Below are 56,998 nucleotides of genomic sequence, written 5' to 3'. Positions count from 1 at the left end.
TATTTTTTGTCCCTGATTTTAAAAGAAAGTTAAATATTTTTGGGGCCCTAAAATATCATGGGCAGTGGGCACTGCACATATTGTCCATTTGGAGAAATCACCCGGAATTCAGATCTGCCTTAATAGTCCGTTTTGCTTTCTTCTGTGCAATGCTGCCTCCCAGAGCCTGTACTGGGCACAGATAGAGAAGCAGAGTGGGAGCTCTGGGCCTAGGAGACAAGAGGGCATGGAGGGTAAGAGAAAAGAGGGCACAAAGGAGGTCTCTCTTCAGCTGGGCTTTGCTGCCATGGAAGCCACTTCTTGCCAAGGTGTTCCCAACAAGGGACTGTCTCCTGCCTCTCTGATAGTGTTCTTGGGACAGCCTGCCAGCCTCACTGGAGCCCTGATCCCTTCTCCTCACTCCCTGCCTTATCTTCAGCAGAAAACACTCCCCCACTCCTTTTTTAAAGATTTTATGTATTTATTTGAGAGAGGGAGAGAGAGAGAGAGAGAGAGAGAGAGAGGAAGAGAGCATAGAGGGAGAGGGAGAAGCAGACTCCCCGCTGAGCAGAGAGCCTGACTTGGGGCTCCATCCCAGGACTCTGGGATCTGGTCTCAGTTGAAGGTAGATGCTTAACTGACTGAGCCCCCCAGGCCTCCCCAGAAAACACTTTTCTGTTATCAGAGGCCCACCCCATAATGAGGACTGTATATGCATTATGTTGTTAGGTATACTTATGAAGGAAGATACTAACTCAGGAAAGCCAAGAGCTCTTACCACTGGTAGCACATAGCTGTGTATCCCTATACTGGTTTGAGAAATCCAACATAACTCCTGCCTTCATCAAACCCTAGCGCTTTCCTTCTGGAAAGAACAACTCAGCCAGCCTAAGAACTAGGTGTAGATGGGATGGCTGTAGAACTCCTTGTCCACACTGCCCATCCCTAGTTGGATACACCTTTGTTGGTCTTTGAATATCCTGGCTGGGGACAGAAGGCTGATGGAGGACTCATGGCTCCATTAAGCAATTAGAAGACATAGGATCAGATTAGGTTCAGATAGTTGGAAAGCAGCCCAGCTTCTCATCCAGACTGGGGCAAGACCAGCTGGATCTTTGGGTTTCCTTTCTTTGAAGACTCAGTGCTGCCCTGGACCTGTGAGAACTCTTTGTTACTGTGGCATGTGGGAAAAGTCAGCTAGAGGGCTAGGAGACATCAGGCCTAGGCACACCTAAGGTCTGTGTGAGAATTAGAAAAGGATGCCTGCCCCCTCAGGATGGACTGTTTACCAAAGGGCAACTTTAGGGGTCATTACCTGTAAATTAAATAAACAAAAAAGTGCTTTCTTCTTGGCTGCCATGCCCAGTGCCAGAACTGAGCCTTGGAGTGGGAATAGGAGTTGGATCACATTTCCACTCCCTGCTCAGTGGTTCTGCAGGACCTTAGACCTGTCTGACCGGCCTGACATCGATGAGGGTCCTCTCACCCATTTCCCAAGATCCATATTCCAGAATATCCAAGCTTTCTAGATGGCATCCATTATCTTCCTTCTAATAGAAGAATCTAGACCAACCTCAGAAAAAACATCCTGTGTTTAATCTTTTCAGTATAAACCAAATTGTGCACCTCGTAGCTTCAGGCCTCGCCTTAGTTTCCACAGGCCTCAGTTTCTCCGTCTTGACAGCAGGGACAATAAAAATGACCTTGCGGGACTGACTCAGTGAATGGCCACAATGCTGGCACATAGTGGGTCCTCAGCACCACGTGGTCCGTGGCCCTCGGAGGCGCGAGACCTGCAGGATGCCGCCTGTCCCCACAACCCCTCAGATGCAGGCGGGCAGGCCGGGTGGGGAGGGCCGAGCAGCTCTGCACCGCAGCCACCTGCGCCACGGCCCGGGCGGAGGGCGCGCGCTCCCGGGCGCGGGGGGCGCGGCCGGCTGCCGGCGGCGGGAGGCGGCGGGGTCGGCGGGGCACGCACCCAGCGGGCGAGCGGGCGAGCAAGGAGTTAAGCCGGGCCGGAGGCAGCGCGCCTGTCAGACGCGAGCATGTGCAGTTTGCACCGCATCCGTACTATGGGTGAGTGCCGCCGCCGCCGCCGCCGCCGGGGGCTCGGTTCGGCCCGGGCTGCGGCGGCTGCAGCCCCCGGGCCCGCGCCGCGGCGGGGGCGCCCACACCGGCTGCGGGACTAGGCGCGGCGCGGGGGCGCGGGCGGCGGGGGAGGCACGGCCGGCAACTCGACGCGGGGGGAGCCGGAGCCCCGGGCGTGGGGGCGGGGAGCAGGCGGCGCAGGAGGGCGCCCCGAGTCCTGGCGCGGGAGGAGGAGCGGCAGCGAGCCCGGGAGACGGCGCTCCCGGCCGCACCTGCACCCGGCGGCCGGCCGGCCCTGCCCGGCCCTGCCCTGCCCTTGCCCGCAGCCTCGGCCCCGCACCGGTAGGTGCCCCCGAGGCCGGCGGAGAGGCCTTTTCGCCGCCCGTGGAGGTGGCCGCGCGGGGCGGGCAGCGCCGAGTGCGGCGGGGCCCGAGGATGGTGCGGTGATGGGGACCGCCGGGCTGCCGGGCTGGGGGTGCTGCTGGGTCCCTCTTCCTCTTTGCTTTCGGTTTCGAAGCGGCTGCCCCGGCTGGAGAGCGAGCCGCAGATTAGAAGGTGCGCCCGGGCTTGGATTCCCTGCGGGGGATGGGCGCACAAGGGGGCGTGTTGGGGAAGGGGTGCACATTGGCAACTTTCCCCGCCTGAAACAAAGGGGAGTCGGGGAGATGCGGGGTCGGGGGGAAGGGGCCAGCGGGGATCTCCCATCCGGAAGGTTGATGTCCCCCTTCCTCCGGGTGGAGAGCACCTCTGAGGCCGCCTTGGGAGCGCCGAGGGGGGCGCCAGTTTAAGTGGGAGCTAGGGAGCCAGGACCTGGGAGTGAGAAACACAGACCGACCCTCCTGAGTTTGAGGCCCAGGACTTTTCCTGAAGGGGATGGAACCATGCCAAGATGACCCTGCCACCTTGCATGGAAAAACTGGGTGATGGTAGACTGCACATCTGGGGTGTGTACTCTCTTCTCCAGCTCAGTGCCGTGGGGCCCGGCGGAGCCCCCCCCCCCTCCCGCCGCCACCAGCTCTCCATTTGCCCTCTCCCGTTCACCATCCTCGGTGGGAGATGCAGGGTTGAGATGGGCACCATTATAGCCCTGTTCATGGCAAGGGCAGGGAGACATTGGCCTCTTTCCCGGTGTCTTCTTTTCCCTCTTTCAATGCCTGGTCAGAAGCTGACCCCCTTTCCTTTCTTCCTGGGACTTTCTCCAAGGTTTCCTCGTGGATATGTTTGGTTGCCTCAGGTACAGAGCTTCCGGTAGTAGGTTGTACTGATGCCACTTCAGATTGTCTCTGGAGAAAGAGATCAGGACCCCAGGGAGCTTTGCCAGTGTAACCTTGGGGGCTCTGCTCGCAGATTCTCATGTGTTCTCAGCACCTGGTAACAAATGACCTGTTACTCTGACCTTTAGACTGGTTTAGACCACCTGGGTTTCTATCTCTGCTGTAACAGGAAGAAGGGTAAAGGTTAGGGCTGAAGGGCTTGCCCTGAGGGTAGTATACTGTTTTTCTTTATAGAGAACAAATGGGCCAGGATGCAGGTCGCTGGTGTCTCCAACCCGAGCTGGCTTGCATGTGACCTCTGGCTTCCATTCTGTGGCAGGACTTCCCATTGCCGTCCTTCCTCTTAAAAAGGACAGCCCTTTGAGAGTTAGGTTTTCCCCTGGTTGCAAGGCAGAACTTCATCTGCTTGCCTGTGGAGACAGAAGGCGCTGAAGGTAGGGGGGAGCTGGACTGTTGGGTGACTCGCCTGCCTGCTCCTATGAATGGGCTGCTGATACAGCGGTCGGGCCATGTTGCTCTGGAGACATGAAGGGGTGGGCTGGGAGGCCGTTTGGCCTTCTACCCCAAGGCTTTTACTTGGGGGTCAGAGATGGGTAACTGGGAGACAACAGGTCCTTGGAGGCCAGATAACAAGCTGATGTAATATTCACTTTGGCTACTCAAAGGCATCGGAGTTAAGGGAGGTTCCAGGACCAGTAAGGGGTAACAGGAGAAAATGAAGTCCCCTGAGCCCTAGATCTGTGACCCTGGAACTTGTGGCTGAAGTCAGGTGCAGGTGCTAGACCAGAGAACACCACCAGCTCACTCGTAGAGTACCTTTCCCCCTCTAAATGGGTAGAGTTGATGATTGCTCAGCAGCCACACTGGGTTTATCCCAAGCTATTTACCCAGAGCTGAGAGTAAGGGTCTGGAGGCCTGAGCTCTCCACCCCCAGTGGTGAGAGAAGGGCTTTTCTGTGGACTGTTCCTCAGATGTACTGAGAGTAAGATGGGAAAAGGATACTCTCCCAACTCCCTCTCTTAAAGCAATGAGGCATGAAGTTTTACATTTGTAAAGTGATTTAAGAGCCTTGGGTCCTTGAAGGATGTTAAATGAGTTAGGGAAACTTATACTATGTGTATTTCACTTGTATCAGATTTATATATTGTTTCTAAAGGGAAAGGTGTCATTTTGCAGGAAAGGGCTAGATTACAGCTTTTGTGATAGGGAAAGCTCAGTGTTGGTTTTTAAAAGTGTAGTGTTTAATCAGAAGGCACTTGCTGCGGCACACAGGCTGCAAGTGTTTTTCTGTCTGCCTCAGCTCTACAGATATCTTAGAGCTCCTTCCAAGTAGGGTTTTTTCCCGGTAGACAGTTTGCAGCCTGGACATCAGTGACAGTCACTTTCCAAGCTCTGAGAAGGGTCTCTGATGATGCTGGGGACTCTGATGTTACGAGACCTGGGTACAGGCAGTAAAGCGAAGCCGTTTGGTCTTATCAGAGGCCCTATCAGATCTGGCTGTCCTTGAGGGAAGGGAAATCTAACCCCACCCCTCCCCTCACAGCCTGGTCATTTTCAAATTTGTATCCCTTTACTTTCCTCCTACCTCTTCCCCTCACCCCCAATTTATAGACAAGAAGACTTAGGTTTTCTTTTTCTTTTCTCTCTCTCCTCTCTCTCTCCCTTTTTTTCTTTTATTGCAGGAACATTCCTTTTAAGGTGTGGATGATGTCTGACTTGGCAAACTCTCAGCTCCCTTTGTGGCAACACCTGGCTAAGGAGGGAATGTCAGAAGGGATGTCAGGAAGAAATACAGCCTTTCTGGCCAGGTCTTCCGCTTGCTATACCACCACCTCGCAGAAATCAGAGGCTTTTTATTTGAAAAGTAAAATGTAAAAAAAAAAAAGAAAAAGAAAAGTAAAATGTAAGCGGATTGCTGGGGAAAGGCTAGGAGGCAGCATTTTTGGTTATGGTTTCCCTTGAGGTAAACCGAGCCACAGTGAGAGTTATAACAGTGGATGTAGCATGTGTGAATGTCTGCATGCAGCAGGTGTTCCTTTCCTGAGATTTAACAGTGATTGAGACTCAAATACTAGAGAGTCCCTAATAAAATGAAGATGCACCCATGGAGTTCAGCTACCCCCGTGTTTGGTTTCAGATGCATATGTGCCTCAGGCTTTGCACTGTGGGATGCTCCATGCTGTGGTGATTTAAGGAAAAGGAAGTGGCTTTCACCGCTGCAACTCACATCCCTGGATAGAGTGGAAGCTAAATATGTCTGGTCTTGTTCCCAGATAAAAAGAAGGGCTTGAAAAAAAATTAAATTAAAAAAAAAAAAAAGAAGGGCTTGCTCCCTTCCCTGTGCTCACACCCATCCTGCAGGTGCAGGCGCCCATTCTCCTCCTCCTAAGGGTCCTCAATATTCACTTTAACATCAATTCTCCTATGTATAAGTTTAGTGGGGTTGAAGCAGAGTCGTATTGGTCCTCTGCTCTTTGAAAGGATGGTTCTGCAAGGTAACTTTCTACCCTCCTCTGATGTTGGTGCTTCTGTCTTTGGGGTTGGTCACAGTCCTGTCTGGCAGTGTGAGGAGTAACGAAAGTCATTGCCAGTTTCTGTTTCTGAAGAGCCAGCTGCCCATTATCCTTCACTCTGCTGACTCCCCAACAGAGAGCTTGATATCCTTTCAGGGCTCTTGGCTCTAATGTGACTGGTATTGTAGAAGGGACAGCATCCTTGAAATTAGGGCCAACAGTATACAGACAGGACTTGGGTCTCACATTGCTCCTTCTTGCTGCTCCATCCTTAAGAAGCATACGGTTAAAAAAAAAAAAAAAAGGGACTAGCATTGTCAAATCCCAAACTCATGTAGGGAGATCTAATAGATTGGTGTGTGTGAGGGGGAGCATAATCTGAGAGCATTTTCTGCCATTCCTTTCTATTTCGGAAGCCCCACGTTCAGAATACACTGGATTAGCCATTTCTGACCGCTTCCGCAGTTGGGCTTGAATGATAAATGCTTTCTAGCTGGTTCATTCATTTACTGTTTCCTTTCAGTTTTTAAGAGGCACCCCATCACATGAGTTTCTGGAATGGTCCGTTTCCATCAGAAAGGTCACTCACCCTGAGTTTTCGTTAAGGCCTCGATACCAGCCCTGAGGATCTAGGGATGCCAGCCAAGAAGGAGATTGAAGAGCCACAAAGAGAGGATTCTTTTCTGGACCTCTGAGGGGTGATTCATGCTTCGAGATAAAATGTGCTTCCTGGGCTCCATGGTTTCAGTGCTGGCATGGTCGGTGGAAGGGCAGGCCCTGGTGCAGCCAGAAGCCCACCTTATAGACAATAATCACTGTACTTTGGAGCAATGGTAGGGACCTATTTTTAGCCTACTGCCGAACCCTACGTTTTTTTGTTTTTTTTTTTTATAGCCATCCTTGGCCAGATCCCATTGTAGTCTGTAGGTTCCCCCTCCTTCTCATTCCCAGTCCAAGAAGCCTTTGGAAAGCCATGAATAAGGCAGCCAGGGCACTGGTCTTACTTTCAGCTTCTTCTTAAAACAAAAGTGGATGAGAAATATTGTCAGCACTGGGTGACACAAGGAGCAGCTCCAGATTTTTGTTTCATGACTGTGTTTTTGCCTGCGATGAACAAGGGGATGACTTTCTTACACTGACTTATTGGGTGCCTTAGAGCTTTCATACAGCCTGCACAGTTTCTAGCACATGGTGAGTACTCGTTAAATCATCAGCTGTGGTACTTGGATGTGATCAGATACTCAGATTTCTAGGTCATTGGGCATCATTTCTGCAGGAGCCGATGGTTGGCAAAGGCCTCCAGAATCAGGAAATCTTGGATCCTCCCTGATTCACTTGTGTGACCTTGGACAGCTGATTTCAGCCCTCGGAGCCTTAATTCCACAAATGGAGCTTTGGCTGGCTTCAGTGATCATAACAATGATAACAGTGACAGCCATCATTTATTAAAGACTTCCTGTATGCCAGGCATTGGGCTAAGCACTTGACATATGTTCTCTTTCTCTCCCAGCAATGAGATAGCTGCTATTAATTATCCCCATTTTAAAGCTGGAAAAACTGAGGTTCTGAAAGATAAGGTGATTGCATATGTCGCATGGCTAGCAAGTGTCCAACCTGAGATTTGAACTGAGATCTGTCTGATTCGGCTGTGTTCTATAACCTTGGGCCAGGGGATGGAACAGATGTTGAGGAGAAGGTAAACGTGGAGAGAGTGTTAGTAAGATATAAGAAAGAGAAAGAGAGCTGATGTGGATGAAACACAGCTAGTTAAGAGGAGATGGAAGTACAGATTCTTATTTGGAAAACAACATCCCAATGAAGAGAGAGAGGTTGGTACCCTGCACTGAGGAAGTAGACCAGATGGCCTGGGAGTTACTATAAGGGGAACAGACTTTCTGCTTGGCATAGGAATGTATCTCATAAACCCCATTTCATTTTGACGCCAAAATTTTTCTCTCACTGAACAGACTCTCTGGGCAGCACTTTTCTTTCTGTCACTCTACTGCCACTAGTCATAATGGCTTATCTTTGCAGATTCTTGACTCTACACCTTATCCTCCAACCTAGTTTCTGCTCATTATTATAGTCCAGGTGTAGAGACCTGATTCTGACTCTGGGGTCCCAGGAACACTCTGCAAAGGGTACCAAGCATTGGACTATCCTTTTCTTCTGAGAAAGTATTTGTGGCCACTGAATACTGCCTTCAAAGTAACCAGCTAGTTCATTGAGATGATTCTCATAATTTTCATCCTTATTTTTTCCAGGCAAGTTAACTCTAAGGCACTTCTGCCATTTTGAGGTGTTTGTGGAAGATGAATGAAGGTTGAGGTGGTGGCCTGGGGAGGTAAGCCGACCCTGCTTTGAGAGTTAGTGTGATGGGTATAATGGAGCATCATTCTAGGGGAGCAGCGAGATTTGGGTTCCCTCAGCTCAGTGACTCTGGCCATGTGACATGAGTGCTTTGGCCTTTCATTTCCTTATATGTAAGATGAGAACATTGAAAGAGAGGTTCTGTAATATCTCCTCCAGCAATAATGCTGGCTGACCTAGCAGAGTCTGGATGATTTTGTCCTTTCTCAGGGAATAATTGAGCTGGTCTAGAATTATAGGAAGTCACAGCTGGGAGGACAGAGGTGGGGTTGAAGGGGAAAGAAGCCAAACTGGGAATTAAGGACAAAGTCAGAGTGGCAGTAAGTCCCTTCTTGTGAAGGGGAACGGGATCAGGCCATTCCTCCTTTGTTTAAGTGAGGCAGCTGAGAGGTGGCATCTGTTTACCTTGTAAGCACCATCTCCTAACTGGCGAGGAGCATCCCTTGTACCTTGTCTTAAAACTTAAACTTCACTTCCTTCATCCTCCAGCTGTCCCCAACTGAAGGCAGCAGGGAAGTTGTTTATTGGTTTATGTTTTACATTCTGCACTTGGATTTAGCAGACTCCAGGGCTTGGTTTAACCCAGTTTTCAGCCCCACCCCCCACCCCGCCCACCCAGGGCTCCAGGACCTGGGGACTTTGGCGGATACTTTCCTGGAGACCAGTGTTAATGAGAACATGCCTCCTCTTGCTGCCCTCACTCTCCCGGGGAGGCTCAGCCTAGGAACTCAGGGAGGTACAGCTTTTCTGTTCATGGGATTGGGTCATCTCAGTTTCTCTTCAAACAAAGCGATTTGCCCAAGGACCCTTGGATTCTGCTGTCTGTCGGTACATCATTGATTTTCATTCCATTGTATTCAAGGTTGAGGAGCAAGTGAATTCCCACTGAATCCACCAAACCAATCTTTTCTGGCGCTGCCTGCCTTACTTTTCCTTTTAGTCCTTCTTGCCCTTAAACCAGTGATTTCCAGGGGTGGTTACCAAACCACTGGGAGTATGAGAGATGATTTTAGTTAGCATGGGGACAAAACATTTCATTGTAGTAGCTACATTTCTAATAAGTATAAAGAAACAAGACTCATTGGGTTGCACTCATAAAGTGATTTAATTTTGTCTTCCACTATCTCCTTATACTTATTCAGTGGGATTCATTCTTTCCCTGCCCTGGGATGAAAAGCAGGCCCCATAACTGTTTGGGTGATTCTTAGGTAGTAGAAGGTCCTGTAGTCTCTTTAAGTCACAAAACATAGTCTCAATTCAGTACTTAATCTGTCCTTTGTCACTGGACTGGGAGGGACAGGAAACGGCTTCCTTGGCCAGCGCTGTTGTCTGCAGGTTTCCAGCTTCCTGGGCCTAGCAGGTATTTGATGCTGATTCTCTCTTGTGGCCATGTTCATGGCTTTCTCAGAGACTCCTCCCCTACCAGTTGCTTGGGATCATTCACTTCCAATTGTCTTGAGAAGAGCAAATTATCCTCTACTTTAGATCATTGTTCTTTCATCAGCCCCTAAAACCCAGTGATTTACCTCCAGTCTCTTCCAGCTAAGGCCCTGCAGTCTGTCTGAGTGGCCCTCTTGGACAAGACCTGTTCTGGTCTCCTGCCAGCCTTCTCTTGCATGTGGCTCCATTAGCCAGAGGAAACAATCATGCGTCCTTTGGTGCAGTGAACCTGGGAACGCAGGCTGACCAAGGCAACTCAGCCGTCTGCCTTGGCTCCTTTGATAGCAGATGGCCAGTCTGTGTCTCCCACCTTGGGTGCCTCAGGTGGGGGGCAGATGCTGGTCCTGTGCCAGTCAGATGCCAGTCAGATGTCCTCCCAGCTGCAGGGTCAGACATCAAGTTTCCAGAGCCATCCCGTTGAAGCCCCTCTCACCGGCTTGGCAGTGTCAGACCTGTTATCCTCAGTGCCTTAGTTAGGACTTTTGATTTAACCTCCAGATAAATGTTTATCAAAACCATAACTGTCACAAGAAGCTCCTGATGTCATGAATACTATTGCTCAGGATAAAGCTACAGTATATATTTAAAAACTTCAGTGTAAAGGTTAACAATGGCTAACACTTAGCTGAGTACTCATAATGCCAGGTACTGTTTTCAATCCCATAAACATGCTCTTCCATTTAACCCTCATGGAGGAGATACTTTTATGACTTCCATCCTACAAAGGAGTAAACTGAGCAAAAAGAGTTTGAGCAGCTTGTTCAAGGTCATACAGTTGGCATCAGAGCCCGGATTCTGATGGAAAGAATCTGAGCCCAGAGCATGCTCTTTTAACCCACTCCACATTGTCTCTGTCCACAAGGGTGGTGGGTGGCTGTAAGTCATCAGGTGGAAAGTAGGTGGTTGGCAAATGCTGCCTTAAGGACGTAACTGTAGGATCTTCAGGCTGGCGTTCAAGCTCTCCATGCATTGGCTTTCTGTGGTTCCTTCTATGCCCTTTACAGGAGCCTCACCCCGTTGTCTGATGATCCTGCAAGGCACACGCCCTGCCCCATATATTGTTTCTCTTCCCAGAGGGCCCTCCTCTGCTTTTCTGCCTCCCCAGTTCAAAGTCCTTTTTCAATGTCAGACCTCATCTTTGCTGTAAAGGTGTTTTTGACCAAAACCTCTTGGGCTGGGATCTCCTACTCCTCCTAGAATTTCGTTACTATGTTCGTGATTATTATGTGCTTTTCTGCAGAGAGCAGTGAAGGGCGGTTAGCAAACCCAGATTTTGATCTATGCGATTAACTGCCTGTTTGCTAACTTACGCAAGATCGCAGACCCCTCCAAACCTTAGTTTCAATATTTTTTTTCTCCAAGTTTTTACTTAAATGCCCATTAGTGAACATACAGTGTAATATTAGTTTCAGGTGTAGAATTTAGTGACTTATCACTTACATGCGACACCCAGCACTCATCACCCATTTACCCTTCCCCCTGCCTCTCCTCCAGTAACGATTTCAACATTTATTTCAATGATTTCAACATTTATTTCAATGTTTAGAAAGCGTGAGTGAGGATTAGCTCCCTTCAGTTTTCAGTATACCAGGATTTATGTTTATCTTCTTGTCTCCACTAATGTCTAAGCTCTTGAGGGCTGGAACTTGTGTCTTGCCTATCTTCTGCCTCCCAGGACTCTGCACAAGGTTTTTACAAACAAGATGGATTGACTGTTAGTTGGCTGACTGTTCGGAAATGCCGCTGTAAGTCTGCCCTGAACTTGACTAACTTTTACAAATCACTTTTTTCTGGGTGATCACTAGTGAGGGCTTTGCAGTTTTCCTTTCCACATAAGTTTTTTTTTTTAAGATTATATTTATTTATTCATGAGACACACACACACACACACACAGAGAGAGAGAGAGAGAGGGAGAGAGAGAGAGAGAGAGAGAGAGAGAGAGAGAGAGGAGGCAGGTACGTAGTTCAGAGGGAAAGCAGGAGCCTCACAGGGAGCCCGATGTGGGACTCCATCCCCAGACACTAGGATCATGCCCTGAGCTGCCGAAGGCAGAGGCTCAACTGCTGAGCCACCCAGGTGTCCCAAGTTTTAACAAAAGTTTAGGTCCAATCTGCTAGCCTTATTATCTTTGAGAGATCTAATGTAATGCTGTTAAGGCCCACACACCTTTATCTGCAATTTCAAAATCCAAAACATTCTACAACCGAAAACTTTTCTTTAACTCACGTAATGACAAAACCTAATCCAGACTTAGCTGCTATGCAGAGTGTGACTATTCATAGGTCTGACTGCAGAAATGTTAATGTGTTAAATTGAGTGTGCTGCCTCAGACCCTGCTGGGGGGGGGATTATGTAATCTACGGGATGTGTTCTGCATCACCTCTTAAAAATATCTAAGAAATTCTGAATTTGGGAAAGGGATTTTGGTGTTGGGTGGTATTTGTCTACAGAGGTGCCATTGGCATTGCGAGTGGGACTAGCCTTTGTTAAGCAGGATGCATCTAATATCAGAGAACCTCACATTGCCCTTGCCTCATTGGCCTTGCCCTAATCCCAGCTCTGATTGCAACATGACAGCTCATGCCTTCGTGTACCAATTTGATTTTTTAGAAATATTGCATTACGAGATTGTTTATCTTGATTTGTGGCGCCTCCTTAAAGTTTGTGCCGCTCCTGCCTCACCTTCCTTACCTAGCCCCAGCCTTGCATGACTCCTGAACCAATAAGGCTTTCTTCTTCCCACTTCCCTGTTTCTGGGATGAACTGGTGTGTCCTCAGAGTGGGAGCTACCTGCTGGATATTCTGCAGTTCTGTTCAACGTGTGGGGCCCTGTTGGCTCCTTGGCTGAATCAGTTCTGCATCTTGTAAATAATGCCTGGAGGCATTTCCTACATCTGGGTGTTTCTTTGGAGCCCAAGGGAGCCTGGTTCGTTTACTTCCTTCTAGGAAGTGATGTAGCTACTCATGTGAGAGTCAATCTGCTTGATAACCCCACAGCTGCTTTGATCTGACATTTTATTTATTTAAGATTTTTTCTTTTTTTTATTTAAGATTTTATTTATATATTCATGAGAGACAGAGAGAGAGAGAGACAGAGACAGAGATAGAGACACAGGCAGAGGGAGAAGCAGGCTCCATGCAGGGACATGGGACTTGATCCCTGGACCCCAGGATCACACCCTGCGTTGAAGGAGGCGCTAAACTGCTGAGCCACCTGGGCTGCCCTGCCTGACATTTTAAAATTAAAAAAATATATATGTATGTACAGATGCTCCTGGGGAAACATGAAAACAATAGAAAAATGTATGATAATGGAATCTAAAGTGTTCTATTGTGTGTTTTTTAAAAAAGTAATCTCTATGCCCAATGTGGAACTTGAACTCATGACCCTGAGATCAAGAGTTGTGTGCTTTACCAACTGAGCCAGCCAGGCACCCCTCCATTGTGTTTTATTCATCCTTTGATGAGGAAACAGAGGTTGCAAGTGTTTGTAGAAGAACCAGGCTCCGAAGTCTTGTTCTGAACCTTCCACTGGCACTCCAAGCTGGCAGGCTTCTCTCTTCCTTTCTTTCCAGGCCCTTCCCTCCCAGACTGAAGAGAACTCATGAATCAGTTGGCTATCCTGTCTTGACTGAAAGATACCTTTAAAAAAATGTTTTTTTTCAGCCCTTTGTCCTTATTTGGCAGTAATGGGCATGCTCATGGAAATTCAGGGCACCTTTCTCCCGCCATTAAGTAACTATCCTCTCAGAATCTGAGCCCTAAGTATTCTGGCCTGCCTTTTAACCTAGTGGAGGTCCTCTGAGATCATTTCTCTATCCCTATTCCTGTCTGTGATTCCTCACGATATAGCATTTTCCATAAATATCCGTAAGCATCCTCTTACATACTGTTTACTCATCTTCTCATCCACTAAGAAGATATTCCCCAGACCTAGCTTGGCACCTATTTCTTTGACTTCTTCTAAACACATCTTTGCCTCCAGACATTGGACCGTTTATCATTTCCCTGATCCCTATGGATGACATGAGGTCTTCTACCTATCATCATTATGCTGGAAAACGCTGAGATATAGTATAATTTAAATTAATCTTGGAGATGAAATTTCCCAAAGGTGTCCAATTTAATAGTTTTCTTACACCTCATAGGTTGAACCACATTGTCTGTACACCCATCATTCAGGAGCCTCATGCTGATATCCATAACAGACCACTGAATTTCTTCCGTGGGATTGATCTTTGGAAGCCCTCCTAATCCTGTTCACCCCTTGATTCCCCTTGACACTGCAATTTCTCTTGATTCTAGGGGCACATGATCTGGAATGGTGCCCCCTTTTTACCTAACTATTTGTAATGCCTCCTGATTATGCTACATAAAATTCCTAAGTAATATGACCTACATATGTACATGTTTCAAAAAATCAATATAATGCCCTAACTGTAACATAAAATAGAAAGGAAAGGTTACTTATAATACAATATCGTGTGTTCTAGTATGTAATTGCTTGGGCATGACTACACAGAAAACAGAAGGAAGAAGTCAGATGCTTGAACCTGTACATAGAATCACTGAGAACATGAAAGTCACAAATACCCACAGGATACAGGTGTGTGTGTGGGTGACTCTGATACCAGAGAGCACTGCTGAGGTTGACGTGATTATCCCAGATGATCAACCACTCTTGGTAAAGTTCCAAAGGATATGAAATATAGTATCCCCTCGAATTACACTATGAAGGTATTCCCAGACAATTCACTATATGTTAAAACCATGCAAAATGTTCTGTGATTATTTCAGAAAGGGAGTTTGGTTCTAGATGTAGATGATTATAAATGGGCTTTTCACTTCTGTGAATATCCAGTGGGATGTTCTAACATCATGTGGGAGAATTTGTTTGTGGACCATGGTGGGAATTCCAGGTCCTCACCTCTGAGTACCTATAAGCACTCCCATCCACCATGGTGCTGACAGAGGGTCCCTCCAACCCTAGGGTGGCCCCATTGAGAACTACTAGTCTGGAATCTTGGAAGTAGGACCAGCACCAGGACCAGGAACCGGAGACCTATCTGTGTTCCAGGTCTGGGCTATAGTACCTCACTACTTGCATGACCTTAACTTCAGATGCCTGGCTCTCTGTGAAGGGGGTTATGATGCTGCATGTGTCCTGCTGGCATTTGGGATTGTGGCTCACTGTGCTCTCCACCACAGCCAGAGCATCCATGTGTACCCCACAACATAGTTCCTATCTATAAGTGTTCCCTTGCTGTGGCTTTTTTCTTAGCATTTAAACCTCCTTAGGTCTCTATCTATCTAGGAAAGAGGGAAGATGGCAGGGAGAAAGGACACCCCCTCATTGCTGCTTCTCCAGCAGCTTTTCTATCTCCATCCCTTCACAGGCAAACTTCTCAAAAGAGTTATCCTCAAGGGTCATCAGGACACACTGTCTCAGTCACCTCTTGTGGGGGCTCCTCCTTACTGAATGGCCCCCAGTGACCTCTGTGCTGCTAAGTCTCTCCAGCCCCTATCTTTTTTTTTTTTTTAAAGATTTTATTTATTTTAGAGAGAGAGAACAGAGAGCACAAGCAGGGAGTTGGAGGGAAGAGAGGCAGAGGGAGAAGCAGACTCCCTACCAAGTGGGGAGCCCGATGCAGGACTAGATCCCAGGACCCTAAGATCGTGACCTGAGCCGAGGGCAGATGCTTAACTGATTGAGCCACCCAGGTGCCCCCTCCAGCCCCTATTTGACTTGCCTCTGCAGTTGACCATGACCCCTGACACTCCCTAGCCCCCTCCTTGCTGGGGGTCCTCCTGCCTTCTTGGCCCTTTCTCAATGCCCTGTCCTCAGCCAGCCCCGATACCACCCCCCTCCCCTTCTCCCCAGCAGGTTCCCCTCTTTATTGCTTTATCCACCTGGTGGCCCAGACCTCCCTCCGGCCAGAGTCTGTGAGCAGCTCAGACTTGGAGCATCTGAAAGGCAGCTTGTAGTGGGTTGTCTCTTCCCCTGTCCCTGTATCCTCTTCTCTCAGAGAATGACATGCTGTTGCCCAAGTCAGAAGTCTGGGTGTCACCCTTGAATCCTCCCTCCCTCTGACCCCCTCCCCAGAAAGCCCTGCCAAGTCCCGTCAGTCCTGCTTGCTTTATTTATTTTTGTGAGAGACAGAATGCAAGGTGGGCGAGGAGTGGGAGAGGGAGAAAGAAGCTTAAGTAGGCTGGTTGCATGCTCAGTGAGGAGCCCGATGCAGGGCTCTATCTCATCACCCTGAGGTCATGACCTGAGCCAAAGAAATCAAGAGTTGGACGTTTAACCACCTGAACCACCCAGGAGCCCCTAGTCCTGCTTTCTTAATAGCTCTTGAGTCTTAATTTGAGTTGCCTGCTTGACTCTTGTCAGCATTCAGGACTGCAACCTATACTTACTGTTTGGGCTGGTTTAAGATCTTTAGAGGCCGTCAGAACTGATGGGTTTATGGTCCTATAAATAATTAAACATAAATTAATGTAATTCTAAGTTACAAGATAGAGTCATGTTTTCAGAAACAGCAAAATTTATTGGTTCCCTGAAGCCACAAGAGCTTCTTTCTGACTCTAATTTTCTCTCCTTTTAAATAATTTTCTTTGGTGCCCCATCATGGCCAGAACCCTAAGCATCTATGTACAGGCTGGTTGGGCAATCCAGGGCCACAGAGAATGGCAGCTTCCTGTGGTCCAGGTGGAGCCTTTGCCTCAATGGGCTTTGCATGTTCCTGGTGGCACAACACAGATTATGAGTAATTGGCTATTGAAGATGGGAATGAATTCATGAATAATGAGATGAACTTAAAAAGGCTCATTTGAGTGAAAAGCACTGTGAGAGGGTACGTTACTATTGCTACTCATTTTCTGGTGTTTGATGTTACAGTAGAATTTTCAAAATTTTATATTTCCAGTGTTTTAAAAACAACCGCCCCACTCTTGTGCTTAAGCTTTCATACTCTAGCCTCCTTAGCACTGAGTAGTCTGCACATAAAAGATGCATATGAGGACTTCTGAATTAATAAATGAATTTGTACAATGTGATGGTTTGCTTGATTCCCTTTAGCCCACAGGGAGGCTGCTTAAAGAGATTGTGTCAACTGTGTGTTGTGACCACACCCAATGGCAACAGGCAGGGCACCTGGGGAGGGAGGCTGTACCCAGGGTGTTTGTGGTAGGAGTGAAGTTTACTTCATAGTCAGGTGGTGGTGAGGGAAGTGGGGGGTGGGAAATGGGGTGCACACCCTAGGAAGTCTGCATATCTCCAAAGGGAGGAATAGGGCCTAAAGGCCTGAAGTCAAGCTGTATGAATAGGACTAGCTACAAAATTTGGCGGGGGGGGGGGGGGGGGGGGGGGGGGGGATATATCATATAACACCTAGGAGACTTGGCTTAACAAATATAACCGACTAGTTCTGATGGCCTTGTGGACAAAAGAGATCTCAAAATATCTCCAGAAAATATTAACTACATATAATAAGAATAATAAGAATAATAAGAATTATTATTAATAATTCTTATTAATAATTAATTATTATTTATTAATAACATTAATATTGATTTAATATTTAAATTTAATATTAATTAATATTAATTTAATATTTAAATAATAATTATTATTAATTAATAATATCAATATTAATTTAATATTAATATTAATATTAATAATTCTTATTAATAATAAGAATAATAAGAATACACCCAAAAGGTTAATCAGTCTTATTCTCTGGTATTAATAGGGAGGCCTCCTAGAAGATTGCTGATCATGGGGAGAGGAAAGAGTAACCTGATGGAGACCTAAGAACAGGGGAAGTCAAAACTGGGAAAGGAAATATGTCCACGTGTATTATTTTGGCAAAGCTAGAATTTTTTGTGCTCAATACAGATGTGTGATGACCAGTGTCCTCCCTGGATTCACCCTCTATGTCTGCTGCACCCCTGCCCCACACCCTGCCTGGTGGAAGGGGCCCCTCTGGTTGTTGTTTTTTCCTCCAAACTTTTTATTTAGAAGTCATTTCAAACTTACAGAAAAGCTGCAGAATACTATTACAGAATAGTACAAAACACCCATATACTCTATCCAGATTCAGTCTTTTTGACATTTGGTCCCATTTATGTTCCTCTCTCTCTCTCAAGTTTTTTCTGGACTGTTTAAGAGAAAGTTGCCTACATCATGGCCCTTTATTTGTAAACCCTTCAGTGAGGATTTTCTAAGGATAAGAATGTCGTTTTATATAACTTTCAGCAAATTGAACGTTGAGACGATACTTTAACCTGCTAGCAGTATTCCAGTTTTGTTAACTGACTTAATAATGTCCTTTATGGCTCCACCCTCTGACCTCCCCATGATCCCTGCCAGTACACCATCTGGTCTGGAATCCCATACTGCATTTAGTTGTCGTGTCCCTTTCGTCCCCTTGCCATCTAGAATGATTCCTGAGCCTGTCTTTGTCTTTTAGGACATTGACATTTTTGAAGAATATAGCCTTCTCCTCCCCCTTTAAAAAAAAAGGAATATTTTTCCCTTTGGATTTGGTCTGACGTTGCCTCATGTTCAGACTCTGGGTTACATGATCCTGACTGGGATTTCCGTGAGTGGTGTTGTGTCCTTTTCAGCATATTACAACCTGAGGCGCTGGGTGGCCATTCGCCCCTTACATGTGATGTTACATTTGAGCTGTTGGCCAAGGTGTTATCCAATTCCTTCACTGTGTGTTTATTCATTTTTCCTTGCTACTAGTAAGCACTCTGTGGGGAGACATCCTAAGACCTCATGAATATCCTGCTCATCAACATTTTGCTTCTAGATTTACCAGCCAGACCCTCTGGGTTTTCAGGTATTTCTGGATCCTATGCAAGTAGTAGGAGTTTAAAGGTGTCTGGGACCAGACCAAGTGACCCAATTACGGCCTCGCCCAGGTGTCCAGGTGCCTGGGGTCCAGCCCGGTGAGTAACTGCATTTCCATAATAATCTGCCTCTTTTACTCCCACCAGGAGGAGCAGCTCCTTCCTCATTCACTTAACTGATACATAAGCAAGCGGATTCTTGCAAAAACTTCTCTGCTTTACTTGGACACAGTGGGGCATAAAAAAGAAGGCTCGTGCCCTCTTGGTATCGTTAAGGAGCCTACGATAGAGTCGGGATACCAAACTTGGACCCACTGAAAGGTAAAGGGCAGATAAGTTGTCGACGCTGTGACCCCACTGGGCAGTTCAACCAGAGCTGTTCCATGTCCCTGGAGAATCAGGTGCCCTTAGAAGTTTGGAGAAGAGGGATGAGTGAGTTAAGGGGAATGCAGCGACCTTTCTTTGATGAAGGTCGTCTTTGGGCACCCAAGAACAGGCAAATATGGGTAAACGGAGGAGGGATGAGGGCACTCCAGGAGGGGAGCTGTGTGCACAGAAGTGGGGGGATGGGGTGTGGGTGGTGTGATTCTGGTGTGATGAATTACCAGCCGGCCTGGGTAGGGCTAAGAGTTGACGCAGTAGGCAGGACCTACTCTGTAACCAAATCTTACTGAGCTCCTACCTCATGCCAGGCATTTTAAAAGGGAGCTTTTCCAGCTCTCAAAATAATACATATTCAGTATAGGAAGTTTAGAAAAACAGACATATAAAAAGAAAAATTCTAATGAGATTATTCTTTCATCCAGAGATAACTGGTTCACTGTGGTGTATTTCCTTCACTTGTTAGGTCTTTAACATTCCTCTGATATCAGACTTGTTTTGGTTCATGGATCCAGTAGCCCTTCTGATCCTTCAGAGGATAGTAATTGTACTTTTAAAAATGTTTCATTCTGTCGACTTTATTTTGTTTTCTACCTATAACTTCTGTTCTCAAATTTAGTGCTGCTTTGGTGGTTTTGGTTTTTGTCAAATATTTAGTGAGTCTTGGTCATGTGTTCCTCTCTTTGTATTGTGAGGTTTTTTTCTTTTAAAGATTTTATTTATTTATTCATGAGAGAGGCAGAGACACAGGCAGAGGGGGAGCCTGACGTAGGACTCGATCCCGGGTCTCCAGGACCAGGCCCTGGGCTGAAGGCAGCGCTAAACCGCTGAACCACCCAGGCTGCCCTGTATTGTGAGGTTTTTCAATCACGGCTCTGTGAACCCCAATTCTGTGCCAATCTCCGGTTGTGGACAGGGAAGTGGGATGTGCCTACTAGGGACTGCTGTCTAGATGTCACCTTTGCCTCCCTGCCCCAGTGTCCAGGGTACAGCATGGGTGGGAGGGTGAGTAGGGGCCCACTTGCCCGGCTGCTCCAGATCCAATCACTAACCACTCCAGGCTTCTTGTGGCTGCACCCCCACCCCAGCCCAACATCCTGGCATAGAACCCTCAGCCACACTTGCTTGGGTTCAGATGCTAACCCGGCACTTATTAGTACTATGACTTTGGGAAAGCTGTGTAACTCTGGGTCTTATAAAGTGAGGCTAATAGTCTGTATGTCAAGGATTTTTGTGAAGGTTACATGAAATCATACATGTAAAGTTCTTAGACTAGTGTCTGTCATGGATATGTGCTGTATGAGTGCCAGTTACTGTTATTATTGTTATTACTTATTTTCATGGTTTTACTTTGGGCGGGTTGTGATTTCTCTATCAGTTTCTTCCCTTTTACTTTCCATCTGCAGGGATCCCATATCATTCCTTCTTGTTTTCTGGTGCTGTAATGGATTTATTCTTCCTAGAAAATGTCTCTTTCATCATGTTCTTGGGCCTTGGGGGAGACAGGCACATGCCCCGGCCTTGCTGTCTTGATACAGTCATGCATTTACTTCAAGTGCTTTTTCTCTGAGGATATGCGATTGTGTTATTGTTACCCATAATACATACTTCGGGGCATCCGGGCCAGGGCAGGACTCGCCACCAGGTCTGGGTTACCGGATGCTGACTCTGGCCTGTGCAGGACCAGGAGGGGATGACTTCTCAGCCTTCCTCAAGCTAGTCTGAGGCTGTTCTAATGAACGTAATGGTTCCTCTGTTTCCTTTGTCAAAAGGAATGTTAATTATTTTCAGCAGTCTAATTACGTGGCTAATGAGAGACTGACTGCGATAACATCCCTTTAATTACTCTTGCCTAACTGCTGTTTGGAGCCATTATTTTGAAAGTGTTGCAAGAGTTGGTGCTTTCACAGTAGATGGAGCTGTCCAGCGAGAGCCTGAGTGAGGGGCTGGGGCTACTGAGCTCAAGCTCAAGGTGGAAGTGCCTGGCTGCCTTCAGTGCCCAGCCCAGTGGTTGAGGGCCTTCCCTCTGGGCCATTATTTAAGTGAAAGGGGCATTCGGATTGGGTCCTATGTTGAGCAGACCAGATGGAGACCGTCACAGCTCCTTCAGAGCACCTCATTCCCTCACCTTTCAGGCTCTGCTTGGCCAGGCCGCCTCACTCAGGGAGGACCTGCACCTTGCCGCTTCGCCTGTTCAGCACTTGGATATTGAGTCCCTACTGTATGTTTTATCCAGGACATGGGGATGCGAAGATAAGGAACTCATGGTTTGTATAGCCTTCTAGAACAAAATTTTATCATGCCCTTCCCTTCTTTGCCCAGGAGAAATGCCTTATGTCTGTGTTCTGACCCCTACCACCTTCTCAGATTTGTCTTCTGTATTTGGCTTTCCTGTGGTTTTGCTGTGATGTCTTTCAGTAATGGTGCCTTCATGGGCAGACCCTTGGAGGCAGCTCTTCCAAGCCCCTGGGTGGACTTGAGTAGGCTGGGAGGGGAGGCTCACATAAGACTTCCACCATGAGAACCCATTGCCAACTGTAGGTGGCTCATTGCCCTGGGTAAATGAAGGTCCCTACATCTCCATCTCTCATGACTGGTGTAAGAGAAAAAAGTGCTGGTGAAAACTCTTGGCCCTCCCATTTTCTAGTTGTCATTTAACTTCTTTTGAGCTTTGCTTGCCTCCTGAGGAAATCCAAGTTAATGTCTGCCTCACTGACTTGTGGAGGGGGATCGAGGTGATGGCCTGTGTGGAAGCTGCCTGGCTTACAAGAGGTATCTAATAAATGGTCTGGACTTTTTAAACAACTCCAGGCAGCACCCCTAAACTGAGTTATGGCCAAAGACCCAGTGCTGACCTCATTCACCATGAGCCCTATCTTGGCTCTTGGATAAAAGTCACTGTTCAGGCACTGGACAGAGACTTTCATGGAACAAGGGTTCATGGTTCCCCTGGGCTCCATCTCACCATGGTTAACTAGGCCTGAGCCTGAGGAAGAGAGGAAGGGCAGGGGGTGTCCATTCAGAAGAAAAGGATTTTCAAGAGCAAGAAAATGTAGCTGAATTTTAGGTCTGTGTATTTGGCAGCCTTCTGGTTACCCTGGGTAAGCTCTAAAGTAGTGCAATTCAATAGAATTTTATTTGATGATGGAAATGCTTTATATCTGCACTGTCCAGTATGGTAGACACTAGCCACATGTCGCTACTGAACACTTGAAATGTGGCTAGTATACAATGAGGGATGGAATTTTTTGAATTTTAGTTTTATTTAAATTTAGCATGGAGCACAGCATGACCCAACACAGGGTCCAGCATGGAGCCCAACACATGGCCAAAACTCATGACCCTGAGATCAAGACCTGAGCTGAGATCAAGTTGGATGCTTAGCTAAGTCACCAGGCACCCCTAAAATTGAAATTTAAATAGCCACATGTAGCTAGTGTCTATCAAACTGGACAGTGCTGTTCTGTAATTTGTAGAAAAACAAGGTAGGTGTGTACTAGTTCTTGGCTTAGACTTTTCCTCCAGGGTTTTCTAGTTTTCACATGTCCTCTTCCTAGAAGATTGTCAAGGTTGTTAGGTTGCTGGCAAGGGTCACATGAATCAAGGAGAAATAACAAAGTCTGAACAGTGTCCGGAAGGGAGACTTGGAGCCTCCAAAGCTATATACATCCTGCTGAGGTGGACACACCTTGCAAGGCATCCGACTTCTCTTATTCTCAGCTCTGACCCTCACTGTCTGCAAGAGCAGAGCCACTGGTGTGCATGGCAACAGTGGTGGGCAGGTGGTGCTCAGGTATGTGATTCTTATGCCAAAGAGGTATGGTCCAAATGGGGGGCAATCACATGTGTTAGGATTTTCTTGATTCCAAATGACAGAAGCCTTAACAAGCTAGCTGGAGTTAAAAAGGAATAGTGACTTCCTTGTTAAAGTGAAGCACTCAGGCCAGAGAAGGCCTAGTAAAGTTACTTAAATTCTTTGGATGAGAAGCAGATGGAAATGTCAGGCCATCAGTCAAAAGATTTCACTTTCCCTTTATTTGTAGATAAGTGCATTGCCAAATGACTGACTAGGACCTGCCATTTCCAAGCCCTTCCCACAGGGGGAGCCTTCAGTTGTGCTGGGCATGTTTCCCTGGGAATCGGGAATTGGGGCTTTGTTCTGGCCCAGCTGACACCGTAGGGACCACCAAGTGACTTTGCAATCAGGGGCAGGCAATGTTTGACCCCCTCATTACACTAACTTTAGATGCTCTGGCCAGGCTATTTCTCAAACTTGTTTTTTTTTTTAATATTTTATTTATTTATTCATGAGTGACAGAGAGAGAGAGAGAGAGAGAGGCAGAGACACAGGCAGAGGGAGAAGCAGGCTCCATGCAGGGAGCCTGATGTGGGACTCAATCTCTGGTCTCCAAGATTAGACCCTGGGCTGAAGGCGGCTCTAAACCACTGAGCCATCCGGGCTGCCCTGTTTGTTTTTAAGTAAGCTCCATACCCAGCATGGAGCCCAATGTGGGGCTTGAACTAGAGCCCGAGATTAAGGCCTGAGCTGAGATCAAGAGTTGGGCACCTAACTGAATGAGCCACTCAGGCGCCCCTCAAACTTGCTTTTTTAGCTTGTTCCTCCCTCAGGGTCTTTTCAGTTACAGTTCTCTCTTCCTGGAATGCTTTTCCCAAAGGTCTTTGAAAGGCTTCTTTGCATCATCCTGATCTATTCCCAAGTGCCACTGTTAGGTTTTCTTTTAATGATTGGCGGAGAAAATTAAAGACAGCAGAGCCAGGGGGTAGGTTCGAGAGTGCTTTAATGGGGAGTACTCCCGGGCAAGGTTCAGTGACTTGGAGAGGAGGCCCAAGTCAGGGAAGTCGCCCCCAGGCAAACCGCAGGGGCAGGATGGGGGCAGGGCTGCATTCCGATTAGGGCCAGGGTTACAGGTCTTTGTAAACTGAGTTAGGTAGGGCGGCAAGGCGGCGTTATTGGGAGGCTGCTGGCCTCCGATGGGCCATTCTGAGGTCCCCAGTCTCACCAGCCCAACAGCCACCTCCTTAGAGAAGCTTAAGGCTTGCCCTCCAGCATCCAGTTTCTCTGTCCTCACCAGGCCTTTCTCCTTCTTTGTGGCCAACTGTCAGACATTACAGTGTGTCAACTAGCTTCTTTATTTTCTGTCTCCCCACAGAGCTGCAGGCTCCAAGGGGGCAGGAACACTGTCTGGTTCACACTCAGTTCAGCGTGTGGCCTTCAGCAGGTGCTCCATAAATATTTGTTGACCACTGGAATGGAACACCTTGAATAAACAAATTAGCCTCAACAGGACTTCTTGGACTAGGTCTCTGGTTGTTTAGAAATCTCTGGGGTGGCTTGGCTGTAGAAAGCTGTGAAAAGCAGGGCACTGGTTGTCATTTGGGGGGCCCAGGCTTATCCTCCAAAAGTCCCAGTGGACTTCTTTCTGCTTCCACTGGTGAGGCTACAAAGAGGCAGGGGTTCCCGGGGCTCCAAAGGTGTGGGGTGGTGAGGGAACCTGTGAGACATCCTAAGGACATGGGCAGTAATAGGGAGAGCCTGGATAAATAAATTTCTGGTCACTTAGTCCGTGAGGCTGCAAGGCTGCTGTCTGTCCCTTTCTAGGTAGCTGACAGGAGGAGCCTTGCTGGTCTCATGTGACCAGGATTCCAGGGCCCCTCAGCTGCTGCCTGATGGGATCTGCATAAGGGATTATTGATGAAGGGGAGGTGAGGCGGCTCTTTACTGTAACACATGCCTTGCTCTGGGACGGCAGCCAGGCAGCTAATTAGAGAGCCCAGCAGCTGTCCAGCCTTTCAGGCAGCGAGCAGCAGCTACCCTGTGCCAGGGGGTGGGATGGGGGGGTAAGGGAAGGGGTTGGGGTCAGAGACCACCCTCCAAGGTGTAGGGGACGGGTGGTATGGGTTTGTTAAGAAGAGGACATTGAGAAAAGCACATGAAGTAAGAGGGGCTGGATGGGGAGAAGGAAGGAAGGAGAGGAAGGTGACAGGACAGAGAGTGGTCTGCAGGTGAGACAGAAAACAGAGTGCTGAGATGTCTGGCTGGCAGAGAAACCCAGATTCCAAGGAACCCAGATCCCCAAATGAGGGGACATGGTGTGGAAGGACAGGGTCAAATGGAGTGTGTGGACACTCTGTCTCCTGTCTCCAGCAACCTTACCTCTGCCAGTCAGGCCCGAGGCCCTGGGTCTCCTTGCTTCCCAAGGGAGCTGAGCAGACACAGCCTTTCCCCTGGGGCATTTGGAATTCCTGTTGCATGTGTACTTTAGCATGGGAAGTTACTGAACCCACTTGCATTTCAGGACTGGTCTTACTACAGGACAAGTGAAAGCCGTGGTTCATGGTTCGGGGGCATGTGGGAAGAACCAGGGCCCTTTGAGCTCCCCCAGTGGGTTTTTGGGGCATTTTCTCTTTACTCTGTGGGCACCTGGGGTGGGGAAGGTTTGGGGAAGAGGAGAGAGGGAGAGGGAAGAAGGGATGGTGTTTTCCTGCCTTTTCCTGCCTCCAGTCTCATAGATTCTGAGCCATGGAGACAGAGACGGAGACCAGACAGACAGGACGGACAGGGTGGAGAGGGGGTAGGTTTGGTTGTTAGGTCCTGGCCAGAGAAGTAGAGATTGAATCCCGCAAGCCCAGCTTACCCTAAATAGTTATAGGGGAGGGGAGAGAATGATGCAGGAGCTGCTGGTTAAACCTCTTTGGATATGAATGCTATGCACATGAAAACTGGATGTGCCTTTGGAGAGTGCCAGCACATTGTAAAAATAACAGAATAGGCATTGTTATTCTCTGACCTGAGCCTGAACTTGGCCCCTTGCCCACGTAGGAGCCTGCACTTTCTCCCAGGATGCGTGGGACGCTTGGTTCCTGCCCCCAGCCTTCTTCGTGTGACATGTCTTCTGTATTGCCCAGACCCAAGGCACCCACTCGTCTGTCCTCACCTCTTGGTCTAGGTGATAGCTCTTGGAGGTGGGAGAAAGAGAGTGAGCATCCTCCTTTCTTCCCTCATTTGCAGAGACAGCCCTGCCACTGTAAACCAACATTTATGGTGCTTTGTGGGAGACTGGCCTTTCATGACAGTGGCCTTGAAATTAGAGAAGAATACGAGATGTCGCTGTTTAGTTAATAACACTGGATAGTGCAATCACCCAAGAATTAAGCTGGGCCCTTCTGGAGCTTGCTTGTCCATCCATCCAAAAGAAATTCCTTGGTCTTGAGGAATTCACCATGTGAAGGGGGAAACAGAGAATAATAACTTTTTTTTTTTGACAATAATAACTTTGAGATGGGACATTATGTTTCAGGATAAGGATGTTCAAAGTCCTGTGGCCACATTAGTGATGCAATAGCTGAGGGCTTAGGAGGATGGCATCACAAAGGAATGAGGAGGGAGCTGGGTCTCACAGGAGCACCTGGGCATGTTGATGAAGCTGGATGGACAGACTCAGGGCTGTATGTTTACAAATAAGCAGCTTACAGAAAGGACTAAGTAGATTATAGTGAATGAAAAGTGCATGCAGAGGCACGGGAAGCAGCTCGAAGGCACGCTGTATGGAGAGAGGGCTGACTCTGGAGCCCAAGGACCAGGGTTTGAGTCAAATATGTAGATTTGGCCTAATCTCTTAATGTCCCAAGATTCAGAGTTTTCATCTCTAAAATGGGGCTGGGGGGTGGGGTGGGCGGTGATGATTCCTGCCCTCCCTGCAGGAGTCTTGAGAGAATCGTGAGAGATGATATACTCAAAAAAGTCTTAAGTTCTGCCCACGTTAGTTGCTATAAGGGCTCTTCACACATTCATGTTCTCCAGAAACTTAGAGCCCTGCACTCCACAAAGGAGCCTCATGCCATCTACACCAGGGACTTCCTCTAGGGGACCAGGGAGTGTCAGAGGGGGTTGGGGACAGCTCGTGCACATAGAGACAGAGGTGGGACTCCTGCTAGACTATCGCCTCCTCATCCAGCCCCCACCAGCTCCCTGGCGGAAAGAGCCTGCAGACCAGGAAGCAGGACGCGTCCTGTGCCAGGCCCATCTCGGAAGGGAGCCTGTTCGGACCGCAGCGGCTTCATCTGCCAGGGGGGCACTTCAGCCAGCAGCAGGCTCCTGGGCTGACTGCAGCAACCAGCAGGCTGTGCTATGAGGATGTGGACGTTGGTTTCTCTTTCTCTTTTGTCTTGTGCTTGCTGATGCAGCCTGCTTAGGGCTCAGGGAAGGGGAAGTGCCGTGGGTGGGATTGAACTCCCCAGGCACAGGTCATGGTGGTGCTGGGGGTAGAGGGGATGTCGGACATGCCCCATCAAAGCCCTTTCCTCCAGGTAATGGGTATATGCCAGGCAGGCTGGGAGAAGGGGGAGGATGGACAGGTGGGGCAGGTGGAGGCTCCTGTGTGCGGAGGAGCCTGAGAGGGCTGAGCCGAGCAGGGCAGCCTACTGCACTCTGCTCTTGTCCTTGTCTCAGTGCGTCCTTGTCTCAGTGCGGAGGCCTCTGGAGCGGGGGTGGCGGGTGTGGGTGCACACCCTCCCGGGCCACAAGCATATATGGATACAGTGAATTTTGGTCCCAACTCCTGCCCTTTCACTTCTCCTCCAACTCCCCTGCTGCCTCCAAAGGGCAGAGGCAGAGTCACCCCAGCTCAGAGAGCCTGGGAGGTAAGGTGAGGGGGGAAGCCGGCTGTGGGCACCAGCTCAGGTGGCACCTCCACGGATGACCCTGCTTGGCCATCCACATAGCAGGGGGCGGGGGGATGGTGCCAGCTTCCACCTCATCCTGCTGTAGGGGTGCACTGGACCTGAGCTCTGTCCTCAGGCTCATGCAGATGGGGCTGCATCCAAGGGGTTTTCAGAGAAGCTGCAGGACCTTCACATTAAAATCAGGATCTTTATCAAATGGTCGACTCTTAGGGATATATTAAAAATGTGTATGTGGCCAGGGGCATCCTAACATCAGGTTTGTATCAGCTTGTAGCCGGTTATTGATGCTCATAGGAAGGGCCTTAACAAGAAGAGTGGTAAAATAAAGTGGGATATAAGGGTGGTGGGATTGTGGGGAGGGGGTCTTGCATACATTTTGTTGGGGTGCTCGTTTTCCTGTGTATGGTTGTGCTGGACTCCCCAAATGCTACAACAAATGTCCTGTGCTGTCTGCATTCTATGAGGTTCTTGACCGCCCTTGAGAACAGATGTAGGCACTGCAGGGCGAAGGTGCAAGTGTAATTTGAAGCTAAATGAGAAAGGCACTGGAGTCTAAAATTATACCCCCTCTCAGATTTACAAATGTGTACACATTTACTCACAGGGCAAGAAGCCCTAAGTCCTAGCCCCATGTGTGAATCGCCTGGGACCCATCCCAGGCTGTCATTGCTGGATTAACCAGACCTGAGCAAACAGGACAGCATAAAGGAGGTAGTAGGTTCCAAGAGAGGAGCCCAGTGGGCACGGTGGGATGACTGCCCGGTGCTGAGCCCGGAGCCTAGGCAATTGTAGTGTTTGCCTTGATGCTGCCTCTCCCACTGGCCTGGTGGCTCAGAGCTGGGGCAGTATAAAGTAATGAACACCTCCTCTTTTATTCCCAGGGACACATGGAAGCCTCCAGCCTACCAGCCAAGGATCAGCTGAGCCCTGGGGCTGATGCTTGCCTACACTGCTGAGAATGGCACCAAGGCCCAGCCAGGCACCAGGACAAAGGTTAACCCGGGACACTCCTGGACAGTGATCCTGATGTCTGTTCTGAGCCGTGCACTTAAAGGTCTGACAAGTGAGTATGTTATAGGCCTTTGTCTATGCTGGTGAGACAGGGAAGGCCGGTGATCCCTGGGGTTTCCAGTTCTGAGCCTGTGTTCTGTCCGAGGGCCTGTCACAGGGCTGTAGTTCTGGATAGGAACAGAGTGCCCAGCAGTGTCAGGTCATGCCACATGCTGGAGCCATCTTATAGCCACATGGCCTCTAAAATATGGGCCAGACCCAGATTGGCTGACGTGAGTGATGTCAGACACCCAGCACATGGGAGAAGACGTCTTCCTAAATTCTCTTTCTTATCTGTAGGCTCATGGATGCTTTGGGCCTCAGGCTTTACCCTTGTGTAGTGAGAACTACCTCATCTGGGATTCCAGAACCATTGAGTGGCTCACATTGGCCTTGGGTAGAGCATCCAGGGCACTGGGAGGCACAGGATTTGTGGTGCTTTAGCCTCTATGAAAGTGGCCACCAAGAAAGAGGACAAAGTCTTCCGCTGCTTTTGGCCTGTTGAGGGTCTCCTCCTAAGTCCAGACAAGCTGTGTGTAGAGCGAGAACCCCCTGACCTTTCTTTCTGGTCTTGACCTCTGGCTTTTCCTTGATGGTGCTTTAAAAAATGATGATTGGCCACTTTCCCAAGCTCCAGAGGCCTGTCTAGTCTAAAGGCTGTTGTCGGTCTCATGCAAACAGTCCCACTGTGGGTCAGGGAGAGAACTCCCCTGAAACACAGGGCAGGGAGAGCTGGTGCTCTTGCAGTCCTGACAGGACAGGCTGTTCGGGAGCTGCTGGGCTGGTCCATGGGAGCCCGGAGCCTTAGATTCCATGCAGGAGCTTGCAGGGAAAGAAAAGGGGAACTAGGAATTTCTCAGCTTTAGGTAGATCTTGCCATTTGACAGATTTTTGTTTTGTCTTGTTTAAGATTTTATTTATTTACTTAACACAGAGAGAGAGAGAGAGAAAGCACACAAGCAGAGGGAGAAGCAGGCTCCCCGCTGAACAGAGAGCTCAATGTGGGGCTTCATCCCAGGACCTGAGCTGAAGGCTGAGACATTCACCCAACTGAGCTCCCCAGGGGACCCAGTCAGTTGACAATTAAAAACTCAGGGCTGGCATGTATTTCTTCTCTCAGCCTAGGCTTGCAAAATCAGTTTGTGGTTGGAGGGCCTTGCAGGAAGCATGTGTTTGAGTTGGTTTGTAGCCAGGGTGGTGTGTACCTGAACTGCGGGAGTCAGGGGGAGGAACAGAGATGACCACAGAGGCCACGGCAGCAACACGGTGACTCAGACCAGAGACTACTCTCCACATAATGCAGAATTCCCCAGGGCAGCCAACAATATCAGTCTTAAGACTGCTGTACCCTTTGGCCCAGTGATCCCACTTCTAGAGATACTCGTTAAGAAATCTTTCTTTAAGAAATAGTCCCCCCCCCCCAAAAAAAAAAAAAGAAATAGTCCCAGAAATCCCTGGGTGGCGCAGCGGTTTGGCGCCTGCCTTTGGCCCAGGGCGCAATCCTGGAGACCCGGGATCGAATCCCATGTCGGGCTCCTGGTGCATGGAGCCTGCTTCTCCCTCTGCCTATGTCTCTGCCTCTCTCTCTCTCTCTCTCTGACTATCATAAATAAATAAAAATTAAAAAAAAAAAGAAAGAAATAGTCCCAGAGAAGAAAAGGACTGAATACTTTTGTTACAGGCATAAAAAAGATATTTCTTGTGGTGTCATGGTAATATTGGGAATGGGAAACAATTGCCCTCTCTCTACTGAATACCTGGTTAAGGAAATTATAGTTTTCCACCTGGTGGAATATCACAGCACCATTGTAATAGTGAGAATATAGGCAATATAGCAACTTGGAAAAATTATTATGATATACTAAGTGAAAATGTCAGGTTAGAGAATAAGTACATTAAGGTAACTTGTAAAATAAACACATGAGAGAGATTGCCAGGGAAAAATGATAGTGGTGGCTAGCCTGGTGGGATTATGAATTCCTTTTCTATGATACATGGATTTGCTTCCTGTAAAACTGAATGTAATCTGAATGAATACACAACATACCATTAATAGTGACTTTCTCTAAGATGTAGGGTGATGCGGGACTTTTGCTCTCTAGGCCATTCCTTTCTGTGATATTTAAATTTTAGGTATGAACACATGTGACTTTTACAATTGGGGAAAAAATAATAAGGATGTTTAAAAATGTTAGAACTGAAATTTTAAAAAGACTGTATTTCCCAAGAAAGAGAAGAGAGGAAGGCTGAGGCAGCTAGTTGTTTATCCCTGCCCTCATCAGTGTTTATACTTGCCCTGTGTGGGCCCATCCATGCATTCATTTGTTCATTCATTCATGACACAGATAATAGTTAAGTTTTATTGCCAGGCACTGTTGTAGGCACTGGGCATCCAGTACTGAACGAGACAGAGCCTGGTGGAGCATTTGTTCTAACTGGGGGAGGTAGACAACAAAGGAGTAGGAAAATAGCAGAAAGTGAAAGCGGTATGAGAACTGAAACAGGATGATGTCAGTGCTGGGGAGGCTATTTTGGATTGGAGACTAGAGAAGGTTTCAGGGGTGACAGTTGAGCTGAAATCTGAATAACGAGAGAGGCAGCTGCATGAGGTCTGGGAAGAGCCTTGTGGACAACACACAGGATGCCCAGCCTGAGGCCCCCATCCACCACAGGGTGTCATCCCTGCCTGAGCCCTCGTGAACTTCTGTGCCAAGCTGACTCTGTTCTCCAAGTCCGATTGCCCCATCATGCCTGCCAGCTAGGATTTGCTTAGCATCTGAGGCCTTCTAAAATCCTCCCCAGGCTGCTGCCTTGTGTGGAGTGGTCTGCTGCTGCTCCAGGCACTGGGTTTTTCTGGGCAGTGTGATGCTGGTCACTGCTCTTGGCTGGTATTTGCATGGCTGGGTTGGGCCATCTGAGATGTCCAGCCACACGGGGGTGGGCTGGCAGTCAGGGAAACTTTGTGTCCTCGTAAAAGGTCTTTGAATGGCACGTGCCTTGAGGCCCTCAGAGGTGGCTGCCACTGTGGTCCTCTGAGGGTCAGCTATGACTCTGGAGGATCGTCAGTTGGATCTTACCAGAACTTGGCCTTAGACCAGAACTTGGCCTCTCAGAATGTGCTGGAAGCCTTCAATTGCTCTGACACCAGTTCTGAGCTTCACTAATGATCTATCTAGATGCTCACATCCTTCTTGCTTCCTATTGCCTCTCCATATACCATTCTAGCCTTCCAGAAGTAGAAACTCAGAAAATGGTGTCACCCACCGAGGAGCCTGTAGTCAGCTTCAAGGGCAATGCAGTGTGCTGAGAAGGATCTGGAGCCAGACTTGCTGGCTTTGAATCTGAGTTCTGCCTTTTATAGCTGTAATTATTTAGCTTTCTCTTTCTCAATTGCCCTATCTATAAAATAGGCTTGAGTATTATGTGAGTTAATACATGGTAAGTGTAGAGAAGAGTGCCTGATTATTCCTGTGACATGGGAGGTGGAGGGAGGACCATCCCAGGGGAATTTCCTGGGGGATGCCCATAGCAAGGAGGGGTGGAACTCTATGGCATCTGGGTTAGCCAGTGACCACAGGTATTGAGCTCCACTTGCTTCCCTTTTGGCCCTAGAGCAAGCCCATGTGTTCTTCCCACCCCACCCCACCCTCAACTTGATAACCACAGAGGATGCTCAGGATGGTTTCAGACCTTGCATCTTTCACCCAGATGTTAGGGCAGCTGCCCACTCCTCTTTGATTCCACTCACTCTGAGCACAGAGCCTGCCAGGGAACTGGACTCAGCGTCCCCCACTGCCTTGTTCTCAGGGGCCCCCAGGGGAGCTGTGTAGCTCCCCAGTACACAGAACTGTAGCAATGGTGGCACCTGGGAATGAAGAAGTAAATGAGATGAAAGAGGAAGTCCTGCCTAGTCTAATTGCATGGAAGAGGAATCCCAATTTTCTAGCAAGATCCTCCTCTGGACAGAAATTCCCAGAGTCATTGTGTTGTGGCACCTTAGCTCCCTGGAATAAGATGGGAGTTTGGGGTAAAACCAAAGGCAGTCATCTCCTTTGGTTTTGCCTCCAGCCTATCTTGGACTTTTATGGCATTCTCTTTGTCCCTCTCAACTTGCTCTGCTCTCTTTCTCAGGAATAGCTCAGCAGGTTCCAGGAGCTGGGGAGATACTCTTAGGGAGTAAGACTCTGAACTCCTCCCCTGCAAAGCACCTATAAGCTGTCCCCTTAGTGGGGCAGTGCCCTGCTCTGTCAAGTTACCTTGAGTTCTGGCCCTTTACTGGTTCACAGGCCCTTTTATCAACAAGTAGACTCTTATACTTGGGTGCTGTTTGTTCCCCAGTATCCTGCTTGCAAAACCATCCTCAGCTCTCCAAATTCTTTTCTCCTGTTTCTATCCTTGCCCATGCTCTCCCCTTTACTTCACTTTGAGTTTTGTTTCCCCGGCTGTCCTGTCTCTGTGCCACGGTCCTCAGGATGGTTGTGTCTTCACCAGGAGAAAGAGAGGCCAACGTCCAGTGAGCTGCTGGTTCTTCCTGATGCAGGCCTTCGCAGGGCTTTGGTCCCAGTGCTGAGCCAGGAGGTACTGGGAGAGTCTGGGGCAAAGGAGTTTAGGTGGGGGGAGGATGGGGGTCTGTTGGGCCAGCACAGGGTGGGGGATCTTGTCCTAACTCAACGTTTAAGCACTCTTGCAAGTATTAACAATGGGTTCAGGGAGTGGAGTTTTGAAAATCCAGTCAAACCAACGCTGCCCCGAATGTTAGTGCCTGTGCCACCACAGTGTGAGTGGCCATCCCAGCTGATGACACTGTCTCATATCCCTTTTCTCTGTCTTCACCCCCATCTCCTGGCCCCAGTCAGGACTTCCAGCTTCCCTGTTTGTCTCGTGTGGAGTAGGCGTGTTCTTCTGGCACAATCCCTCGGACGTGGCCTGACCTTGCCTAGGTATGCTTCCCCTCCGCCTACCCCTGTTCTTCGAAGTATGGAAGATTCCAGAAATGGAATCTCGTCCTCGGGCTCACCCTGTTCTTTTGCCCCCATCTTCTCTTCTGTTCAACGGCTTGCCCTCTTTCACCCTTTAACAGCTGCTCCTTCCATCTTACTTCTGCTCGAAGGGTTTGGAAGTCCACCTCTTCCAAATCATCTGCTCTGGGGGACGGGGGAGAGGGAGGCGTGACCGGAGCCCCTGAGTTGTTACTGGCTGGGACATCCTTGACCATGTCTAAAGATGAGTTCATGAGGCAAGGAGAGCAGGGTTTTAAAGTCAGCATTAAGGTGGGGGCAGACCTGAGAAATCCACTAGTTTTGTTAGGCTGCTGCGTCTGATGAACAGGGAGCCCTTTCCCCTGGCTGCTGTGGGCCAGAGGAGTCAGAGCTGGGCGGCAGGTAGAGTGGTCTCCAGGCCACCACAGCCCCACCTACCTCCAGTCATGGTTCTTCTTCATTCTCAGTGAGTTTCCCTGGAGCCTGGGTCTGTTCTCTCCCACTCTGGAAGGCTAACAACCTATTGGAGTTGCAGGATAAAATGATGGTGTGAGAAGGTGTGCAAGGAACACTAGCCCTTTCATTTCACCCTTCTTGTCAAGCCTGGACCTCAGAGAGTTAGTTCTGAGACCCCTTCCCACCCCCTCAGTAAAACTCCTGAGCTGCACAGAAGCTGGAAGCTCACCTTGCCTCTCCTCAGCTCAGTCTTTGTTCTCCCATGGGCTGTGTAGGCGATTATTGGTTTCACAAGGTTGCTTGGCTGCTGGGTTGTGCTCTGGGTGGAGGTGAAGACCTGACCTGCTTGGCAAGGAAGGTTGCCCAACAGCTACTAAAAGCAGGGGCAGAATGACCCTGCCTCAGGTAGGAAGTGGCACTCAGAGCTGGAGAAGCTGACCAGGAAGCCTAGCTCTGTGGCAGAAGTGACAGCCACCTTTTCCTGAGCATTTGCTGTAATCTTAGTAGTGTCTATCTATTAGCTCATTCATCCTTACAATACCCCCAAAAGTAGTTACTCCTATTATTCTCTCTTTCCCTGTAAGAAAACCGAGGCATAGAAATGTCAGGGAACATGCCCTACATCCCACAGGTGAAGGGTACCAGGAAATTGGAAAGGAAAGGGCAAGAGGGAGACCAGGAAGTTAGGATCTGGGACCCCCAGGCTTAACCACTTCATGCTATTTAAACCATGAATCATGGTTTATTGTTGGTGATGGCTCAGGAGGGAGGAACCCACATGAACTTTATAGGACATCAAGTTTCCTGAGGTTCATTTGCTTGGCAAATTTGTTGAACATCTTCTATATACAAGGCACAAAGACAATTAATACGTGGTCATACAACAAATGTTTCTAAGATAAAATTTTATTTTTATAAAAATGCATACCTATTTGTTAGACATTTTAGATTACACAGAGAGAAGCTTAAAGAAGGAAATAAAAATCACTTGTGATGTCACCATTCAGAGATGATTATGATTAGTTTTTTTGTACATTTACATGAATGTATGCTTTTGGAAAATCAAAATCATGTTAGTTATTCAGTTTTGAATGCTGCTTTTTTTTCCTCTTAACATTATATTAGATATCCATCAAGCAGCCATTAGTGCAAAGCGCAGTGCTAACTGTTGTCACAGAAGTGAACTGGGTCCAGAGGTAGACGAATGAGGCAGTGGAGGAGGAGCTGAGCCTTGAAGGAAGATTATGGGTCATGGGCCAAGGGTTGGGGGGTGGTGGTGGCAGTAGCAGCTCAGAAGGGCACCTCAGGTAGCAAAAGCAGTAAGATCTGAGGCCGAAGTGTCTCACAAAGGGCTTTGCCAGCCATCCCTAGGGGCTCAAGCCTCACTGTGTAGGTGGATAAAGATACACTAATGGGCCTTACTTGGGGAGAAGCATCAGATTTGTGTTTTAGAAAGACAGCTATTTCCATATATTCTTTCTTAGTGATAGCTGAATTGGAAAGGAAAAGGCAAGAGGGGAGACCAGCTGGCAGATGATTGGGGGCATCCAGGTGAGTGATGGTGACAGCTTGAAGCAGAGCAGCAGCAGTGAGAAAGGGGAGTCAAGAAGAAAAGATGATTTCAAAGATATTTAAGTGGTAGTAAGGACAGGAGGTAATGGCTGACTTGGCAGCTTTGCCATGTGACTTGCTTTGACAAATAAGATGTGGGCATAACTTAACCAGAGTTATGAAAAGTGTGGTGCAGTAGGGCTTGCTTGTCCCTGTGCCTCTGTGCTTGCCATGAGAAAGCATGCCAGGGATGAGAGACAAGTGAATCAGAGCCACCCCAGGTAAGGATAGGACACAGGCCCCAGATGACCAGCAGTCTCATGATTGAGGCCAGCCAAGATCTACCAACCCAGAGACGTGCAAGCTGTAATAATAAATGAGAGTTGATTTAAGAGTTGAGTTTTGAAATGCTTTGCTATGTAGCAATTACGAACTGATTGAGAAAGGTCTTTTTTAGTTGAATGCTGTGTGCCAGGCACTGTTCTAGGCACTGGGGATGTGGTGCTGAACCAGACAAAGTCCTTATTCTCAGGGAGCTCATGTTCGGGTAAGGATGTAGCAGAGAAAGCTGGAATGACCCCAGGGCCTCTGGCTGCTAGCTAAGTACAGAGTGGGGTCGCAGGAGGAAGACAAGTTTTGGGGGAAAGATGAGTTTGATTTAGGAAAGGAGTTGGAAATGTCTATAGGATGCTTAGGGGGAGGTGTTCAGGAAGGAGTGGGATACATAGGTGCAGAACATGGGAAAGATGTCTGGATGGGGACTAGAAGTTACCAACATAATAAAAAATAAGGAAATCATCTGGACCGGAAAGAGACAGAGTAAGTGCTGTGGCTATTCAGGGGAGGAAGAGAGGCCTGTGGCAGTGGGGATGAAGACAATTTTATTCTGAAGGTCACCTGGAAGTTGGGTTTGTACTTGTGGATGGTGAGAGGAGAAAGGCATAGGAAACACTCAGATAGGATCTGCAGAGGCAGGAGGGAAGCCCAGGAGAGCCAACCTGTGAGAATAAGGCTGAAAAAGGAAGCTGGAGTGAGATCCTAGAGAGTCTTGGGTCCCAGGCCAAGGGTACTGTGGTGTTTCATTGGGAAATGGGGGGGGTCCACTAAATGTTCCGGGGGAGGGGAGTGACACTAGGCACACATGTTTAGGAGATGATCAGTAGTGTGTAGTGGGATGAGTACTAAAGTAGAAATCAGGAGATGTGGATTCTCATCCCAGCCTTTCCATTCACTGGCCCTGGGATATGGGACAAACGACCTCTCTGAGCCCCAACTGTCTCTCTTTAAAAAATGGGAGTTAAACTACTTGCCCTTCTCATGATCTTAATTTTGTAAGAAACAACAACAAAAATGTGAATGAAAGTGCTTGGAAGAACACAAAGCAATGCCCAGGGCAGGGCTGGGGTGCGCTAGGTATTACTGTGACAAGGTCTGCTTTAGCTGAAAAATGAGGCTGGGATTCCCAGACAACCAGGCAGATTGCAGATGTGTCTTGTTAACCTCTGTCCCCTCTCCCACCTTGGCAGAGGTGTCAAGCCTGGGGTCCACTGGCAGCTGGCAGAGCTGGGATTCCCGTTTTCATGCTCTGCCTTCCTATTCCTGATGCAGCCCTGAATTCTCCCCCCATTGCCCCCTCCCTGCCCCCACATAAGCCTGCATTATTTAGACAGTGCCTGCCCCCAAGAGGCCTGTGCCAAGGCCTGTGCACAAGAGCCATTGCCCTCGGGGAGTATGCAGGCTAGCGAGTTGGATCAAGACAGCAAATGCCTTCTAACAGGAAGCAGGGTAGCATGAGATAAAGGGCCAAGTGAGTCACCCAGACAGTCATTGATGGAGGGCAAGGGAAAGCAGAGAGGTCTGTGGGCCAGGCCAATCTTCATGGAAACAGGATGGGGCCTTAAAGCCTGATGGGGCTTATTAAAAGAGAGGAGGGGAAGGGAATAAGAAGTAGAGAGGAGGATTCTCTCCTGTCAGCCCACTGGTTTCCTCTCAACATGGAAACTAAACACCAAAACCCACTTAATGGAGCAGTTAAAGACAAATGTGACCACAAGGAGCTGCTGCTTTACACCCATCAGGATGGTCATCATCAAAAATACAGAAAATAATAAGCGCTGGCAAGGATGTGGAGAAATTGGAAGCCTTGTGCATTGCTGGTGGGAATGTAAAATGGTACGGCTGCTGTGGAAAACAGCAAGCCGTTCCTTAGAAAATAAACATAGATCCAGTAATTCTACTCCTGGATATAAATCCAAAAGACTTGAAAGCAGAGACTAGAACAGGTATTTGTATACCCATGTTCATAGCAGCAGTGTTCACAATAGCCAAAAGGTGGAAGCAAACCATTAATGCATGGACAGACGGATAGTACAATGTGATGTATCTAGATAGATAGATCACAAAGGAATGAATATTATTCAGCCTTTAAAAGTGAAGGATATTCTGACACATGCTACAGCATGGATGAGCCTTGCAGACACTATGCTAAGTGAAATAAGCCAGTCACAAACAGACAAATGGTGTATGGTCCCACTTAAAAGAAGTAACTAGAGTAATCAAATTCACAGAGCTAGAAAGTAGAATGGTGGTTGCCATGGGCTGGGGAGGGGTTGGGGAGTTAGGGTTTAATGGGTATGGAATTTCAGTTTGGGATGATGAAGTTTTAGAGATGGATGGTGGTGACAGTTGCACAATAGTGTGAATGTACTTAATGCCACTGGAACTATCTACTTTAAAAATGGCTGACATGGTAAGTGTTGTGTACATGTTAACACACACACATACACAAAAGACATGTGATAGGTTGCTTAGAAAGATCTCAGAAAGGGATGCCTGGGTGGTTCAGTGGTTGAGCCTTTGGCTCAGGGCATGATCCTGGAGTCCCAGGATCGAGTGCCTCATTGCACTTCCCACAGGGAGCCTGCTTCTCCTTTTTTTTTTTTTTTTAAATTTTATTAATTCATTCATGAGAGACACACACAAAAAGAGAGAGAGAGGCAGAGACACAGGCAGAGGGAGAAGCAGGCTCCATGCAGGGAGCCTGATGTGGGACTTGATCCCAGGTGTCCAGGATCAGGCCCTGGGCTGAAGGCAGCGCTAAACCGCTGAGCCACCTGGGCTGCCCCCCTGCTTCTCCTTCTGCCTATGTCTCTGCCTCTCTCTGTGTGTCTCTTATGAATAAATAAGTAAAATCTTAAAAAAAAAAAAACTCAGAAATATGAGTGATGTGGAGTTGTTTGAGAAGAAGTGGAGGAAGAAATGGTGATCTCAGTGGATGGGCCTGATGAGAAATCAGCTAGCAGTGGAGGTAACTGGTGGGCCTGGACAGCCAGGTCTTCCACTGACCACAGATAATCCAAGAAAAAAAAAAAGCCTAGGGAGTGTAGCAGACACCTCCTTCCGAGTATCATTTGAATAGAGTTGGTCAGAGGAAACCAGTGGGACTTTTAAGTGTCTTCCCTTCCTTTCTCATGCCCACCTGGCCAAGGTAAGGAATGGGGAACGAAGTAAGGGACATGAAATAGGGCCAAGAATCTGGTAACCAAAGAGAAAGTAGAGGCAGGTTTGGAATCCCTTCCAGCCTGGTCATGCCAAGACTTGGGCTGGGCATGGGAGGGCGGGAGGAGGGGTTTCCTCCTTCCCTCCCTGCCCCCCTCACCTGTCACCTCTGTGTCCCAGCAGCCAGCCCCCCTCGGCAGCATGGCATCCTCGGCCGAGCCTCTGACGGCGCTGTCCCGCTGGTACCTGTATGCCATCCACGGCTACTTCTGTGAGGTGATGTTCACGGCGGCCTGGGAGTTCGTGGTGAACTTTAACTGGAAGTTCCCGGGGGTCACGAGCGTGTGGGCGCTCTTCATCTACGGCACCTCCATCCTCATCGTGGAGCGCATGTACCTGCGCCTGCGCGGCCGCTGCCCGCTGCTGCTGCGCTGCCTCATCTACACGCTCTGGACCTACCTGTGGGAGTTCACCACCGGCTTCATCCTGCGCCAGTTCAACGCCTGCCCCTGGGACTATTCCCAGTTCGACTTTGACTTCATGGGCCTCATCACCCTGGAGTACGCCGTGCCCTGGTTCTGCGGGGCCCTCATCGTGGAGCAGTTCATCATCCGCAACACCCTCCGCCTCCGCTTTGACAAGGACGCCGAGCCCGGGGAGCCCGGGGGCGCCCTGGCCCTGGCCAACGGCCACGTCAAGACAGACTGAATGGGGCTGGTGTTGGGGGGCGGGGGGCGCTCACGGACCGGGTGGACGGAGGTTCCCAGCCGGCGGGGTTACATCTCCCGAGCAGCACAAGCCCTGGCCCGGGCCCGGCCCCAGCCCCAGCCCCAGCCCCGCGGCGCCCTCCGCTGGGGGCGGGGCCAGCGGCGGGGGCGGGGCCAGGGGCGGGGCGGAGGTAGCAGAGCGACTCTGGGAGGCCCCGCCCAGCTCAGGCTGGCGGCCTCAGGCCTGTGGCTGAGCAGCGACTGGACACCCCCCGCCACCCCCCCCCCCCCCCGGGTGACTTTGGAAGCAGCAGGCCCTGTCCTGGCTAAGAGGCTCTGAGAACTGGGCAGAAGGTGGGAGGCAAGGCCCGAGGAGGCTTTGGGCTGCTGCGTGGCCTCCTCCCTCTCACCTGGTTTCGTTGGGCTTTGGCTGGTTCCATTAGGCAATATTCAGGTGCTTGCTTGCAACCAATACCTCCCCCGGGGGCCTGCTGAGCTGCAGCCTAAGGAGAGACTGGGCAGCCAGGAGGCTGCTTGGCAGCAGTGCTGGTGTGCAAGGGCTGGAGGCCTTCCCTTGGCTCCCCTCCCCTCCCCCAGGGCGCCGCTGCTCCCTTGGCCTTCTGGGGGCCCCCCCTGGTGCTGGATTCCCACCAACCTTGGGCTTTTGGAGGTCTCAATCCCTGTGTGTTCGGTGGCGTTTCCCCCTTTCCTCTCTTATTCTCAAGGCCTTTACCACTAGCAGCCCTTTTTCCGTGTCAGTCACCACGCCGGCTCTGTTCCCCAGCTCCCTGGCCAACACAGCAGCTGCCAGAGATAGATCCCTGAGAGGGACCCTGCCCACCCTCTTGCCGTCTTCCCTCCAATGACTGGGAAGTTCGCTTTTACACCTCCCCACCTGTCTGGTGGGCTGTGGCAGCGCCCCCTGCTCCCTGCACCCCCTTCCGGCAGTGGCCCAGCTAAAACTGAAGAATACCCTTCCCAACACACAGGCCAAGATGGGCCTCCCCAGACCCACAGTGGGACCTAGAGACAAATCAGTTTAGGGGAGCTGGGGGGTGGGAGGGAAGAAAGCATATGGTTTCTTTTCAAGCCAGTTGGAGTCAACAGAGCTTTCTAGAGGAGGAAGAAGCGGGTATCCAGTGTTGGAGACCCATGGAGAATAAGGGAAGGAGAAAAGAAGACAGCCTTTGAGCTTTGGGAAGGTCTTTGGAGCATCATTAGTGGGAAGGAGTCAGCTAGTTGTGCCGTAGTCCGAGCCCTGCAGCAAAACCTCTTCAGGGCGACCCCTGTCCCACCCCTCCCAGCAAGGCTGACCCTTTGAGCTTACTCCTTAAACAGTATTGACCCTGCCATGCTCATGGGCATTGTAACCTTGGTTGCCCCCACCTGTCCTCTGGGACAGGTCCATTGCTGGCAGTGGACAGGTGAAATCCTCACTCCAGCCCACTTCTGGCTCTGTCCCCACTCCCTGAGGGAGAGGTCCATCAGAATGCAACCTATGCCATGGTACATGGTCTCTTCTTGACCACACTAGGACTCTTAGAATTAGCCTTTCCCTTTTTATAGATCATTAAAAAAATGATAATACCACCTGTGGAGAGAATCTCCTCTTCCTTGCTCTCCTGCTTCGCCTAGACTGTGTACATAGCACCAGCCAGGGTGTGAGCCAGGGCTGGTGGGCTGGGGATGGGCAGGAGTGGTATCCTGGGATTGGGAGAGAGGCTGGGAGACTCTGCCTTTGACATGGTTGTGTTGTGCAGCTGGCCTGTCTGGGACAGGGTGAAGGGCATTTCCCAGCCTCTGTTTCCTGGCCAGGCTCTTTAAATCCAGGCATGAACTACATTCTGCAGGGCCCAGACCTACCTTCGAATTTACTGTGGTCCCAATTCCAGGGCTTTGGGGCATCCAGGGATTCAGGTTTCCATCTACAGGTGGAAGGGATTCCAGAGGAAAAAATATTGTCTGGATTCCCTGTCCCCTCTAGGAAATTATTTCCTTGGATTTGTCCCCTAACTCTGTGGTATCTCAGTCATCTGGACTCCCAACACCCTTCCAGGCCCCTCATGGGGACCCCCAGACCACACTACCCACCTTTGCCCTCCTCTACCATGACCGAATCTGTGGTCAGCTTGTTTGATGTCTGCCAGCACAGGGCCTCCGTGATCTCAGACAGAGCAAGCCCTCATATGGCGCATCAGGTCTGGCTACTCCAGATGTTGCCCAGTGGGCATTACCTGGCACCATCTTTTCTCTGGGCCCTACAAACTCTCAAGTACAGGAGGTTCCAAAGTAAACCTGACTGCCTGATAGGTGCAGAGCATTGTCTATCTGCTTCATCCACGTACCCCATGGCTCTTGCTGTCCCTCATAGGGCACAGAGTCCCTAGCAGAGGGAGGCAACCATCCAGGTCTTGAGCTCAGGGTCTGCAAGCTCATAATCCACCAGAGGTAGCCCAGACTTCAACTCTAGCTTTTCGGGGTATCTTCAGGGCCCTCATCCCCTAGTGCTCAGGCACCCCAGCTCTGCCAAGCGGTGGGGGTGCTGGCGGGAAGTCTGCTTCCTGTTTGTGAACCTCCAGTGTCCTGGGTCTCTCTCCACTGGACATGGCAGCATTTCTGAGTGACAGATTGCCACGTGCTGCCCTGCATGGTTGAAATGCTTCTGATGTCTGCTAGGCATCCTGTACCTTGTGCCCTGTCCCCTCTGTTGCCAGTAAGTCACAATGGCCTATGCTTATCTACAGCAATAATACATAGAGAGTGCCCATGAAATCCCCTTGTCTTAGTCCCTCACTCTCTGCATGGGTCTCCTTGGGGAGGTAGTGTCGAGTGGGTCAGTTCCTGAGAACCTGCATATATGAAGCTCTGGGCTGTGTAGACATCATCAGGGGCGGCGGGGATGCAGAAAGCAGAGAGGCCTGGCCCACCAGCTATGGCTAAGGCGGGGATAGTACCTTCCACCTTGAGGCTACCACAGACCCAGAGCTGCTGCAAGTCCCGGCTCTCCCACTTTAAAGTGGTGGTGGGGGGCGGGGGGGACTGTCTCCCAACTTCAGCAGCTCTTCAGGACACAGGACTGGTTTGTGCGCCCATTGCCTGCTCTGTCTCCATTGGTCTCTTTGTCTCTTCCTTTTCGCCTTTGTGCACATCAAATATACTGGTGTTTGTGTTCCAGGACTGGCTCTGATCCATCTCTATTTTTTTCTATTTTGGAGTCCCTTTTCTAGGGGCTGCTGGAGGCCAAGCCCCTTACACCGAGTCATGCTGCTGTCCTAAACCAAGAGGGCTGCTGGGGAGGGCAAGTGGCACTTCCTGACTGTCTTTTTCCCTATCTCTGCTCTGATCCTCCTGGTAACCAGAATTCTCCACCTAACCCCCCTACTCCTCACCAGTAGCATAAACCTGGCCCATAATCTTACTTTGGTCCTAGGCCGCCCAGGGAGGCCTAGGCAGATATCCAGGTTGGCTGCATCGGCTCTGGAGATGAGCTCCTCTTGAAACATTCCAGCCATGACCTGGGGTATCTCACAAGCCAAGAGGGGCCAAGGGAAGAGGCTGAGGGTACTCCAAAGGGCTAAGCCACCTTAGCCCCCTACTTTTCATTACATCAGAAGTGATGCTTTGAAGTAACAGAGCTCTGCATTCCTCCCTGGCAACTCTTCATTCCCTGAGAGGTGCATTTAGAGGGAGATCAAGAGTTGGGCACCTTCCTATTCTGGGTACTTCTGCTCTGTCTAGTGTCCCTCGTCCTCCTTTCCTCCCACCATGCTCCTGCCTACTTTCCTACTTCCAGATAGAACGTTGGGTTCAGAAATTGTTCAGTCAATTCAACTAAACCCAAATGGTTTGTCTCTCCCTAGCCCCCCCACCCCCCGCCACCCCACCACAGTCACTGATTTTCTGGATAGAACAGGCAAGTGTGCTCTCTGAGTCATTGTGAAGGCCCTCTGCCTCCCCCCACTCACTTGAAAGTATTCATTTCTTCGACTGAAACCTTCTTCCCTTACACAAGCAAGCGGGACACCTGGGTGGCTCAGTGCTTGAGCATCTGCCTTTGGCATGATCTAGGGGTCCTGAAATCGAGTCCTATATCGGGCTTCCCACAGGGAGCCTGCTTCTCCCTCTGCCTATGTCTCTGCCTCTCTCTCTCTGTGTCTCTCATGAATAAATAAATAAAATCTTAAGAAAAAAAACAAGGAAGCATAAAGCCCCAATAGCCATTTACATGTTAGTATAAACAAATATATAAGGCTTTGCCTTAGAGCAGGTCTTTAGAGAAAGAGTCAAGTGTCATGAAACAGGGCATACTTTATGGAGCTTCAGAGAAAAAGCAAGAGGTAGGGCTCAGAACAAGAAGTCTGAGGAGACCCAAGGCCCTTCTTAATTGGCCAGTTCCTTCTGTACTCTACTCAATGGATACCTTCCTTTATTGATACTTTCCTTTTTCATCTCCTCTGCCCCACCTCATTCAATCAAAGGGACCATCTGATGATGCTACATTGAGAGAAATGCCCCGGAAAAGCAAATGCCAAGGACATTGGCTGATCTTCTGACATCTGCCCACCCTTCACAAGAGCCTAATCTTTCATTAATAACAAGGAATGAATGACCATAACCTTGCCTTTCCTTCTGAGGTGCCCATCTCAGTAGGGTAGCTTGGTCCACACCCCTGCTGCAGCTGGGGATGGCTGGGCTGTCTGTGTTTGATGAGGGAAACAGGTACGGAAAAAGGTAGCAACTGGCTGATCACACCACAAGTTAGAGGGACTGGTCGTAATAATTTTAATAACAGCCGCGGTTCTTACCACTGTTAACATCAAGACTTGTACTGACCATGGGGACTGCAACTGGGCACAGTGCTGAGTGTGCATGCATGATCTCAAGTGTTCTCCCACTCAAGATGGGTACTGTTCTCTTGATCGTTAATAGAGGAAATCTGGTGGCAACCAGTCTGCAACACGGATTTACCACATTTCTCTGCAAGTCCCTTTTTGTTTCAGTGTAAGCAGAAGACTCTTTCAGGAGAATTTGTGATGAGATTACTTTGATGAGATTCCGGATGTCATTAGAGTCCAGCCCATCTGAATTCTATTCACAAAGAGAAATTAATCTTTAGGAGGGGAAGAGTTGGGAGTGGGGGGTTTGGGTTATAAGGAAGAAGGTATAGGATGCCATCTTAGCCAAGACCTAAAAAAATGGGCACAAGGATCACAAGGATCCCTCCTGTGGAGAGAGGGCTGTAAAATTTTTGGCTTCTGGCAGCCCTGGGTTTGGGACTGAAATCTTCTTACCCTCCCACATGTGGCTTTATTTTTGCCCTTGGCCTTTCCCTTTGCTTCTCCATCTCTTAAGATTAAGCCTGAGCCCCTAGCTTTTGGCACTCTCTGAGGGTTTGAAACAACTGGATGAAATCTTTCTCGAGTGTACATGAGAATTGGCCTGTTTTGTTCAATTTCTCATGGGACACCTACAGTGAGCCAGGGGGAGTCATGGGGGCGCTTACAGCTAGCCAGGGAGAAAGACGCTGGATGGATACTCACATAGATAAGTTACATCACTGCAATGTTGACTAGTCCTCCAAAAGAGAAACTTCTAACAGAGGAAGCTGACTCATCTACAGGAGTAGTTGAGGATTCCCCAGGGAAGGAGGGAGGAGACAAACACACAAACAAACTCACACACACTCACACACGCAGGGCAGACCCTCAGGTTGAATACTGGTGTTTCCACTGGTGGGCTCTCTGCTCACTGCAAATGCAGACATTGACTGTGCTGTGGGAGGTGCCTAGATGGGTACAGTGGAGAAGAAAGCCAGTACACAGTGGATATTTTAAGGAACCTTTGATGAATGAAGTCTGACAGTGTGTTGGCCCTAATAAGCCCACCCTGAAGACCAGGCTGAACATTCCAGGGCCCCACAGTCCCTTTTGGGAACCTGAAGCTATGTATCCTCTTTGAACAATGACCATTCCTACCATATCTGTGCCTACCACCATTGAGCAACCCGCTGTTCTACCCTCTTTTTCCAAACCATTAGTCCCCACAGAGCCCTGCCAGTTTCACTCTCAGAGTCTTTGGAGCTTGGCCCAAGACCCAGCTCCACTAATTTGCCCATTGCTTCATTCTGCGGATACATTTCTTGATGTGGGCAGAGATGTCTTTCAGTGCCAAGAGCTACAGAGGAGGGTCCATTGAAAGGCTGGACTGGCTCCATGCTTCTGTCACAATCATATCTTCCAAACAGAAAAGAAGCTTCCTGATTTATAAGAGTCCACCAGTGGTGAAGGGTTCTGAGGCTGAATCTTCTTAGTTTGAGTACAGAACTGTGTTAGTTTCCTAGGGCTGCCATAACAGATTGCCATAAACTAGGTGTGTTGTTTAAAACAGCACAGATTTACTCTCTCATAGTTCAGAAGTCAGAAATCTAAAATTAAGGTATTAACTGGGCTTTCCCTCTGGAGACTCTAGGGGAGACTCTTTCTTTGCCTCTTCTAGCTTCTGGTGGCTTTTGGCATGTCTTGGCTTCCTCAGCTTGTGGCGGCAGCACTCCACTTTCTGGCCTCACGGCCTGCTCCTCTTCTGTCTGGGTCTTCTCCTTTTCTGCCTCTTTCAAGGTCACTTTTCAATGGGTTTAGAGCCCATCACACCGATCCAGGATCTCATCTCAAGGCCCTTAGTTACATCTGCAAAGACCCTTTTTCCAAATAAAGTCACGTTCACATGGTTCCAAAATGTGACTAAACCTTTTTGAGGTGGGGGGTTGGGGGCACTGTTCAACCTACTATAGGGATTGAGGGGAGATTTCTACTGAAGCCCTTGCCTCCTATACCGATTAAGAGCGAGTGCTAGAAGTATCGTGTGGAGTAATCTGTGAGAGAATTCAAGGATTTAGGTTGGGGATGGAGCTCCCCCTCCCAAAACACATCCACCTGCTGTGGTTTTTCTGTTTAGATGCAGATCTGACCATTTCACTACCTACTCCAGACTCTTTAATGATCTCCCATTATCTTTAGTATCAAGCTCTCTGCCTCCTCCAGGTTTATACAGCCCTCTTGTGGTTTGGCCTCATCCCTCATCTCCTCATCAGTCCCGTGCAATCTGGAGAGAACAGCATGTAACTTCCCCGCAGCCCCTGCCCCCTGCCCCTGCCTCTCACTGGATCACTCTTACTCCTCTGGCAGCAGGCAGCATGGTCTCCATCTACCGCAGCTCAGGGTGGGAGCTGTCTCCCTGGAAACGCTCCGTATGACAGCCTGCCAGTGGCAGTGGATTTCATTCGTCCACCCACCCTGCTGCGCACCAGGTCCTGTGCTTGGCCCACGGCACAGCAGTGAGCAAGGCGGACTCATCTCTCCCCGCCCTGCGTGATGGCTTCACCTGAATTATAGGGTGCTGAGAACCCTGATGGGTTGATGGAGGGGAAAAGGAATGAACTCGATGTAGGGGTTGGCAACTATTTCTATGTCTGATATAACCAGGGGAGGGGGTGAAGTGGGAGGTGGAGTGAAGAGCAGGCTCCAGGTAGAAAGGAAGCCATGCGCAGAGGCTGGGAACTCAGAGAGAGCAGGGTCTCTGATGGTCTGCATTAGCTCCCAGGGGTGAACAGTGGCATTTGCAGGAAGCCGGGCCTAGATCATGAAATGGTCTTATAAACCAAGGCAGGGAGAGATGGATGATAAACAAGAAAATTACAGGTTGTAATACATTAAAACAGAGGGGTAGGCCAATGAACAAGCAGCTCCTTTAGACTGGGCAGCCCTGAGAGGTCTTTGGGGAGAGATGATACCTAGCCTGAATTCTGGATAATGAGGAGGGTCAGCCTGTGAAGATGGGGAAGATATTGTGCAGAGGAGACAGCTAGTATGAAGGCCCGAAGCTGGGAATGAGTTCAGATAGTCCGTGAAACGGATAAAAGGCCCCTGTGGCTGGTGCTGGAGAGGATGGGGGTAAGGAGGAGTGCAGGACAGGTATGGAGGTCAGAGTGTGGAGGCCCTCGGAGGCCTTGTCAGGGGGAGGGGATGGGAAAGAGAGAAGGAATTTTTAAGGATGGAGAATTGTGAGACCTGGCCCAGTCCCCCAGGGAGCCCCTCCTGAAGAGGAGGACAGCAGGCAGAGGCTGGGGTCCCTCATACCCTCAGCATGTGTTCTGTCCTCCTAGAGGCTGGGTCATGGGTTGAGTTAGCATAACTGAAAGGGGGGTCTGTTTGGTTTCTGCAAACCCTTCTCTCTACCTGTTACATAAACATTCTTGCCCTGGGGAAGATTGCACCAGGCTGGGTCCTGCAGGGCTCTACAAACTAAAGCTGTCTCTGTCTCTGTCTCTCTCTGTCTCCCTCTCTCTCACACACTCACCTCACCTCACCTCACCTCACCTCACCTCACCTCACATGCTCTAACCTTTGTGAGATGGGCCTGCAGAGGCCCTCCTGAAGCTACCTGGAAGCTCAAGTCCCCATCCTACCCACAGACCTGGGAGTCTCTAGGGTCTGGCAGTATTAGGACACCCTGGAGTAGGACAATGGTGGGGAAACAACACAGCTATTGAATCAGACAGACTAAAGTCTAACCTTGGCTCTGCCACTTTTTATCTGTACAGCTTTTGACGAGACACTGAGCCCCTCTGAGATTTAGCTCAGTGGATGCAGTTCAAATATAGTCAGTTTAGTTTAACTCACTGGGAGCACATTCTAGCTTCCTCTTTAAGACTGAGTGTAAAAGCAACTTTGGGGGTGCCTGGTGGCTCAGTTGGCTAAGTATCTGTCTGCCTTCAGCTCAGGTCACTATCCTGGGGTCCAGGGGTCTGGGATCCAGCCCTGCATCAGGCTCCCTGCTCATCGGGAAGTCTGTTTCTCCTTCTCCCTCTGCCTGCTGCTACCCCCCCCCCACCCCCCCGGCTTATGCTCTCTCTCTCTCATTCTATCAAATGAATAAATAAAAATTTAAAATATAAAATAAAAGCAACTGCATTGAAGGCTTAGAACAACCAGAGGGGGCATTAGATTCCAGTGCAGCGCAGCAAACATTTTTTTTTGTTGTTATGGCAAATATTTTTAAATGGAATATTAGACATTCCTGTTTTTAAGTTTTTTTTGGGGGGATGGGGGTGTACCTGGGTGGCTCAGTGGGTTAAGCACTTGACTCTTGATTTCAGCTCAGGTCATGATCTCAGGGTCCTGAGATTGAGCCCCAAGTTGTCGGGCTCAGCAGGGAGTCAGCTTTGGATTCTCCCTCTGCCCCTCCCCCTGCTTGCTCACGCTCTCTCTCTCCCTAAAATTAATAAATATATATTTAAAAATTAAAAAAAATTAAAATAAATGTTTTGGGGCATTGCCCCTAGGGGATTTTTCACTGGTCAACTCTGGCCCACCACCCTGCTGGTCGTAGGGTGACCACCCATCCTGATTTGTCTGGGACTACAGGGTTTCCTAGGATATGGGGCTTTCTGTACCAAAACTGGGAAAGTCTCATGCAACCAGGGCAAATTGGTAACCCTAGCTGGTAGGATTTTAAAACATCCTACCATTTAGGTTTCTTTTGTTTTCTTAGCATGTTCTTTGGCCTTTGCTTTAACTCCTTGGGGTGCTCCTCACAGTTCTCCAATTAATTCCTTTTTGGTTTATTTAGTTGGTTGATTCTGTTGCTTATAACCAACCCCTCCCCTACTCTCTGCACAGTAGTGAGAATCTTGTGCAGGTTGACAATACAGATCCCTGCTATACACTTGACTTCTTTTAAACATTTGTCACCTGTGATCAGATCTTTAGCCCTCACACTCCCTCTCCCTAACCTTCACAAGATGCCGCTCATGCCTTGAACTAACACCTCCTGTCTCATTCCCACTCCACCTCCAGGAGATCTTGCCTGTTACAGTCTAGGCTTGACACTCCTGCACTTGTCATTGAGTCTTAGGTTGACTGCTGAAACCTGGAGGAAGTTCTGACATGGGAGCACCCCAACCCAAGCTCTTCTCTCATAAATGGTAAAGCACCCAGAAGTGCAGATCATGACCTTTCAAGTTTTGTATATACCCCAGGATTCAGTTCTAATCCAGTTGAGATTAATCTGATTTAGGAGCTGCCCTTCTCTGCAGTAGGGTCCTTAGGAGTCCTTCAGAGGTAGGTAGCCTGCCAACCACCTCTGGGTGGACAGTCAAGATCATCTAGTGCTCACTTCTTCCTTGGTTTGCTCACAGACCCTCCTTTTTGCTGAACAAAAGCTGAGGGTCAAGACGGGGCAGAATCTTGTCTGGACCTCTTCAATACCAAAAAAAGCCAAGACTCCTCCTTGGATTGCTTTAGAAATGAACTCGAAATGACAGTAGGTGTTATTTTGCTGACTTTCACTCAATCTGTTCCCCCAGGGTTTAGGCCTGCTGACCAGCAGGACCAGATGGCGCCTTTTGCAGGACTATCTCATCATTTCCACCTTTGTATAGGCCCTGAACATCCTAAGAAACAACTCGTTTCCTTCTTTGGATTGACGTATCTGTATATCAGATATATTTTTCATATATTTTTCCTTTTTATAACCTGGCCAAAGACACTTGGCACTCAATCCTAACTTACACTTCAAGTCCTTGAGATGATGGCTGACCTTATTGCACAGAAGGATAAGGGCAAGGGGAAGGGAGAGGAAGGAAAGGGGAAGGACCAGGAAATGGAAGGAGCCAGATTGCTCTCCATTCATGATTCTCTTTTGCCACCAGCCCCTTTCTCAGTCTTTCTGGAACATGGCCTTCTACACTCTGAGTTGCCCTGAGAACTTCCTGATTGCCTAATGAAAAATGCAACATCCCAGGCCTTGAAATCGTTATACCTGAGATTGGATCCCAGGTCCCTGACTTTCTTGGGAGTTATGTAACCTAAGCCTCAGTTTCTTCATCTAAAAATGGGGCTAATACTAGTCCAAACCCCTCAGAGTTGTGGAAATCAGATGAGACAATGTTCAATAAGTACTTGGCATGCACTCAGTGTCAGATATTAGGAGAAATATTCTCCTTCGTTAGTCTCACAAGTCAAATACAAGCAGCTGTCACTCCAGTAAGCATTTCTGGACTCCTCTGGATGTGGTCATGGTGGCCAAAATCACTGGCTTTGAATGCTTCTGATCTGAACTGGTCTACTTGTTTTTAATAGGGAAACAAATTACTTAATCTCCAGACCACAAGTTTTCTCATCTGTAAAATGGGAATGAGAAAGCTTATTCTGTGGGATTATTGTGAAGGTTAAGTTAAATAAAATAATAAGTCTAACATGCTCAGTACAGGTCCACAATTCCTTATTGAAAACCTATGGGATTTTGACCCTGAATAGCCAAGGGAATATTGAAAAAGAAAACCAATGCCGGGGGCATCACAATGCCAGATTTCATGCTGTATTACAAAGCTGTGATCATCAAGACAGTGTGGTACTAGCACAAAAACAGACACATAGGTCAATGGGACAGAATAGAGAACCCAGAAATGTGCCCTCAACTAATACTCAGCAAAGCAGGAAAGAACATCCACTGGAAAAAGGACAGTCTCTTCAATAAATGGTGTTGGGAAAATTGGACAGCCACATGCAGAAGAGTGAAACTAGACCATTCTCTTACACCATAAGATAAACTCAAAATGGATGAAAGATCTAAATGTGAGACAAGAATCCATCAAAATCCTAGAGCAGAACACAGGCAACACCTTTTTTGAACTTGGCCACAGTAACTTCTTACAAGATACATCCATGAAGGCAAAGGAAACAAAAGCAAAAATGAACTATTGGGACTTAAACAGGATAAAAAGCTTCTGCACAGCAAAAGAAACAGTCAACAAAACTAAAAGATGATGTACAGAATGGGAGAAGATATTTGCAAATGACATATCAGATAAAGGGCTAATATCCAAGATCTATAAAGAACTTATTAAACTTAACACCCGAGAAACAAAAAACCCAATCATGAAATGGGCAGAAGACATGAAGAGAAATTTCACCAAAGAAGACACGCATAGCCAACAAGTGTATGAAAAAATGCTCCGCATCACTGGCCATCAGGGAAATACAAATCAAAACCACAATGAGATACCACCTCACACCAGTGAGAATGGTGAAAATGAACAAGATAGGAAACAACAAATGTCGGAGAGGATGTGGAGAAAGGGGAATCCTCTTGCACTGTTGGTGGGAATGTGAACTGGTACAGCCATTCTGGAAAATTGTGTGGAGGTTCCTCAAAGAGTTTTTTTTTTTTTTTAAGATTTTATTTATTTATTCATGAGAGACAGAGAGAGAGAGGCAGAGACACAGGCAGAGGGAGAAGCAGGCTCCACGCAGGAAGCCCGACGTGGGACTCAATCCTGGGTCTCCAGGATCACACCCTGGGCTGCAGGCGGCGCTAAACCACTGCACCACTGAGGCTGCCCTCCTCAAAGAGTTAAAAATAGAGCTACCCTACAACCCAACAATTGCACTGCTGGGGATTTACCCCAAATATACAGATGTAGTGAAACCCCGGGACACCTGCACCCCGATGTTTATAGCAGCAATATCCACAATAGCCAAACTGTGGAAGGAGCCTCAGTGTCCATAGAAAGATGAACGGATGAAGAAGATGTGGTCTATACATACAATGGAATATTACTCAGCCATCAGAAAGGACGAAGACCCACCATTTGCTTTGACGTGGATGGAACTGGAGGGTATTATGCTGAGTAAAGTAAGTCAGTCAGAGAAGGACAATCATCATATGGCTTCACTCATATGGGGAATATACGAAATAGTGAAAGGGATTATAAGGGAAAGGAGGGAAACTGAGTGGGAAGAATTAGAGAGGGAGACAAACCAACTAACTCTGGGAAACGAACAAAGGGTTGCAGGAGGGGAGGTGGGCGGGGGTTTGGGGTAACTGGGTGACGGGCACCAAGGAGGGGACTTGATGGAATGAGCACTGGATGTTATACTATATGTTGGCAAATCGAACTTCAATTTAAAAAAATAATAAAATTTTGGGCAGCCTGGGTGGCCCAGCAGTTTAGCACCACCTTGGGCCCAGGGCCTGATCCTGAAGACCCAGGATCGAGTCCCGAGTCGGGCTCCCTGCATGGAGCCTGCTTCTCCCTCTGATGTTCTTTTTCTCTGTGTGTCTCTCATTAATAAATAAATAAGATATTAAACAATAATAATAAAAATAAAAAATTTAAAAACCCATGGGATTTTGCAAAGCTTTTTGGATTTCATAAAAATAATATATTTATATGCTGTATATTTTGTAGCTTCTGGGCCAGGTGTGAGTCAGTACCTCATAGTCCAACACATTACTTCCACATGGAAATCTAGAATAAAAAAAAAAAAAAAGGAAATCTAGAATATCATATCAAGTGGGGGTAAATAGAAAACTCTAAATGGCCATACAATCCTTACCTTGTGAAACAGACAGGGCAAGTATAAAATGACAGATAACAAACTAAAGATCACAATAGTGGACTGTTCAAGATCACACGGTCCAGAATTGACAGCATGAGGATCCTTGGGTCATCTGAGTCCCAGGGACTCTCTCCATTACACCACACAGTGTGACAGACTCGACCCTACAACCATTCTCTTTGCTTAATGAACTTAATCCATACACATAAACACACAAAGGGCCTACTAAGTTTTCTTCTCATCTTTCTACATGTATGTATATATATTTCAACACTCTTTTCATATTCTGCTTTTTTTCACTTTGGTACCTGGTACATATTTCTCTGTGTGGCATCATATTGTCACTTTTAAAAACTATAGAGTCTTCCAGAATATTAATATAACCCAGATAGTTTAGCTATTCCCCTATCATTGAGAATTTGCATGTTTCCAGTTTTACGCTGTTCTAAAATAATGCACACTCACTTTAAACTTTGCCTTGGGGATGAACAAACACGTGGATCTGAAAACACCTATCTCCCGAGCCCCTGGCTGACTGGCAGCCTTTGGGAGATTGTATTTCCAGACACTTCAGCTATATATTTGTTGTTCCCAATCAACTAATCAATTAGGGTTTATTGAGTGCCTGTGTGGGGAACAGGGTGCTCTCTGGTGCTGGAGGAAGCGAAGAAGCATAAGCATAGAAGCACGATATTCTCTGAATCTTAGGAAGTGTACATGTAACCAAGCAGGCATTACAACTTCAAACCAAGTTGGGTTTGAGTTCAGCCAGTAAGGTCTTCTAAGCAGAACTGGTCGAGATGGGACCAGAATGTGACGGTAGTGGTGAATAGCAAGAACTTTAAATAGATCTCTGATTTATTCTTTTGCCTGTCAAGGGTGTTAGTTCTATTCAGGAAGAAGATGCTAAAAATGATAGAGTGAGTAGGAAAAACAAGGTCAGGGTTCCATGAAGCCTTCCCTAATTTGTCACATTTTACTTTCAGACTCTAATGGTGAGGGTCAACATTAAAAATCAATATAAAGTACCACTTCCCTGACTCCCCTTGGTGGGGCTCGGCAAAAGGATAAACAGGACCTGGTTGCTAGGTTTATCTTACTTCCCCTTAAACAAATTACTTAACCTCTCTCTGCCTCTCTTGCCCATCTTATCAAATGGGAACAACAGTAATAGTCTCATGGGACTCACAAGACTATAACAAGGATTGCTTGAGATCCTGACAAGTGCTTTAGAAAGAACAAAATGTTGCGTAGATGGTCTGAAGGAGGGAGGCTGGGACCACATCTCATTCAAGCACCCAGGACAGCGCGGGTCTGGCACACGGTAGGAGCTCAATAAATATTTGCTGAGTGTACAAGGGAAATGGCACATATTACCATGAGTCCTTAAAGGGCAGAGAACCCCACATCATTCCATCAACTCAGAGCCTTGAGGGGGTGGCTCCCTCCACTCCAGCTGCACCTCCATATCCATCCTCCCTAGTGCAGTCCCCAACCTATCACCCCTGTATCTACTACAAGAAGTTCTACATTCAGGGCAGCAGAGATTCAAAGCCTAAAGTTTATCCCCAGTGGAGGAGCAGAGGCAAGCACCGACCACAGGCCAATCTCCTCAGGTTTCAAGGGCTGCAGGACTCACTGCCACAAGGGACTGGCCAGCTCAGCCCTCATTTCCCGCTCCTGGCTGCTGAAGCAGGGGAATGCGAGGCCATTGTGTCAGCAGCCAACAGCAGCCCTTGGGCCAGTGGAGGACACCTGGTACCAGACAACAGCTGTGCCCTGATCTACCTCCAGCTGGGACCTCAGGTGCTCTATCATCTCCTAGACCAGCCAGGCTGCTGCTCCTGAGCATTCGGTACCAACAGCAGAGACCATCCCCCTGGCTGGCCTGAACTAGGGAGCCAGTTCAAAGTGACTCAAACCTGGCCCACTGGCTGGACTTTCCCAAGGAGCTTTCCTGCATTTCTTGAGTCAATGCCATCTTTCTCATTGTGATATCTGAGAGGACAGGATGAGCTGTGAAGATCTACAGCTGTGGGATTGTGACAACTAGTCACTTTCCAAAGCCTGATTTCTTTCCTCATGCCTTTGTCTCTGTATTTGCTCTCCACCCAAAACAAGATCCAGAGGGCAAGGCACATGGCTAACTCTCTCACGGCTTTCTCATTCCAGGGCTAGGAACTGTGTCTGCCCCAAAGCAGGTGCTTCATTAATATTTGTGAGTGAACAAATGGACTTTTTGCAATGTTTATTATAATAAATGATAGTTATTATAAATATGTGATTATTATAAATAACTTTAAAAAAGAAGCGGTAATTTACATAGTCTTTCAGGATTAACATATACACTGTCCTGCCTTACTCATTGATTATGTAGTCATTCAGCTATTCATATAACCTTGTGTTTGATCTGTAGGAGCTAAGAATTAAATAGTCGTATAATGTAGTCAGGGCTATCAGACAGGGGCATAAACTTCTATGAGTGTCTCTGCTGGGGAGATTTGACCTAATCAGGGAGGTCAGCAGAAGCTACTTGGAGGAAGTTCATTTGAGCCAAGATCCAAACAAAGAAAGTCATTAACTGGGAGCCACAGAATACTGGAGAAAGAGGAGATGCCATGTGAAAGGCCCAGTGGCAGAAGGGAATGTGCAAGGAGGAGAAACTGAGGGTCAGCTGGGGAGTAAGGAGTAAGGGAATAAGACTGAGTCAGCCACCTTGGAGGGGACAGAGAAGCAGCAGATATTCAGTAGCATCCAGATGTGCTCGATAGGTGCCGTGGGCCAGGGCAGGGTGCCCTTTAGGAGGTATCATCTGCTCCAGGAGACTGTTTCCAACCCCCCAGTCTACGTTAGGGCCCTCCTTTGTATTCCAGTGGGATTGAGGGCTTCCCATAATTATTTAACTTATCAAAGTTTACTTCAATGATCTGTTTTCTTACTTTTTGGCTTCCTCATCTCTTGGCTATTCATCTTATGCATGCATACCTGACACAATGCCAAGGACATGATGGTGTCTCCATTAGCGTTTGACGAATGAATGCATGGAGAGCCCTCAGATCACAGAGCACATTGGATATGTCTTTGAATCTCTGCCTTCTCAGGAAGCCCCCCGCTGAGTCCTGTGCTGCAAACAGGAAAGAGGGGATAGTGGTCTATGCTGATTTTTGGAGGAGAATGGAACCAGAAGGCTGGAACAGGGAAAGGTTGGGGGATGCTATGCAGTTAGTGTTACATGAAGGAAAGAAGGATTTATAAAACGATCCTTAATAGAAAGGAGGGCAGACAGTATCAAGGAGGATTTGTTTACCAGATGCTGAAAAGAAATTTCAACAGGTAAAGTTGCATGAGATTATAAGGATGAAAGAGAATATCAACTGATATTTAACAGATTCTCACGTATTATGTGCCGAGCACTGTTCTAAGTGTTTTTAAAGTAAGTTATTATGCCATTTAAATCCTCATAATGATTGCATGGAGCAAGTAACTGACTCTATTTTATTTTTTATTTTTTTAAAGTTTTTATTTATTTATTCATGAGACACACACACACACACACACACAGGCAGAGACACAGGCAGAAGGAGAAGCAGGCTCCATGCAGGGTGCCTGACATAGGACTCGATCCTGGGTTTCCACCTTCACCCTGGGCGTGAAGGTGGCACTAAACCGCTGAGCCACCCAAGGATCCCCTATGACTCTATTTTATAGGTGGAACAAAGAGTACTCCTCCTTACCCTCCACCCTACCTCTGG

General features: G+C 48.4%; 1 protein-coding gene and 1 long non-coding RNA gene across 24 annotated transcripts; one reads left to right on the top strand and one right to left on the bottom strand.

Moving 5' to 3' along the window:
- The first annotated feature begins 1,922 nt into the window (after positions 1-1,922).
- TMEM229B (transmembrane protein 229B) lies at positions 1,923-43,026 on the top strand. 23 transcript variants are annotated; one of them, XM_038545005.1, is made up of 9 exons: positions 6,402-7,045; positions 8,119-8,198; positions 18,672-18,845; positions 21,041-21,172; positions 21,575-21,677; positions 28,490-28,671; positions 33,150-33,236; positions 33,511-33,598; positions 39,326-43,026. In XM_038545005.1, the coding sequence occupies exon 9, from the start codon at positions 39,344-39,346 to the stop codon at positions 39,848-39,850; it is 507 nt and encodes a 168-aa protein (XP_038400933.1). In that variant the 5' UTR covers positions 6,402-7,045; positions 8,119-8,198; positions 18,672-18,845; positions 21,041-21,172; positions 21,575-21,677; positions 28,490-28,671; positions 33,150-33,236; positions 33,511-33,598; positions 39,326-39,343; the 3' UTR covers positions 39,851-43,026. The 23 variants fall into 23 exon arrangements, with proteins under 23 accessions (XP_038400928.1, XP_038400937.1, XP_038400926.1 ...); XM_038545002.1 differs by lacking the exon at positions 21,575-21,677; XM_038544998.1 differs by lacking the exons at positions 6,402-7,045; positions 21,041-21,172; positions 21,575-21,677 and adding an exon at positions 2,041-2,055.
- Positions 11,186-34,152, bottom strand: LOC119872878. The gene is made up of 3 exons (XR_005363445.1): positions 34,076-34,152; positions 16,083-16,137; positions 11,186-11,343 (listed from the first exon to the last, which is right to left on the bottom strand). It is a non-coding gene; the product is annotated as an uncharacterized LOC119872878 (long non-coding RNA).
- Positions 43,027-56,998: the final 13,972 nt, after the last annotated feature.

The sequence above is a fragment of the Canis lupus genome, chromosome 8 (assembly GCF_011100685.1).
Source record: "Canis lupus familiaris isolate Mischka breed German Shepherd chromosome 8, alternate assembly UU_Cfam_GSD_1.0, whole genome shotgun sequence".
Taxonomy (NCBI): domain Eukaryota; kingdom Metazoa; phylum Chordata; class Mammalia; order Carnivora; family Canidae; genus Canis; species Canis lupus.
This window is presented reverse-complemented; position numbering and strand designations above follow the sequence as displayed.

Bases quoted from the DNA above. Each gene is read 5' to 3' on its own strand.
- TMEM229B (XM_038545009.1), top strand. From the start codon at position 39,344: ATGGCATCCTCGGCCGAGCCTCTGACGGCGCTGTCCCGCTGGTACCTG.